The sequence below is a fragment of the Ochotona curzoniae genome, unplaced genomic scaffold, assembly GCF_017591425.1.
Source record: "Ochotona curzoniae isolate NIBS_2020 unplaced genomic scaffold, NIBS_Ocur_1.0 contig_2699, whole genome shotgun sequence".
Lineage (NCBI taxonomy): Eukaryota > Metazoa > Chordata > Mammalia > Lagomorpha > Ochotonidae > Ochotona > Ochotona curzoniae.
In genome coordinates, this window is record NW_024465561.1 from 9,843,030 (window position 1) to 9,905,000 (window position 61,971).

Below are 61,971 nucleotides of genomic sequence, written 5' to 3' on the forward strand. Positions count from 1 at the left end.
AGACGCAGGAGCCCGAGGAGGGTGGGCACCCCAGCAGATGCAGGAGCCCGAGGAGGACGGGCAGCCCCAGCAGACGCAGGAGCCCAAGGAGGGTGGGCACCCCAGCAGATGCAGGAGCCCGAGGAGGGTGGGCACCCCCAGCAGACGCAGGAGCCCGAGGAGGGTGGGCACCCCCAGCAGATGCAGGAGGACCGAGGAGGGTGGACCACAAGCTGCTCTAGCACATCTGTGTGCCGAACAGAGGTGTGGTTGCTGGCAGAATTGGATGCAAACCACACTGCGCAGCCACAGAGTGAAGCTGAGCATGATGGAGAACCGAGATCCATGCTCAGGCAGCAGGAGACCTCCACCAGTTCCCCGGGCCTGAGGAGCTTGGAGCCCAGCCTGCCAGGTCCACCTCTGACAGGTGCCCCCAGGAAGACAGCCATGACAGCAGTACCCAGCAAGGAAGAGCAGTGGACCCGGGGGGGGGGGTGCTGGTGGGGGAGGTTAGGCCTGAGCTTCCAGCACAATCTCCAGGGCCCCACGCAGGCCCGACGTTGCTCTAACCCCACCGAGACTGACATCCCTGCTCTAGGTCCTAAGGGCCATTGCCAAGAGTTCTGGTTTCTGGTGGTGAGGGGAAGGTTCTCGGCTGGGAGGGGCGCTGCCCACAGAGCGCTCCCCAGCAGGCCTTTTCTTCTAGAGCTTTCCGAGGGTCCCAGATTGGCTAGGGGCCTGGGCACACAACATCCCCTCACACTCCTGAGGGGACTAACAGCCTGGCCTGACATGGCCTGGAGGTTCTCTTTGTAAACAGGGCAGCTCTGAGTCAGACATTCTGCTCACACTGCTCTCCCCAGAGGGGTGACTCCGCCTCACCCAGGACAGGCAAGCAGAGAGCTGGGCCGCCACATTCTGGGAATGCCAGGGTGGCTGCTGGGGCCCTGGGACACCGGGCAGCAGTGTGATTCACAGCAGGTACTGCTGGCTCTGCTAAAGCAGCTGTATTAGGACACCAGCCGTGCAAAGGCCTGTCCAGCCCTAACGGAGAGGGCTTACTCCGCGCCAGCCACATCACTCTGCACCGGAAAATGCTTAGTGGTCCACTCTGAGAAGCCATGGACACTGTCCCTGCGGGATGCTGCTCCTCAGGGAGGGGTGTACCTGACCAAGGCCACAGAGGAGGTCGGGGTCCCTGGGATCCCCGCAGTTTGGACTTCCCCTGGCCTCCATGACCGCCCACCCCCCAGCCCTCCATGAGGTGATCCTGGCTCCAACCAGGCCACACTCCCCCTTGCCTGCTTGACTCCACCTCCCAACATTTACTGAAGTCCTAGTGTGTGCCAGACACCATGCTAAGCGCTGGATTACAGCAAGCAGCCAGGCCCAGGCAGGCCCACGCTCTCCAGTAAGGGGAGACCGAATGACAGAAGCTTCCCTACGGCCAGGCAGGGGTGGAGGTCAAAGGCTTTGGGAGGGAGTGACCTCACCCCACCATGAAGACAGCAAAGGAGCTGGCCATGCAGACCCGTGGTCTCACGTGGTGGGCCTTCTGGCCCTCAGGACCCCCACAAGCCACAGGGCAAGGAGCCCAGGAGGTCGGAACAAGGGGTCAGGTTACGGGATTTGGCAAAAATCAAGGCAACTGCCTGAATTTCCTCTAAGCGCCAGGATCCAAGGGTCCTCCCTCCTGGGAGGCATCCCCTGTATTTCCTGGAAGGGCCCAGTAACAAGACACTTAAGGCAGGAAATAAAACCTGTTTGCTGACCGCCATCTGACACCTGTGAAAGCACGTGGCCTCTATTACCTCATTTAACACCACCCATGTCACCACCATCACCCTCACTGCCCAGGTCCCAGCTGTAAAACCACTAGCTGCTGAAAGCTGCTCCCAACCAGAGTACCAGAAAAAACTCAGGGTGAGCCTAGGAGTGTGGCCCCAAGGCAGGCTCCTTGGTTCCCCGCAGCCGCTCTTCCCCCTGCCCCGCAGGCCCTGCACCCCCTGCCCCTCCCCCGCGGCGGGCGGGCAGGTTCTTTAGCTCAGCAGGGCTGCCTACTGCTGACTCTTGGCAGGGCTGAGGGCTGACGTGTGCAGCCCGCAGACAGTCACCTCTCAGCTTACACGGACTCAGGGGACTGCTGGGAATCGTTTCCGGCTGCACAGAGCGCCTGGGCCCCTGCCTCCTGGCCTCTGACCCTCTCAGCTACTGCCCCTACCAGCCTGGTGCCTGTGGCTATGGGGATCGGGTTTCAGAGTGACTTGAAAGCTCAGTATTTGCCTCCTACCAAGGTGATTTGTCAGCCCCTGCACTTCAGGATTTTGGAGAGAAAAGTTAGGCGGTTCCAGGCCTGCTCTCCGTGCACCCTCAGTGCACCTGGACAGTTCCCAGGTCACACGCGAGGGCTCTGGCGTCGGGCGGCCCCACGGAGAACAAGGCATGGGCTCCGTGGGGAGTGCAGCTGGCCGGTCCCCATCTCCCGCACCCAGGGACCAGGGAACTAGATCTCTACCGTAGCGGGATGTCAGATTCCCCGGGGAGTCGCTGTCCCCTCGGGCGTGCAGAGATCACCCTGCAGACTCAGCGCGCCTGGCGACCCTTCACTCCTGGAGGCCGCGCCTCGCCCCAGTCCCCCACCTGCTCTCCCCGCCCGCCTGCTCTTCAGGGCAGGAGTGAGCGTCTTTCTCAGCCTTTCTGGTCCCGTCGGAGGCCCGAGCCCAGCCTGACCAGCCTCGCCCCGCGCGCCGCGGAGCCCTTGGGACGAGACAGCCCCAGGCTTCGGGGAGATACGGGGCTCCAAGGGAGGCATCCCGCCCGCTCCCCGCCGCCCGGCCGGGGCGCTGCGCAGCCACTCACCTCTCCGTCCAGCCGTCCACTCGCACTCGGCCGCCCAGCCCTCGGTCCTCCAGCCGTCCCCCAGCTGCCCACCGGCCGCCGCGTCCCGCAGCCCCGCCTCAGCCCGGCCTCGCGCCGCCCTCGCCGCCGCGTTCCAACCCCCGCGCGACACGCCCTCCGACGGGCGGCCGTGCCAATCGGGGCCCTGGAGCGCAGCGGGCGGAGTCGCCTCGGGTCCCCAGAAATGTGCGCGGGCGTCCACCCCGGGGGAGGCTGCGCGGGGCGGGGATTGCTCGGGACCCCTGAACGGGGACTGGCGGTTCGAGGCTCCTCCCCGCCCTTCCCAGCGGCCACCCCGCGTCTGGGTGCCCTCATCTCGAGGTGTCTGCCTGGGGCCAGTCGGGAGGCTCTGCAGCCCAGAGGATTAGCAATCTCAGTATGGAAACGCGGCGCCACTTACTATTTTCAATTTATAGTGCGAAAGTATGGATATACACTGAAGGAGAGAGGGACCCCCTCTCCCCTGTCCGCACTGCTAGCCAGGCAGCGCCTTCTGTGTCCCCTGCTGTCTTGAAATGAAGTCCCTAGACCGAGACCTCGGACCCGGACCCCCGGGAGGGCAGGCTCAGCCTCGCTCGGCCTCCTCCCACGGGCTGCTTCCTGTTCCTCAAACAAGGCTCCCCCACCCTTGCGCCCTTTGCACGCCTGTCTCCGCCTCGGGAAGGCTTCCCTGGGCGCTCAGAGCCCGGTCTCTCTTCACCGGCCCCTCACAGCCCCTTCCCTTGACCAGGGTCCCTTCCCTAGTCTCTGAGGTATCCCCTTCCACAGGCGGGGTTCTGCAGGTGGGCTTGCCCGCTCCTTGATTTATTTTCAGGTCAACACTGCCAGTCCGTTGTGTGTAGAAACTGTTTCCCAGGTACGACAGAAGGGATTGGCTCCTGCCAGGGCAGCACCTGCTGGGCTAGGTGGGGCCGGGTCAGAGGCCAGGAGGAGGAAGAACTGGCCCCAGCCGGTCCAGCTCAGTCTGAGGGGGAGCTGGGTGTGTTAATTTCTACACCAGGCTTCTTTTTAAAAAATTATTTATTTACTTATTTATTCTACTTGAAAGAGAGAGGGAGAGAGAGAGCTTCCATCTGCTGATTCACTTCCTAATTGGCTGCAATTGCCAGAGCTGAGCTGATCTGAACCCAGGAATCAGGTCTCTCACGTGGGGGCAGGGTCCCAAGGACATGAGCAGTCCTCCATTGTTTTCTCAGGCCATAAGCAGGGAGCTGGATAAGAAGTGGAGCAGCCGGGACACGAACCAGTGCCCCATGAGGGATGATGGTGCCGCACCACCACACAGGCCTCAACTCCGGGATCCTGAATTGCAACCGAGAAGCATTCTAAGGGCAGGCGTGCTGTAGGGTACACATCTTATTCCAAAAGTGAAAAAATGAGTGCGCACACGACGCGTGCTCATACCTGAACATGGGTTGCCCTATTCAGAGAAATACCCAGAGGAGCCCACTTCCAAAGGCGGCATTGGGGAGAGAGAGGGCCCCTGGCAGCACCTCCAGCCGGGGTCTGAGAACATCACCCCTCCCAGTCACCCGCCTGTTCTGTGAGCAGGGGGGTGGTGTGGCCCCATGTGGAAGCGCACATCCCATTTCACAGCGTCTTCCTCCTTAGAACCCCAGGCGACGCTGGTGTTCCATAGGGCTTTGCAGCGGCTTCCAACTCAGCAGGCCCCACCTGACCACCTGTTTGCTCCCCAGGGGTTCGCAGCCTGGCTTCAGGGCTGTAGCTGGGAGGTCTGTTCTTCTAGGTGGTGGGGAGGGGGCTGTGTGTGTGTGTGGAGGGGGGAGCCCAGCTGGGGAGGTGCCTCCCCCAGCCTGAGTGGAGTGGAGCCAGGGCCTGGGCTGAGGAGGGAAGGCAGTAGGGGGAGGGGGGAGAGAGAGAGAGTAGAGGAAGCCAGGAGAAAGAGGAAGGGTGGAGGTGACAGGCAAGAGAGAGGGTCACCAGCAGGGCCTTAGAAAGCCAGTGTTCCCTGCCGTCCTTCCCCTGCCGCATTCCCCTCCTCAGCAAGGCCGCTGTTTGCTGAGCATCCTGCAGAAGCCACAGCCTGGCAGGCGGCTCTCGAGCCCAAACTGACCTCTGTGACAGGATGTTTGACCTTTCGAGGTGTTTCAACTCTGAAAGATATCACTGCTGTGAACTTTTTTACTGAGAGAGTCCGTTTAAGCGCAGAGTTCTCTGCTGCCGTTACAGCAGAACATTTGATGTTACTAGACCTTGTCCCCACTGGGGGCTGTCTCGCCGTGATGGGGCTGCGATCTCCCATGCACGGTGCTTCCCACTGCCCTCTCTGCTTCCCCTGGGCCTGCTCCACCCACTCTCAGGCCCCCAGTTACATGAGCATTTGAACTGAAGACGGGCCAGGGCTGGGCTCCCAGGGACAGAGCCATGGCTAGGGAGGTCAGTGGGGACCACCTGTGGCTGACTGCGGGGAGAAGGGTTGCAGGCAGCCCCGGCCTGGGGTGCAGCTGCCCCTCAGACTTGGGAGGAGGCCAGTCCCCTGGGCCTTGTTTAGGTGACATCTTAGCAGCACCTGGCACAGTGCCTGGCCCAGAGCAGCCTGCAGGAAAGGGGCTTTGGTGCCTCTGGGAAGCCAGCGGCAGGATACACACCTCTTGGTCCTGGAGTCAGGACGCCCCTCTCAGCCTTGTTTTGCTGCTCCGGGATCCACTGTGGTCTCAGTCTCATCCTGCGCCTTCCCTCCAGCTCAGACATTCTCAAGGTCTGGGTGGAATCTGGGAAAACCCCCATGGCAGTGCAATGTCTGGGGCTCCAGCTGCCTGCTCCTTCCCAGAAGCTGGGAGCCTGGGGCGGAGCGCCCTGTGCCTCCAAAACAAGAGGAAAAGCTCGTGACTCAGGGAAGGGCAGAAGCTGAGTCAGCCAAGCCACAGACCATGGAAAAATGCAGCTAGCCTGAGGTTTTTCTTTTTCTTTCTTTCTTTTTTTTTTTTTTTCTGCTGGAAGCTGCCATCCAAACTGCAGGAAGCTTTTCCACTAAGAGCTTCTGGCAGCCCCCTCTGTGGAAAAGGCCAGAAGTTATTCTCGGATCACTTGCTAAGTTCTGTTGGTGTGCCAAGTACTACTACGTGTCAAACACAGAGGTTATCGTATCTCTCCCCACACTGCACCTGTTATTCCCGCTGCTCCTGGTTTAAGAAACTCAGACACCGAAGTATGCGGCAGAGAGAAAATCAATAGGGCGAAATATTTACAACCTGTAGATCTGGGTCAGGCTCAGTTGGCATTTTCGGTATGAGGCCAAACAGCAGGTTTCTGGAGCCAGGGTCTCTGTGACTGTGCCGGAGTGCACGTAGCCCTGGGCCAGATGTGAGCAGTGGCTAAGCTGCAGTTCGGGAGACCCGTGTTTGACTTGCTGCTGATTTCCATGTGTTATGAAACATTCTTCCTGTTAGGTTTCTTTCCAGCCCCTTAAAAATATGAAATATGAAAAATATGAAAACCATCCTTGTTCAGAAACAGACCGGGGGCCGCTGGGGGCCAATCTCCCACCTCTGGCTGTTCATCACACTTTTCTGGCAATGCTTGGGGTCAGTTTAAAAAGTTTTCTATATATACATATATATTTCCCTTCATATATATATAAAGGGAAACCAATTTTGAAAAAAGTGAAGCCCAACTCCTCTGGTTTCCAGGTGGCAGATCTTGACATTAACTCTAAACATGCCTGTTTCCCAAATAACTCCAGTCCACTCTCTCTCTATGGGCCACTGAGTATTGATCCATGAGAAGGTGGGATGTTTGCCGAAGATTTCTGCTGGTGTGGTTAAAGAGATTCGCTTTAAAGGAGGAAATCCTGACATGTTTGGAAAACCATTGCTGGGCTGGACGCTGGCAACGGTGTTGCATTTCAAAGAGAGCCTGGGCCCTAAACACAGGCTGCAGGGCCCTCCCCCTCCTCCTCTGTCCTTTGTAATGTCAATATTTACTCCTCCTGTGTGCCTGCCCCGTGTGTATCATTCCATCCTGCTGCACATCCTCTTCATGTTTGCCAGCCTTATTGTCCCAGTTCCCCAGCCTGAATTTTCCCCAGGAGGCTTTAGCCAGGTCAAAAGAGGGAGAAGAAAAATGAAATGAGAACAGAACGAATGCCCTTTGGTAAAAGCTTTGGATGGGTCACATAAATACTGTGTACAAACTGACTGCAGAGTGTGTTGGACGCAGGTAAAGTTCCGATGTGATAGTCCCAGCTGGCTCACTCATTCATTCAGCAGACAGCTGTTGATGCCACTGCCTGACCATGGATTCAGAGGGGAACGAGGCACTGCCTCTGCACGTGGGGGACTCATTGTCAAGCGGGGAACGCATCAATGAACGTGATATATGCATAAGAAGTGAGAGCTGCTCATCTGGGGTACAGCAAGGGGTTCCGCAGGTGAGAACCATCTTGGTTGGGTAACTGCCCTTGGGGAACCATTGTGGCTCTGGTGAGTCAGCCCTTGGGGTCTGGCTGGCAAACAGCCCCTCACTGCCGCGTGGAAGGCAAGAACAGGAGTTTCAGGGACCAAGGGCGAGCATGCACAAACGTGGTGTAATGCTAGGGGAAGCTCTCTGGGTATGCATGAGGTCAGGTTGGCTGGGAATGGCTTCAAAGGAAGGAAGGATTGTTTAAACAAAAATTTAAATTACTGACCAAACTTCCTGATGATTGTTCCACCTTTTTGCCCTTATTTCCCCAAAAGTTTCATAAATATATTCCTATTGGTGGGAGTATAGACTGTTGCAGGCAACCTCCATGGAAGAGACCAATGACATCATCACTCACATTTAGAAAAGCACAGACACCTCTGCCCAGCTGGTCTCCACTGCCAGGCATGTATCTGTGGACATTCATGCAGGTGTGTGGGAGGCCACGTGTATGCCGTCATGCATCGCAGCATTACTTCAGGAGAGAAAAGTGGGGAACAATCCCAAATATTTGCTGATGGGGGTGGGTCATTAGCGTGCACCATACAGTGGAATGGTCTTGCTCAGCTAAAGGGAAGAAGACAGGCCCAGAGGTCCTGATGTGGAAGGGTTTCTAGGACAGTGAATGAAAAAAGCAAGATGTTCTGTTGGGTTTATAAATATGAGTGTATGTGTGTGTGTGAGAGAGAGAGAGAGAGAAAGTGAGTGAGTACTTGGTCACTGTCATTGCCCTGGTGGGAAAAACGGCTGGCTTGGACATGTGGGAGGGACACACCATTTACTGTACACCTTCGTGATGCTCATGCTGTGTCTAGTCCCCTCTTACACTGAATAAAATTGAGCCATGTAACTAATAGGATGCTGTGAAGATGATGACTTCCAGGGCTAGGTCGTGAAAGACACGTGACTTCTGCCTGGCTCCCTGGGGTTGCCCACTCTGGGGGAGGCCAGCTGCCGAGTCACAGGGACAGGCAGGTAACCTACAGAGTGAAGCAGGGGCCTTCTGCTGACAGCCAGCTCCTACTGCTAGCTGCGGGAGGTGACTGCAGCTTTAGGAGAAAGCTTGAGGCAGCGTCATCCACAGAAGCCAAGCGCTATTACATGCAGTTGCCGTTTCAAGCTTCTACATGTTGAGGTGATTTTCTGGGCAGCCGCAGATAATAGCATGTACTTTCTGTCTTGAGTTTTCTGCCTTCAGCATCTGAGAATATTCAGTATGCTGCTGCTAGTGAGCAGCGTAACAGGAACTTGATGTCTGCTTGTGGAGCGATGGGGCCGAGCACAGGGGCAATGAGTCCTACCTCTGCTGGGAACCCAGAGAGTGAAAAAGCAGAGTGACTCCGACCCTTGTGAAAGCACCAAACAGCCTCAGTTGCGGAGATTCCAAACTAGCTGCCGTAGACCTTTTCTGAACTTGGCATCAAAATTGAAATGGTCAATAACCACAGTACCAAGCACTGGGGAAGATACAGGGCAGCTGTGTTCTCATGCAGTGCCAGGGGAGGCACAATCGGGGCAGCTACTTTGGAAGGACCACTTGGTTGTGTCCACTAACACTCAATATGCACTGTCTCAATATTTCTGCTCCGGGCCTGGCGTGGTAGCCTAGCGACTAAAGTTGTCGCCTTGCACACACCAGGATCCCATGTAGGTGCCAGTTCTAATCCCGGAGGCCCCACTTCCCATCTAGCTGCCTGCTTGTGGCCTGGGAAAGCAGTGGAGGACGGCCCAAAGGCTTGGGACTCTGCACCCACGAGGGAGACCCGGAAGAGGCTCCTGGCTTTGGATTGGCTCAACTCCAACTGTTGTGGCTGCTTGGGGAATGAATCAACGAACAGAAGATCTTCCCTGTCTCTCCTCCTCTCTGTAGATCTGACTTTTTAATAAAAATAAAATAAATCTTTAAAAAATATATATTTCTGCCTCAAGAGTAGGAATCCAAGAAAGATGAAGGCACATGTTCACCAAAATATGTTTTTTTAATAAGATTTATTTTTATTATTTTTTTATTGGAAAGGCAGATATACAGAGAGGAGAGACAGAGAGGAAGATCTTCCATCCGATGATTCACTCCCCAAGTGAGCGCAATGGCCGATGCTATGCCGATCCAGAGCCAGGAGCCTCTTCTGGGTCTCCCACGCAGGTGCAGGGTCCCAAAGCTTTGGGCTGTCCTCGACTGCTTTCCCGGGCCACAGGCAGGGAGCTGGAAGGGAAGAGGGGCTGCCGGGATAGAACCGGCGCCCATATGGGATCCCGGGCGTGTAAGGCGAGGACCTTAACCACTTGCGCCACCGTGCCGGGCCCCAAAATATGTTTTTTAAAATAAGGACGCTCCAAAGGCACAGTAAGTTAGTACATGACACTTTATTTCTTAAAAATTGATTTATTTTTATTAGAAAGACAGATTCACAGAGAGAAGGAGAAACAGAGTGACATAGATCTTTCATTCTCTGATTCACTTCCAAAATGGTCACAATGGCTAGAGATAAACCTGTTTGAAGCCAGGAGCCAGGAGTTTCTTCCAGGGTCCCAAAACTTTGGGCCATCCTCGACTGCTTTCTCAGGCCACAAGCAGGGAGCTGGAAGGGAAGAGGAGCAGCCAGGACATGGTGCCCATATGGGATGCTGGCACCTATAGGCTAAGCATTAGCCTGTAAGCCATGGCACTGGCCCCTATTTGTGCACATTTTAATGTTTTTTTTAAATTTCTTATTTTCAAAATGACATTTCTAATTCATTTGTGTACCTTATCATATGCATACTGTACCTCCATAAAATAAGATGCGTGTGCTCCGCCTGTGTGGTTAGACTACATGCACATTCTTGTTGTCCACTCTGTGCCCTGCCCACTGTCCCACTCCTAGGCCGTCCTCCAAAGCTGTGCAGGTGTTCACCGTTGGGTTTATTCTTTCCCCACAGCTGGGTCTTGGAGACTTTTCCCAGAGTATGCCCAGGGTCTTAGAGACTTTTCCCAGAATATGCCCAGGGTCTGGTTGGACGTCAGGATTTTGCCCCCAGGATAGCTGCAGAAGCATGGTGGGCCAAAAACCTCCGTGCTCTCATTGGACTCAGCTATGAGTTTAGGTCAAGGCCCCACTTCCTGCAGGCTGCTCCTGGCCCATGTCTGAGTGTAGCAGGGCACTAACACTGGGCCCCTGACCACCCAGAGCAGTGACACACACAGACTCTGCCTACACAGGCGTGTTACGTTCCTGGAATCGTGCCTCTGGGTTGGAGTCTTGATCTTTCTGGTACCAGAATGGCATAGTATCTGGGACAGGATCCCAGTCTCTGGACATCTCTATGCTCTGGAGACCCCTGCCACTGCTCTGTGCTGCCCACCCTGTAGGCCATGGCAGAGCTTTAGTTCATGCTCTGTTAAAGTTAGAAGCTTCAAGATCAATTTGTTCTTGTTTCTATTTTTAGATGTATTTGTTTTCTATTGGAAAAGCAGTTATAAGAGGGAAGAAGACTGAAAGAGAGAGAAAGAGAGAAAGAAAAAGAGAGAGAAAGAAAAAGAAAGAGAAAAGAGAGAAAGAGAGAAAGAGAGAAAGAAAGAAAGAAAGAAAGAAAGAAAGAAAGGCAGGCAGAAAGAAAGAAAGAAAGAAAATTTTTCATTCGCTTGTTCATTCCCAAAATGACTGTAATGGTCAGAATTGGTTCTGAGAAGCCAGTGCTTCATCCAGATCTTCCATGTGAATACAGGAGTCTGAGCGCTTGGACCATCTTCTGCTGCTTTCCCAGGCCATAAGCAGGAAGCTGGATTGGAAGTAGAGCAGCTGGGACTCAAACTGATGCCCATATTGGATCCTAACATTGCAGATACAAATTTAGGCTGCTGTGCTACCATGCCAGCCCCTATTACTGTTTTCGTTTGTTTGTTTGTTTTTTAAGACAGACTCGCAATGGCTCAATTGGCTAATCCTCCCCCTTCAAGCTCTGGGATCCCATATGGGCACTGGTTTGTGTCCAAGTTGCTCCACATCCCATCCAGCTCCCTGCTTGTGGCCTGGGAAAGCAGTAGAGGACAGCCCAAAGCCTTGGGATCCTGCACCTCATGGAAGACCCATAAGAAGCTTCAGTGTCCTGACTTTGGATGGGCTCAGCTCCAACCACTGTCCTTTGGGGAGTGAGCCAACGGAACCAGCGGGGCTGGGGGAGTCTTTTTCTCTGTCTCCAAGGATGCATTAACAAGAAGCTAAACTGGAAACAAAGCGGCAAAACTGAACCTGGCATTCTGGTAATGGAGTTCAGGCATTGCAAGTGACAAATTAGCCCTGAGCATCACAACACCTTACACAGCTCACTGAGTGTTGTGTTTTTCCCTGTTTTTTGAAAGATTACTTTAAGAAAAATGATTTGGGGTACGATTTAAAATGTAGAAATTCTATAGAAACCAACCTGTATGGGCCTGGCGGTGTGGCCTAGCAGCTAAAGTCCTCTCCTTGAATGCACCAGGATCCCATATGGGCACTGGTTCTAATCCCGGCAGCTCCACTTCCCATCCAGCTCTCTGCTTGTAACCTGGGAAAGCAGTCAAGGACAGCCCAACACCTTGGGACTCTGCACCTGTGTGGGAGACCTGGAAGAAGTTCCTGGCTCCTGGCTTCACATGGGCACAGCTCCAGTGTTGCAGTCACTTGAGGAGTAAACCATCAGATGGAAAATCTTCCTCTCTGTCTCTCTTCCTCTCTCTATATATCTGCCTTTCCAATAAAAATAAAATAAATCTAAAAAAAAAAACCAACCTGTATAAAAGATATTCAGAAAGTTTATAGGAAAACACATTATGAAAAAAGATGGATTTCAAAGTTTTTGCCACAGTACAATTCCATTTTATGATAATTTTTTGAAGTAACCTTGGATATTCCACGGATTATAGATAAATGTTCTGGGCCAAACATAAAAAGCTACTCATCAGGGGAACCGAAACACAGGACCTAGAGTCCCACAATGGGACATTCAGAATGTCCAGGATACAATCCAAAATTACTCAACATACAAGGAACCAGGAAACTGTGACTACTTCTTAATGAAAAACACAAACAGCTGCCAACCCAAAGATGACCCAAATCTTGGACTTACTGGCATGTTTCAGCAATTTTGTGTTACCCTTCTCCAGTACGTCAAGGTAAAATTTCTTGAAATGAATGGGAAAAGTAGTGTAAGCTTCAATCTTAAGACATGAGTAACAGGGACTGGCATTGTGGCTGCACAAGGTTAAACCACTGCATGTGGCACTTGGTGTCTTACCATTGAAGTGCTGGTTCACGTCACAGCTGTGTCACTTCCAATCCACTTCCCTGCTAATGTGTCTGGGAAAGAAGCTGAACATTATCCCTGCGGCCCTCACGGCAGATCAGGATGGAATTCCAGGCTTTCAACATTGCCATTTGCAGAGTAAACAGATCTCTCTTTCTCTCCCTCTGTAACTCTGGCTTTCAAATAAATAAATGACATCTTAAAAAAGCAATCAGATAATAAGAGCAAACTAAAACCAGAGCAATCAGAAGAAACAATAAAAATAGACCAGCAAAAGTTGGAAAACAGAAACAACAACAACAAATTGGACTTCTTGAAAAGATCAAAAAATGCTTCTAGTCATTTTTGCTGAAAAAAATAAAAAGAAGAGAATATGTCAGTTACCTCTATTGTGAGTGAGAGAGGACACTACCATAGACTCTACAGCATTAATAAGATGATTAGGGAATATTAGGAACAAATCGGTGTCCACTAATTTTACAACTTAGATGAAATGGGAGAATTCTTTGCAAAGTATAAAATTAATTACTCCAGAAAAAATAGGTAACCTGAAAAGTACTATATTTTTTTAAAGATGTATTTTATTTTATTGGAAAGTCAGATATACAGAGAGGAGAGACAGAAAGGAAGATCTTGCATTTGCTGATTCACTCGCTGAACGGCCACAACAGCCAGAGCTGCGCCTATCTGAAGCCAGGAACCTGGAGCCTTTTCTAGGTCTCTCATGCAGATGCAGGGTTTCAAGGCTTTGGGTCGTCCTCGACTGCTTTCCCAGGCCACAAGCCAGAAGCTGGATGGGAAGTGGAACTGTCAGGATTAAAACCTGGGATTCTGGCGCGTTCGAGGCGAGGACTTTGGCCACTAGGCTGCCACGCCAGGCCCAATAGTTAATAACATTTTAACAGAGTTTTCTCTAATGCCTGATGCTACCAAACATTTAAGGAAGAAATTACAGAGCCAGGCCATGTTGGCTCAATGGCTAAATCCTCGCTTTGCAACCACCAGGATCCCATATGGGTGCCAATTTGCATCCTGGCTGCTTTACTTCCCAACCAGCTCCCTGTTTGTGGCGTTGGAAAGCAGTAGAAGACAGCCCAAAGCCCTGGGACCCTACACCCAAGTGAGAGACCCAGAAGAAGCTCCTGGTTTCAGATCGGCTCAGCCCTGGTTGTTGTGGCTACTTGGGCAGTGAACCAGAGGATGGAAGATCTTTTTCTGTCTCTCCTTCTCTCTATAAATCTGCTTTTCCAATAAAAATAAGTAAATCTTTAAAAAGAAAGAAATCATACTAATTTGACAAAATTTTTTCAGCACATTTTATAAGATTAATATTGCACTAGTGCTGTAACTAGAAGATCATATAAGAAACAAAGCAGTATCTCTCAGAAATGGAGATGTAAAGGTCCTCACCAAGATGTTACCATAGTGAGTGCAGCAACCCAAATCGGAGAATGCATCAAGACCAAGTGCAAAGGAATTCAAGGCTTGCTCAACATCAACTTTTGAAAAATTAGTAATAGTTCACTGTTGTGGAGCCTGTATTGTGATTTTAGTAGGCAAGACTGCTGCGATACTGAAATCCCATATGGACACTGCTTCAAGTCCTGGCTGCTCCGTTTGCAATCCAGCTCCATGTTAGTGGCCTGGGAAAGGCAGAGGAAAATGATTCAAGTGTTTGCATCTCTGCCACCCATGTGGGAGTCCTGGATGAGGCTCCTGTGTCCATCTGGGGTGTGGATTAATATACAGAAGGTCTCACTCCCCCCCCCCACTATCAGTCTATCAAATATGTAAATAAATGTTAAAAAATAATTTGCTGTTGTCAAGACTAACCACTGCTCTTGAAATCCAACTAGAGTAAGAAATCCCCCCCCCCCAAAAAAAGGAAATAAAATGAAAGTTGAAGGAGGAAATATTTCTTATATCACTTGGCAGTCTGCATAGGAAACCTCAAATCTACCAGAACACTCCCAGAACTAATAAGTGGGTTTAGGAAGTTCACAGGAAAAGAGTCAATACTCACACACAGTAATTTGTTAAGAATGAAAACTCAGGAAGCAAAAGTTTTAAAGCAGTATCATTTATAATGGTATCAAAATATGAAGCACTTTGGTATGTGTAGTGAAATACAGCTTTTATTCTAAAAACTATAAAACACTCATGTGAGACCGCCAAGAAGAACTGAATAGATGAAGACATAACACATGTATGAACTGGAAGTCTCAATATTGTTAAAATTTCTATTTTTCCCAATTTGACCTATACCTTCAACCAATCCCCATAGAAAACCCCCAACTGGACCTTTTTTAAAGAATTGATTTTAAAATTTATGATGAAAATGTAAATGAGATTGCCAAGATATTTCAAAATAATCGTAATGAAGCCCAAAGGTGGTACTCCACACTCTTTTATTATAGAGTCAGTAACTGAGACAGCCTAGGGTTCAAATATCCCCACATACATGGACAATTGACACTAACAAAGGTGCAAATACGATGGATGAAGCAAGGATGGTGTTTTCAATCATTGATGCTGGAAAAGCTGCAAGTCTATATGAGAAATCTTGACCTGTATGTTGAACCTTATACAAATATTAATGTTAAATGGACCATTGACCTAAGTGTAAAACATCAATTTATGATGCTTCTAGGGAAAAAGGATGGATAAAATCTTTTTGAAGTGCTTCGAATGGGAGAAGCAGAGTTTTTTAGATGCAGAAAGTGTGATTTATAAAGATTAGATAAATTCAGCGTCACTGAACATTCTCTGTGAAAAGCACAGTTCAAATAAAGAGCCACAGTCTAAGGACACTTTAAAATCACATATCCGAAAAAGGGTTTACATCCAGAATATATTAAAAATTCCCAAAACCCAACGAAAGGAAACAAGTGTCCCACTTGAAAAAGGGTTCTGACACCTCACCGAGGAAGACAAATGGCTGGTGAATAGGCACCGAGAGGTGCGGGCTGTTGTCAGCCAGGTAAGTGTGAACTCAAACCTCAATGAGACACAGTTACATACCTGCTTCAAATGAGCTTTAAAAAACCCAACCAAAATGAGAGTGGAAGTTCTGTTGCAGGTGATGCGAACTCCGGGATTGAGTTCTATGGATGATGACGCGTGAATCGATGAACAAAACGGCAGGTGATTTTAGAGAAGTTCCGTTGAAGGCACAAAGAGGCAGAAACTCTTCCTAGGAAGCAGGGGAGAGAGTTTGGCGACACTTTAGGTGTGCGTGTTGGGGGTGGGGGGATATTTATGTAAACTCCAAAAGACTTTTCACAGAACAAAGGAACAAATGTACCTGAAGAGTTGCCAAGGGTTCTGGTCATCTGTGTCATACTCTTGGAACTTGTCATGGACATATGGTCACTATAAACTGGCCACCTGGCAATTTGAGGCGACTTGGCACCAAAGCTGACTTTCCCAACTGATGAATGAATCCCTTTACATTAGAGGTAGGGCACTTTATATTTCCTGCCACCTGACACTTCCAATCTAGTTTCTTTTAATTCCTAGCACTGGTAAGAAGGAAGAACAGTTAAAACTCTCACACAATGCTACCAGGAATGCAATAGAAATAGAGAAAATACATCAGCAATTTATTATTTTTATTTTGGGGGGCTGCAACATTTATGTATTTATTTTTAATGTTTTAATTTTTATTTTTTGATGATCTTTACATAGTTGATTAGGGTGATTAGGGCCAAGGGCCACAGGAAGCTGGGTGAGATCACCATTTCCACATTCTCTTTTTTTCCTTCCTGTATCTGGGGGAAGGGTGTGGAGACAAGGAGAGAAACCACACCCAGCCTCCCAAATGCCTCTGCACCCTGGGTCCAGCTACTCGACACCACCCCAGGGTCCCCGATGTGAGGCATGCTCTGAGGGTCCTCAACAGGTTTCAATAGTTCTGCAGTTCTGAACCACTGCTGATCTCACCACTCCAGGTACTATGAAATCTCTCCAGAATCTACTGATTGACATAGTCCACCTCAGAGTCTCTGCCCGGTTATTCACTGCCCACACTCGGCTGGGGTAGTTGATAAATTTCCTCTGTCCTCTGTTCTGTACAATATGGGTGTTCTTGGCAGACTACAATGGACTGCCATATCCTCCATGTGCACCTGGATATGCTGTCCACTGCTCTGTCTGTCTAAGCCACTGCGGAGGCCCAGCTCTGACACATGCACTCCATGGTCAGACCATGGAACCTGCAGTTTTCTCCATGGTTGGAGTTCTGAGTCCAGAGATTCAGTTGGGGGGATCTCCAAAGAAACTTCACTTGAGGTGATCCCAGACCTGATTTTTGTGTGTGCCTGGCAATACAGGATCCAGCAAAGTCTGTCACCCCAGTCAGCTTATGCACATGCTGGTAGTTGCAAATGCTGGGTCAGTTCTGTCTCCAGCCCTGTCTTCTACACAAAGCAATGGGTGTTGTAGCCCAATCCGATCCTGCCCACCATGCACTCAGCCTTCACTTAACGCCAGTTGGAGCTGCTGCCTAGTCAGAGCAACCCGCAATAACCCCCACCAGATGTATCCCCTCTCCTAGTTACCTTGCTTGCCAGTATGTACAGCAGACTGGTCCAGTCTGTCCCACATCCCATTCAGCTCTCATATATGTCAATGGACATGGAAGCCTAGTTCAACCCAATCAGCCCCACTAGACAGCCCACACATGTGCTGGTGGGTATCACTCTCTGTCTAACCATGCCTGCCTCAGTCTTGGTTCTCATGCTCACCAGGTTCTCATGCTCACTCAAGAGGGAGGTACTCACTGTTTCCCTACTGGGCCCACTCGCACTCCCAGATCATGTACTCTCCAGGTGGTTCTGCAGTTTACCTTGACAGAGTTTGCCCTCTGTGCCAGCATCTACCAGCTGATGCTGCAGCAAAGCCCAAACAACCCACACCCACTGTGGTGTATGCATGCACTGGTAGGTACAGTCAATCCAGCCTGGCATTTCCCTAGTCCAGCTCGCATGAGGCAAACAGGTGTAGCCCTGCCCGGCCTGGTCTGTCCCATCCCAACTCATGCTCTCCAGTGGGAGTGGTGGCCAGCAGGGGAGCCCCTTGAGCTCTCTCTCCCCACTTGGTCTCCTGTGTGCTTGTTGCGTGCTGCAACCCAGTCTGGCATGACGTGCATCACCTCATGCCAGGCCTGAACTACCCTCAATTCCAGCTCACACTGGTGGGGGCTATAGCCTAGCCCCGCCAGCCCCAAGCCTTGGATCTCATGTGAATTGCCTTGGGTTGTGACCCAACCTGGCCCAACCCACACTGTTCTGATGCTCGGATTCACCAGTGAGTGATATAAACTGGCCCAGCCTGGTTTGCCCCTTTCTGCACCAAATGTATGTTATTAGGTTCCATTTCCTGACTTGGTCTGGGCTGCTCCCTATTGTGGTTCTTGTGCTCACCTGCAGGAACTGAGTCCCGACAGAGGAGTTCCCCAAGCTCCTCTGTTAGAACCTCTCCCTATGTCAGATCTTGTGCCCATGGGTGGGTCCATGAGCCAGCCTTACTTAGTTCACCTCCTGTCCTAGCAGAAACACTGGCCTTTCATGACTGGCCTTTTCATCCATTCCAGTCCTTACTGTTGGGGATTACAGCCCAGCCAAGCCTGGTCTACACCCAGACACAGCTCACACATGGCTCAGCAGGGGCAGAGACCTAGCCTAGCCCATCCTACAGCCATCCTGGTTCTCACAAACACCAGTGGGTGCTGGAGTCTACCCCAGTCTGGCACATCCCAGACCCAGTCTACGCTTGTGCAGAGGGACACTGCAGCCATGCCCAGACTAAACAACAGCCCCCACTCTGGTTGTCACACTTACCAGTGGTTACCCCAACCCAGCCAGGGGCATGCCCTTTGCTCCCCAACCAGGGCTTGTTCCCAGCCCCAGATCCTGTGTGTGCCAGTGGTTGCTCTGACCCAACTTGACATAGTCCCTCACCTGTCTTAGTCTTTGCCTTTACTTTTGGATGCTGTAGCCTGGCTTGGCCCAGCCTGCCCTTAGTTTCAAGTCTCAATGGCCGGTGCTACAACCTGGCCCTGCTCAGTATGCTCCCATCCCTGGCTCACGCAAAGTGGTGGTTGTGACAGCCTAGCCCGGCATGACCTGTGCTCCAGCCCTCTAGGGAAATTTCCCAAGTTCCTCCACTCTGGCCCACTCCCAGATCCAGATCTCACACATGTCAGTGGGTGCTATGCCCTTGCCTGGCATAGCCTGATCCTCCATCTTGGACTAGTATGAGCTGGTGAATGTTGTGTCCTGACCTGCCCTGCTCCCTGTTTTGGGATACACATGCAGGTGCTGCAGCCTGGACCTGCCCAACTATTCTTGGTCCCTGTGCCGTGAGTGTGTCAGGTTCCATGATCATACCTAGCTCAGCTCATCATCACCTCAACTCTTGAGCTAACCAGCAGGACTTGCATTTCCACAGGATTTGGCCCACATATCCCCCACAGAATCTACCCCCAGACATGGTTCTTTCATGTGCTGGTTAGTGTCATCGCCCTGCCTAATGTGACTCATCCCCTGTTCTGACATTCAGTTAGGTACTGGGATCTAGTCCTACTAGACAGGCCCCCAGCCCTAGCTTTCTCATGGACTGGCATGTGGTGGTCAGTAATGTTCCATGCTAACAAGCCCAACTCAGGTCTCCCAGGTGGGCTGGGGTATCAGTCTGATCCATACAGATCTTCGGGTTATACAGACCTTCCAAACCACCAGGTCTCAGTCCCCTTGCTTACCTGCAAGTACAATGGCCCTGTCATTGGGAGTTCCTCAGGATTCATTCCTGACGTAAACATATAGTGGTTTTATCCATGGATGTCTGTAGACAGTAATTCCACCCCCTCTAGAACCAGAGCTCGCTGCCGGGTAGCCATCAGCCAAAGCCTGGTGCTGCTTGGTGCTGTGACCATTCACAAGCCATGAATTCACCCAGGACTTGGCAGCAGTGTCTGGGGCTAGGGCCCCAAGCATTGAGTCCGACCTGGCTCAGAATCCCTCAGCAGTCACCTTGCTGCTGGGAGATCCATCCATCCAAGCCCTGAGCTATTTTTTAAATTAAAAATTATTATTATTATTATTATTATTATTAAAAGGTAAATTTACAGACAGAAAGAAACATTTGCTGGTTCCCTCCCCTAGCAGCTGCAACAGCCAGAGCTGAGTGAAGCCAGGAGCCAGGAGTCTCCTCCAGGTCTTCCATGTGGGTACAGGGGCCCAAGGCTTTAGGCCATCCTTGACTCCTTTCTTAGGCCACAAGCAGAGAGCTGGATGGGATGTGGAGCAACTGGGACATGAACTGGCATCCATATGGAATTCTAGAGCATGCAATGTGAGGATTAAGCCACTGAGCTATCGCAATGGGTTCTACATTACCAATCTCGTTATTGCCTAAATATGTTTGATTCTTTAAAACTTTTTGTTAATATAAATAGAATGGATTTTAGGAATTTCATGGTTACAATTCCGAGACGACAATCCTGTCTCCCTCACTTCTCTGATCCCCCATCCTCCTCACTTCCTCCCTCCCTTATCACTCCTCAGTTTTTGCTGAAATAATTGTAATCCAATCTAAATTAATAGATTTAATTTGCCACAAACATAACTTTAGGCAAGTTAAAAGTGGAGAGGTCCTGGCTCCATAGGACTAAACATGATAGCCAAATCCCCAAATGGACATTTCATTCTTATACATTTTTTGTATTTTGTCTTAACTGCCACATAGCAGAGAAAATACATAATATTTATGTTTTTTTTTAAGTTTGGCTTATTTCATGAAACAGAATTATTTCCAGCTGCATCCATATTTGCTGCAAGAGACAGGACTTGATTCTTTATATGGCTGGCCAGTACTCCATCAATAGTGTGTGTATGTATCACGTTTTGCTTAGCCAGTCTTCTATGATGGATATCTAGGTCAATTCTGTGTCTCGGTTCCTGTGGATTGAGCTGCAGTAAACAGAGAAACAGTTCCTTCATTTGTTGATTTCCTTTCATTTGGGTGAGTTTCTAGAAGTGAGATAACTGGGTCATATGATAGATCTATTTTCAGGTAGATCTGAAGACACTGTCTTTCATAACGGTCGTACTAGTTGACAATGCCAGCAGCAGTGGAGTGGGTGCCCTTTCCCCACATCCCTCACCAGTATTGATTGTAGAGTTTTGGATGATGCCTCATTATGGGTTTTGTTTGATGCCTAATGAAGCTGAGCTGCTCTGAATGTGCCATTTATATTTCATTCTTTAAATGAAACACAAATATTTCATTCTTTAAAATTGCTGATTTGTGTTTGGTTACCTTGTGGTATTTTATCAATCTTAGATGCCATTTTCAGTTAGAAAATTTTCTTCTTTCTTCTTTGTATACAACTGAGATGTTTCAAAGAATTTGTCTTGTAGCTTGGCTAACAATGTTGTCTTCTATCTCACCCAGTCTGTTGTTGAGCCTTTCATCTGTACTTTCTACATATTGAGGTGTTTTTTTTTTTAAACATTTTGGTTTGATTTATCTTCATTATCTCAATCTTAGCAAAATCTTTCATCCATATATTTATGGGCTTACTTATCTCATTAATTTGTTTACATGTGTTTTTGAGCAATTGTGTGCTCATTTTAAAAATTTGTTTTCAGAGATGTCATTAAATCTCACATCCTAGCAGTTGTGTTCCTCTTAGAGAATCATATTGTCTTCTTGTTGTTTCTTGTATTTCTGCTTAGTTTGAGGCTTTTGTGGGAACACTTGTTGGTTTTCTCCTCTGATCGCTTTTGTCTTGAATCATGCCTCTGTGGCTTAATGGAGTAGGACTGCTCCTTCAGTGGCTTTCTGGAGATGTGTGCTGGGGGTGGCCAGGGAGCTCTGGTCAGTGCTCAGGCCTGGGGTGAGAGTCCAGAGTGACTCCCAAGTTGGGCATGGTAGATCTTCTCTACTGTCGGCAGAAGGGAGGGTAGGCCCGTGTCTGCTAGCGTCAGCACAGCCTCACTTCCTCTCTTCCAAGGGGATCAGTGCCGGGAGTGAGCTTACAGGGAGCCCACTCGTGCCTCTGACTGAGCAGCATTCCCACAAAGGGTCTGTGTGATGCTCGAGGTGGAACCTTGCCAAGACCCTCCATGGGCAACTGGGCACTGTGAGCCTCCAAAACCAGACATGGTGATTGTTCAGGGACCAGCCACATGCCACACCCTTTGGGGCAGGCACAAGGTTCCCATAGTCCTAGCACACAAGGCTGCTGTGGTTATGGGGTGCAAATTTGTGTTCTGCTCTATGAGCCTGTCTGAATTACAGAGAGAGCAGTGGTATTTCCAGAGCCATCAGCCCATAGGTGCTTCTCCTCGGCAGTTGGAATCTGGAGACTACAACAGGATGGGGAGATGTGCACAGCTCACAGTCCTGAATGAGTGCCCAGCCCAGCCCCCTTTCAAGCTGATACATCCACTCATCATTAGTGGGGAACCCGAACTTAATCCCTCTGATGAAACCCCCTAGTTGAGCATACACACCATTCTGGAACTTAAGCCATTGCAACATTTTTCTGGTGTTAAAATCCCACTATCTCCCTACTAGTCACCAGGCACTGCTGTGGGAGGCTGGGGGAGAAAGAGACGTTTTTTCTCCTACCCTACCCTGCTATCTACCTGGGCCTGCAACGTTCCACCTCAGGCAAGAATGCCAATGACACCCACTAGAGCAGTGAGTCCCCACCTCGCTCCCAGAAGCCAGGGTCTACTCCAGCTCCACCCCTGCCGGTGGAGGGGGGAGTTAACAGTGGAGTCATGGCTCACCACAGCACTATTGCACTATCCATCCTATGCTGTGATATGTCTGCCTCCTGCACGCTTTCCACTGTAAGCTTCTCTCCTGCTCTCCCCTGAGGGTGCATTTCTTCTGCTTTCCTTCCATTATCTGGTCAAAATCAACATGTGTTATTCCTATTGAGCCTTCTGGGAAGCCCCAAAAAGATAGATAGATAGATAGATAGATAGATAGATAGATAGATAGATAGATAGATTGATTTATTTATTTATTTATTTGAAAGGCAGAGCTAGAGAGAGAGACAGAGACAGAGAAGAGAGAGAGAGAGACAGAGAGGTCATCATCATTTATTGCTTGACTTCCAATGGCTGACATAGCCAGGGCTGGGATCAGGCTGAAGCCAGGAGCCAGCTGCTTTATCCAGATTTCCCATGAGGGCCCAAGGATCCTGGGACTTGCAGCATCTTCTGTTGCTTTCCTAGGAACATCTGAATCAGCAATAGAGCAGCTGGGAATGACCCAAAGTCCTTCAAGTAGTGAATGAATGAAGAAAGTGTAGTCTGTCCTTACAGTGAACTGACAAGGAACACAGCCATGGTAGATAAAGTTCTGTAAATTTAAAAAATTGGAACAGTGCTGGCCTTGAGGTGCAGTAAGTTAAGCTGCTGCCTGCAACACCGTTAGCCAATATTGGAGTGCAAATTAGAGTCCCAGCTGCTCTGCTTCCGATCCAGCTACCTGTTAACACACCTGAGAAAACAGCGGACGATGGCCCAAGTGCTTGGGTCTCTGCCACCCATGGGAGAGATCAGCATGGATTTCTAGGATTCTTGTCTTGGACCTGGCATTGCCCTGTCAGTTTCAGCCATCTGGGGAGTGAACCAGCAGATATAAGATCGCTTTCTTTGTCACTCTGCCTTTCAAATGAAGAAAATTCATCTTTAAAAAACAGAAGAGCATTGAAACAAATAGTGTGTAGCACATTTGACATTTTCCACATTCTTTTTTTATATGGTTACCAATTAATTGAGATGTTTGTATATTTGTTTAAGAAGTTCAATATGTTAAAATGACTAAGTTCCAGCACAGGGTTTGTGACTGCAAGGGCAACAAAGAAGGCCTTGCTGGGAAACTTCCATGTGACCCGCTGTGGCAAGGCAAGGGAAAAAACAAGCTCCCTTTGTCTGAGAGGCTCAGTATGCTCTGGGTCAAATACTAAGTTCCGTCTTCGTCCTCCTGGGAGTGCCCAGCTATTTCCTAGGAGATAGCAGTCAGAACTTCCCCCTCTCTTCCAAAGCCACAGGAGGGAATTTCCTGGCTATGACAGCAATGGGAGGAAGCTCTGTCTCAGACTTTCCTTTCCCCCAAACTTGAACAAGCAGAACCCTGAGTAAGAAAGAATAAATAAACCAGCAAGCAAGCTTGAAAATAAAACATGATAAACAGTAAGGTCCCAAAGGCGCCGCATGTCAAGAGAAATAAAGTGAGTCCAAAGACAACTGAACCATAGCCTCGGCACAGAAACAAGGGCAAAGATCCTGATGAAAATCTTTCTAATGTAAAGAGAAAAAAAGATTCCAGAATGAGCCTGACTTTCAACATTGCTCCCAGCCCTCACCTCCAGTGCTGAAGACCGCAAGGGGGAAGAACGAATGGGGTGTGTGTGTGTGTGTATGACAGAATGCTAGGGGAGCACTCAGTAATACTTTCCAACCGTAGGAAACTAGACGGGAGGGGAGCGGGTATCAGCGCCTTTGAGATCACGTCCAGAAGTGACTTCCAGACCCCACCATCTCCAGGCGGCAACCCTCTGCCACTGTCACAGGTGTGCTTCCCTGGCTGGAGGCCCACTGCCTGAGCCTGAGAGCAATCATCCTATTTACATACACACACTGCCATCCACAGGGTAGGAAAAAAATGGCTGCCAGGACTCAAAACAGTGCTCATTTGGTGGGGGTTTAACGTGCTATGCCAGTCTCAGCCCCTTTCCTTTTTTTCATGCAATCTAAAATTCTTGCTCTAAACCAAGGACAGACAAAACAATAGCTGGAAAAAAGGAAACTGTCCCGTCCAGCAGGACAGTCAACGGGGGTCGCAACCACCTAGGAGAGATTGGGGGACAAGAGACACGAAGAATGGACAGCAAGACAGGATTTCTGATCAAGCTGTCAGTCTATTGATTTTAATTGAGGGTTTTTATACTCTTCAGTAACTAAGGCTCAGGGAGGAAAGGAGAAGCTAGGACGCAAGCCATGGTCTCCAGACCAATTGTTCTTGAGCAGCTACCATATCCACAATAGTAACCAGCATATCAACAATAGCATAGGTAATCAGTAACAAGGTGTTGGTAGGTACAGCATAAATCACATTCTAAAACAGTTGCTAGAAACAATTGGAGCTAAGCGTGTGATTAGCTTCATAACTTCTTTCCCAAGCATCTAGCCAGCCGGGGATTTTCCACTGGCCCGTAGTTCTATATTCAAAATGGCTTCAGTGTGGCTATAGTACACGGCTCCTGACAGGAAACCTCAAATATTTCATCGAATTAAATTGCACAGTTTAAAGACAGGCAGCCGCTGCTGCTCCTCTTCGTTGGGAGACACATCCCTCCTTTCATGGCTGTGTGGGAGGGGCCCCTGACACCAAGACACAGGCACAGCTGATGAGGGACAGCCCCTGAGAGGGCACTGGGCATCTCTGAACAGGTGTCTCACTTTTGTAGGGTTAAGGAGGCCTGGCATTTCCTTCTCAAGTTGGCCATTTTGGTCAGCAGCTAGGCTGGAGTTCTGGCTGCTTCTCCTCTGATTTGCACCCAGCCCCATGTTCTGCACAGCTGTTGTTGGGTTTTGCACATTGCAGTCTCAAAACACTGGTACCACCTCAGGAAGCTCATGTAGCAGTTACCTTGGACTACCTGGGCATGCGCACAGGTTGGGGCCGTCCCTGGCAGGGCAGTTCTATCTGGATGCTCCTTGCTCCTGATTGGCTTGGAGTTGAGATGGAGGCATATCAGGTCCGGAGGGGCTCATCTATCTATCTATCTATCTATCTATCTATCTATCTATCTATCTATCTATATCTTAATATCTACGGTCAGTGTTAGAAATGGGCCTTCCTGGGTCCAAGCTCGCTTGGCTATTTGGAATCCAAATCTCCTTAGTTGATGTTTTGGCTAAATGTGTTGCAATACATACGAAAGACTGCTAAAATCCAAAATGTATGAGACAACTTCAAAAAGCTTGTGGGAAAAACGAGATGAGAAATATGAATTCATTTTGGTGCAAAAAGCAATTTTGGTACAAATTTTTTTTCTTAATATGTGGAAAATTCTATTATGAAAAAAATTTATGAATTTTCAAAAATACATTTGCATCAAAATAACTCGCTTTTAATTCCATTTTCCAGCAAAATATCTGGAGTGCTTACGTTCTTTTGGGGCGCTTTGCATTTTCAAGGTCGGTGTGGACAGCTGGGGAAGTCGTTCACTGCACAAAGATGCTTGGCCTTCAGGCTCCTTGCCAAACTGAGTCTTGCAGGCTTTCTCGGGGATGCACATCCACTTCCGCACGTGCTCCCACTGCACGCTGTGCTGATGCTGTTACCGCTTCCCGCACAGCCTCCCCGGAGGTGACAAGGTCCCAAGTGCTGGGACACGGGTTCCGTGCTCACACACACTGCAGGAGTTGCTCAGTTCTGCTTCGTGTTGATTTGAGTTGGATCTCTCCAGAGACAGAGAGTTTGCCAATGAAATAGAGCATCGGCTTTGGGAAGCAGCAGGTTAGTCTGCTAGCCACGTGTGATGCTGGCATCCCACATAGGAGTGCCCATTTGTGTCCCGGCTGCTCCACTTTTATTCCAGCTCCCTGCTAACGAGCCTGGGAAAGCAGCAGAAGCTGGCCCAAATACTTGGACCTCTACCACTCATACGGAAGAACAACACAGAATTCCAGGCTTCTGACTTCCTGGCCAGCCTAAGGAACAGGAAGAAGATCGTGTGTGTGTGTGTGTGTGTGTGTGTGTGTGTGTGTGTGTGTGTATGCGTGCACACACACCTCTCTGTATCTCCTTTACCCTCTATCACTCCACCTTTCAAATAAATAAAATAAATATTTTTTCTTTTTGACAAATGAATGGAGTAGACATGACTAGGCCGTTCTGACGGCAATGGGCTTGATTTTCTGGAGTTGCAGTTTCACTCTTGCACCCACAAGCTGCTTGCTTTCTAAAGGGATCTGACCTGACTGTCGGCACCAGGTTGCACTGGAAGTGCTTGCATGTGCCTGTCGTACGTGGATCTCTTTCCTCAGCAGTTTCCTGAGGGAGACGGGATTTTAACCTTAGGATGCACCTGTGTTTCCATTCACTACATGCAAGGACGCAACTATTGTCATCTGGAGTGAATACGCTCAGGAGGGGACACAGTGAGAAAGAAAAACGAAAGGAGAGACTTAATCCTTAAAAGTGAAATAAAATTGAGCCCTGCGTGATAGCCTAGTGACTCAAGTCCTTGCCTTGCACAGGTTGAGATCCCATGTGGGCACTGGTTTGTGTCCCAGCTACTCCACTTCCCTTCCAGCTCCCTGCTTGCGGCCTGGGAAAGCGGTCGAGGATGGCCCAAAGCCTTGGGACCCTGCACCCACGTGGGAGACCTGGAAGAAGCTCTTGGCTCCTGGCTTTGGATCGGCTCAGCTCCAGCTGTTGGAGCTGTTTGGGGAGTGAACCAGTGGATAGAAGATTTTTCTCTGTCTGTCCTCCTCTCTGTGTATTTGACTTTCCAATAAAAAAAATTCTTTAAAAAGGTGAAATTAAGTAATGAAGATAGATTTTTTTAAAGATTTATTTTTTTTTATTATTTTATTGAAAAGGCGGATATACAGAGAGGAGAGACAGAGAGGAAGATCTTCCGTCCAATGATTCACTCCCCAAGTGAGCGCAATGGCCGATGCTCTGCCGATCCGAAGCCAGGAGCCTCTTCTGGGTCTCCCACGCGGGTGCAGGGTCCCAAAGCTTTGGGCTGTCCTCGACTGCTTTCCCAGGCCACAAGCGGGGAGCTGGATGGGAAGCGGGGCCGCCGGGATTAGAACCAGCGCCCATATGGGATCCCGGGCATGCAAGGCGAGGACCTTAACCGCTGCGCCACCGCGCTGGGCCCCAAAGATCGATTTTTTTAAAAAAATGTTTTTAACTTATATGAAATACAGAGATCGCCCATCCACTGGTTTTCTTCCTCGATGCCCATCAGCCAGAGCTGATGCAGATCAAAGGCATCCGAGCCTTCACATCTTCACTGGGTGCAGGGCCCAGGCACCTGGGCAGCCTTCTGCTGCCTCCCCAGACACATTAGTAGGAAGCTGGATTGGGGCCAAGCAGTCAGGGCTCGCAGTGCTATGGTACAGGGCAAAGGTGTTGCACGCAGCGGTGTAATGTACAACACTGGCCCCTGATAATGCTTGTTTCATTTTACATTTCACAAAATGGTGTTGGCAGCAATTTCCCAAACTCTCAGATGAATAAAGATTAAGTCATGGTGATAAGATCTTTTCTGACAAAATGTGTGATTGCTTGATATGGTGGCATTCTCTTGATAACTGATTCTTTCTGCGTGATTATAAATAAGTCCAAAAATGCTTCATTACTGGATCAGTTAACACATTGTCATTCTCTCTTGAAGCATCTCCTTGCTGTTAACCTAGCTGATTTTTTCCAACTGGTACCTGGCGTATTGCATTGTACAACTGCATTGTTCTTATGCTCAAAATGAAACATACTTTTACATGCATTTTAGTTCGGATTCTGTTTTAAATGTTATTATCATTACCCACTCCCTTCCCCCTATTACCTGGTTTCCTCTTTCTTCCTCTCTCTCTTTAACATAAAATGGTAAATTTCTCTCCTAACCGCAGCACCTTCGTCTCCATTCTTCACTTCTGAGCACCTCAGAGCACGGTGCCAAGGAGAGAATGTTTTCTCCAAATCCACCTATTTTCAGGGGAGACGCCAACTCTGAAGTCACATAAACAGAGCATCAGACCTGCAGGGCTCTTTAAAAGCTGTGCTTGGGGACCAGTTTTGTGGCACAGTTGGATAAAACCACCAGCTGCAATGCTGGCATCCCATATGGGCACTGATTCTTCTCCCAGGAGCTCCATTTATGATCCAGCTCCCAGCCAATGCACCCAAGAAAACCTTAGGTTTCTGCCTGCATCCATGTGAGCTGAGCCCAAACGGGGCTCAAAGGAACCCAGACTGTGTCATAGTAAAAGAATGACAGGAATGTCCTCCAGAGTCCTTGAAATTGCCTTAAACCTGGGCTCCAGGGCCACTGTGGCACTGCAGTGGATTAACCCAACACGTGCAATGCCAGAGTCTCACACTGGAGCGATGGTTCGAGCCCCTCCTGTTCTACTTCACATCCAGCTCCCTGCTATTGCAACTGGGAGGGCAGCAGATGATGTCCCAAACACACAATGCCCTTGTGGGAGACCCAGATAGAATTCCAGACTTCTGATTCGGCCCAGCCCAGCCACTGCTCTTATAGCAATTTGAAGAGTAAGCCAGGGCCCAGCACTGTGGCCTAGCAGCTAAAGTCCTCATTCTGAACACTCTGGGATCCCATATGGGTGCCAGTTCTAATCCCGGGAGCTCCACTTACCATCCAGTTCCCTGCTTCTGGCCTGGGAAAGCAGTTGAGGATGGCTCAAAGCCTTGGGACCCTGCACCCGCGTGGGAAACCTGGAGGAGGTTCCTGGCTCCTGGCTTCTGATCAGCGCAGCTCTGGCCGTTGTGGTCACTTGGGGAATGAATCATCGGATGGAAGATCTTCCTCTCTGTCTCTCCTCCTCTCTGTATATCTGACTTTTCAATAAAAATAAATAAGTCTTAAAAAAAAAAGTGTAAGCCAGCATGTAGAAAAATCTCTCCCTCACTCTGCCTTTCAAATAAAATTCCAAGAAAATGTATACTCAGCTTCTTGAGGAAATACTGAAAGAGAAACATATTCTTCCTTTTTTTTTAAAAAAATTAAAGATATGTTTATCTACTTGAAATAAACATAGTTATAGAAGGAGGGAGAGACACAGAGGACTTCCATTGGCTGGTCTGCCCTCGAAATGGCAACAGCCTGGGCTGGGCCAGGCTGAAACCAAGAGCCAGGAGATTCTTCCAGATTTCCCACCTGGGTGCAGGAACCCAAGCACTTGATTCGTTTTCCACTGCTTCACCCAGGCCATTAGCAGGGAGCTGGACTGAGCGTGGAGGAGCTGGGAACAGGCAGTGCCCATATGGAACAATGCCATCACAAGCAGCGATTTCATTGGCCAGTCACAAAGCAGGCTCTCAGAAGTGCGTTGCTAAGGCCCTGCAAACACAAGAACTCCACTCTTCACAGCCGTTAACTGCACCCCCTCCAGAGGACGGCTCTGGGGACCCCGACCCCCGACTCACATCTCCTGTGCCCCAACTTACTCCTTGACCTCAGCACTTCAAAGGAAGCCTTTCTTTTGCTCCGTGCCTCTCCTTGGCCTCTTTCCGTGGCTTTGCTTTGTGGGTCAAGTTCAGTTCTATGCTGTGTAGTTTCACTTCTGCTTCATCTGGGGCAAGGTCAAGCAGCGGCTGGCATAGGACTCATTTCCCTGGAAAGCTGACTTGTGGGCAGGGAGAAGATGCAAATTCCCGGACAGGAAACCTCGCAGTTCCTGTAGCCCTGTGAATGAACAGGGCTGCCCTGGAGTGGGGGTGGCTGCGGCTCTGCAGGGTGAGGGCGTGCCGAGCATCCCCCAGGGAAGTTTCTTTGCCGGCTTCCTGCTGGCTTCCTCCCCTAGGAACCCCTCCTCACCTCTGGATGTCCAGGGGCAAGTTTGTATCTGAAGATGACAGCCTCGCTGCTTGCTTGCTGAGCTCACCTGGAGCAGGTGGCAGAGAGGTGGTGGGGCCGTGGGACCGGCGTCCCTCCAAACCACACTGGAATCCCAAGTTCCAGCTGGGACCAGCTCCCCATGTGCTACATTCAAACTTTCTCTCATGGCATGGGGCTACCTCAGAGTGTACCCCAGAACTGAGCCAGGCTGAAGCCAGGACCCTGGAGTTTCTTCCAGGTCTCCCACATGAGTGCAGGGACCCAAGCTCTAGGGCTATCTTTTGCTACCTTCCCAGGTTATTAACAGGGAACTCAATGTGAAATAGAGTAGCTGGGACATAAACTAACATCCATATTGGGATGCCAGTTCTGTAGGGAGCGATTTAACCAACTATGCCACATGCCAGCATTAGTCACACATGACTTTTTTTAAAAAGTCTTTTATTTTTATTGGGAAGTCAGATATACATAAAGGAGAAGAGACAGAGAAGAAAATCTTCCGTTTGTTGATTCACTCCCCAAGTGGCCACAACGGCTGGAGATATGCCGATCCAAAGCCAGGAGCCAGGAGCTTCTTTCAGGTCTCCCATATGAGTGTAGGGTTCCAAGGCTTTCCCAGCCCACAAGCAGGGAGCTGAAAGGAAAGCGTGGCTGCCAGGATTAGAACCGGTGCCCATATGTGATCCCGGTGCATGACTTTAGCTACTAAGCTACTGAGCCAGGCTCCACTCATGACTTTTATTTTGTGATGTCCCTGGCTTCTGCAGGTGCTAGGAGCCCAGGACCTGAGCCACCACCCGCTGCTCTCCAGGGCTAGCACTGGAAGGAAAGTAGAATCCAGAGCAGCCCGGGACTTGAACCCTGGCCCTCCAGCATGGGTTGCAGTTGTCCCAGGGTCTTCATCATTGCGCCACACCTGACCTTGAGAGCAAACCTCTGGTAGTGGCGACTGCTGGGTCACAGGGACTCACTCCTTAGGGCTTTTGTAGGTATGGCTAGTTTTTCAAGAGGTTGTGCCTGTTTGCCCATCACGTAACTGCATCTGAGGGTGTCTACAGTTATCATTTTAACCATCCTAGTGTCTTGTGATAGCAACAATGTATTGTGGTTTTAATCAGAATTTCTTTGAGGATGAAGAAAGTTGAAATTCTCATCATTTAGATCTTTTGCCCATTTTCCAATTGATTAGTCTTTTTTTTCCCTCACTGATTTGTAAGAGTTTTAAAACTAAATTCTGGATATGAATTAGCTATTGAGTATACACACCTACACCTACACACATACGAGATACTTCAAAATGTTTATGGAGATAGAATTAAAATGTAAACTTGTTTTGATGCCAAGAGTTTTCCATAATAGGGTTTTCAAAAGTTCATAAAAAGTACATATTATGAATAAATTTATGCACAGATTTCATAAATTTTTGCACCAAAATTAACGTGGGTTTTTTTTTTTAAGTATTTTCTTTTTGTTTGAAAGGCAGAGTTTACAGAGAGAAGATGGAAAAAGGAGGGAGAGAGAGTTTGGGTGGGGTTTGGCTATGGGGTTGGGACTAAAGCAGCTCCCTGCAGTGTGGCAGCTCTAGGGGTGCCCCAGCCAGGCTGGACCCAATGCTGGGGACTTAGGCCAAAGTCACTGCCAACAGGTGGTGACCGAGTCCTAGACTTTGGGTGGTCAGTGTGCCTATAGGGCTTGAGGTTCTGCTTGCTGGCTGCCTGGCGGCAATCTCTGGGGTTTTTAGGATATGTAATTGCTGCCTAGGGACACCCATGGATAAGGCCAGTGTGAGGGTAGGTGAGGGATCTATTCTGGCTGATTCCCAGCAACAGGGTCCCAGAACTTTCTGGCAAGCATGGGGACAGAGACCTAGTGGTTTGGAGGGGAGAGATCCTAAGATCTATTTGGGCTAGACTGATTGACCAGCCCACATGGGAATCCTGAGATAGGCTGTTAGCATAGAGCTTCACTGACTGCCACACACCAATCCATATGAAAGCTATGGATGGGGGCCTCTCTATGGCAGGGCTAGGTACCAGTTCCTGACTGACTGGTGGAATAGTGGACGGGTCACATTTGGCAGGGTCAAGACACCAACTGGAACACGAAAGAACCAGGTCTGGGGGTAGATTTTGTGGGGAAGTGTGGGCCCAATCCTGTGGAAATACAAATACTGCTTGCTGACTGGGGTGTTGGGCTGAGCTAGGTGTGACCATGGAACCTGCCATCACTTATGGATAAAGGAATTGACAACAGTCTGGGCAGGTCAAGGCAGCAACACCTGAAAGTGCATCCTAAAATAGGATGTGAGGTGGGCCGAGCTGCAACTGGAAGAGGGTGGACCAGGCAGGTTGAGCAAACCTCAACTTACAAAGAAGAACAGAATTCAGGATGGAGCACAGGTCATGCCGAGCTGGTTTATATGAGCCAGGGATACTAGGCTACAACATTGAAGGCAAAGGCTGACAGGTGAGAGGCTGAGCCAACTGAGTCAGAGCAACCACTGGCACATGTGTAATCTAGGTCTGGGAATAGGCTCGGCTTGGAGAACTCTGAGAATACACCTTTGCTGGGTTGAGGTTCCCATGGGAGAGTTCGGGGGCCGGAGTGGGGGCTGCGTTCTGGTCTGGATATGGCTGCCATCTCCCTAGGCACAAGTGTGGACTGGGGCTGGGCGCACCTAACCAGGCTAGACACCTTCACCATTTGGTGCTCTAGAGAACCTGAGTAGATGCAGGATGGACTAAGCTAGGTCTCTTCCCCTACTGAGCCATGCGTGAGCAGTGTCTGGGTATGGACAAGCCTTGGCTGGGCTGAAACATCCAACATCAAGAACCGAAATGGATTGAAGGTCAGCAAGGACAGCTGGCCCATGGACCCACCAGTATGTGCAAGATCTGGCATAGGGAGAGGTTCTGATGGAGGAGCTTGGGAAACTCCTCTGTCAGGACACAGTCCCTGCAGGTGAACACAAGAACCATGTTTTGGGAGCAACCCAGACCAGGCCAGAGAAGGATAGCCACCATCATACATTTGGCATAGGTCAGGAGCAGACCAGGCTGAATCTATTCATATCACCTGCGGGTGAATCCGAGCACCAGAATAGAGTGTGGGTTGGGCCAGGTTCAGTTGCTACACAAACCAGTGCACATTACAGGATGCCAAGGTGAGGTGTTCCATACCAGATGTGGCCGCAGAGCCCAAACTGCACATATGAAAACCAAGGAGGGAGGAGGCAAAGCCAGCAGGGGGAATGTGGGCTCCCCTGTTGGACAACCACTCCCACTGGAGAGTGTGTGTTGGGATGGAGGCAGACCAGACCAGGCAGGGCTACAACACTTGTGGGCCTCATGTGAGCTAGATCAGGGAAAAGCCAGGCTGGGCTCATAATTCCTACTGGTACAAGCATTAATTAGAGTGGGTGATGGTTGGTTGGGCTTTGCTGCAGCATTAGCTAGCAGAGGCTGGCCCTGGGGGCTAAATCTGTCAAGTTAACTCCAGAACCACCTGGAGAGTGCATAATCTGGGAGTGGGAGTGGCCTAGTAGGGAAATAGTGGGCACCTTCCTCTTGGGTTATCACTGCCTTTGAAGAGCATGAAAACCAGGACAGGGGCAGGGGTCGCTAGACAGAAAGGCACCTGCCAGTAAGTGTGTGGGCTGGATAGTAAGGTTGGTTGGGTTGAACTAGGCTTCAATACCCATTGACATGTATGAGAGCTAAATGGGAAGTGGAGAGACTGAACAAGTCTGTGGTACATAGTGGCAAGCACGGGAACTAATGACTATCTGAACTCCACCAGCAACCAGGTGGGAAGGCACTTTCACTTGGAGCTTGGGAGGTGAACCCAGACATAGAACTGTCTGTCCTCTTGGTCCGTTTGATTTGACCAGGAGCAGAGACAGAACAGCAGGTCTCAGATGGGCAGTGCGAGAACAGTGTGGATTTCACAGCCCAATTCAGCCCCCTAGAGCTGAATTGGGCACCATTTTGCGTAAGGAGGAAAGGGCAAGGGAAAGGACTGAGCATACGCTGAACTGCGAGTGAGCTTATTTCTGACTCAGTGAACTGCAGCATAGTGGCACTCCACCCAGGGCAGTTCTGGATAGCCCTCGGATCTGATGGCCAGCAGATCAAGAACTGTAGTGGTGGTACGTCAGGTGCTATTTTGCGCATTGTGGCAATAGCTTTGGGACTGCAGGGGACAACAGGGAACTGCACATGTGCTGAGCTCGCAGGAACTCACTGAGGTCCCGCAGGAAAATAATACTGACTGGCATTGTATGGGTCAAAATAGGTCCATGTGGCACCCAGACCTAATATCCAACACGTTCCAACAACAACGCCACCAGCAAACTAATTATATAGGACACCTGGTACCTCTCTAATCCTGGGACCTGCTCCAAACAGAAGAGGGAGAAAGATTGCAGAGAGAATGGTATAGCCTCAGCACGATATCTCAGCAGGTGGAGAGTGGGGAGCCAAAAGCTGGGGCTGTGGAGACCACGGTGGAAATCTGACATAAGAACCCAGACTTGGAACTCATTGGAGGTTGTGGCACAAGTGGCTACAAGCAAAAAGTTGTGTGCCAACTGCAATAAATAAAATCGCATTGTAGACCTGTGGGTGACACAGCTTAGAGACCTGCCCCAAGGAGAAGTCTCTGTTAACTAGAAGTACAATGATCAAGAGCAAAAGAAGGGACAAAGGCACAATGAATACTACCGAAAACTCCCCTGCAAAGGAGCAAAACCCTTTGTCAACCTAAGATTCAGTTGTAGAATAAGAATTGTAGCAGGAACTTCTAGAGTTTTTAGGGTGAAACAAATGGTAGAATTATCGTTAGAAAACACCCACTTGACCATGATGTAAAAAGTCTGAGCCAGAGTTTGACTGTTTCTGTGTAAATAAAGCAGACAGCTTTCCCGCATTGTCCATTATGATCATAAAATTGTAGTGGTCCACTTTCTTTTCTCTTTGCGCCTCATCCACGCACCCTTTGCGAGTTCCAAATTCAGCTGGAGCTGGACTCTGGCATCGGGCTGGACTGCAACAACCAATGGTTCGCATGGAACTCAGGGCTGGAAACAGAACTGACCCAGCAATTGCAATGACCAGCAAGTGCCTAAGCTGATTGGGGCGACGGACTGTGCCAACCCTGTATTGACAAGCACATGCAAGAATCAGGTCTGGGATCACCTCAGAAGAAGTTTCTTCGGAGATCCTTCTAATTGAATTACTGATCTGAGAACCCCAACCATGAAGAGACTATGTCAGCCAGTGGATTCTGAAGAGATTTCATCGTGATTGGAACAGTGAGATTGGCAGCAATTCAAAACAGTTGAACTATCAAAACTGCTTGAGCAGGACCTTCGGAGCATGTCCCACATCGGGGACCTGGGATGGGTGGGAGGCTGGGTAGGGCTTCTCCCTTTGTTTCTACCCTGATCCCAGATACAAAGGGAAAAATGATATTAGTGTGGAAACAATGGTCTTACCCACTTTACTGTAGCCCTTGACCCTTTGTACCCTAATCAACTAAGTAAGACTATTTAAAAAAAATTAAAAAAAAAAAAAGAAAAAGAGAGAAATTTTCCATCTGCTGATTTACTTTCTAAATGACTGAATCTGGAACAGTCTGAAGAGAGGAGCCAGGAGCCTCTTCTGGGTCTCCTATGTGGGTTCAGGGGCCCAAGGACTCCAGCATAATCCTCTGGCTTCCAAGGCCATCCCCAGGGGGCCGAATTGGCAAAAGGAGCAGCCAGGACCTGAACTGGTGCCCGTATGGGATGTTAGTACTATAGGCTTCGCCTCCTATGCCTTGGTACTGGCCTAAATGTGCCTTCTTTTTCTTTTCTTTTCTTTTTTTTAAACAAATTGTTCTTCTTATTCTTTTATTTATTTATTTATTTATTCTTTGGAAAGGCAGATATACAGAGAGAAGGAGAGACAGAGAGGAATATCTCCCCAAGGGCCCGTAACAACCAGAGCTGAGTCGACCTGATGCCAGGAGCCAGGAGCCTCCTTTGGGTCTCCCGCACGGGTGCAGAATCCCAAGGCTTTGGGTCATCCTCAGCCTCTTTCCCAGGCCACAAGCGGGGATCTGGGTAGGAAGTAGAATAGCTAGGACATGAACTGGCACCCATACGGGATCCTGGCATACGCAAGGCAAGGATTTAACCACTAAGCTACTGTGCTGCTTCCCTACACTTGCCTCTTAATTGTGCATTCCCCTGAACTTTTGGAAGTTCTCACTCTGTGTTGCAAATATCTTGTCCTCCACATTGTTGTGCTACTCACAATAGTATTCTGATGAATAGTGTTGTGTCCTTGCACACATCTGTGTTCAGACTATAAACGGACCATAAGATGTTTGCCTGCAACATGGGTCTTTCATTTTGCAATTATACCTTTGCCTCATTATCAATATACATCTCACTTTAGAATCAAGAACTTCTTAAACATTCTCTAACTCAAGTCATATTTTCCATAGACTTTAAGTTTAAAAAATAGCCACCAAGGGCCAGTTGTGGTGCAGTGGATTAAACAATGGCTTGCAAAGCCATCATTCTGTATCTGGGTGTCAGTCTGAGTCCTGGCTGCTCTGCTTCTGAGCTAGCTTCCTGCTAATGCAACTGGAAGTCAGTGGAAGATGGCCCAAGTATTCGGGCTCCTACTGCCTACGTGGGAGGCCTGGATAGACTCCCAGTCTCCTGGATTCAGCTCCTGGCTTTGGTCTGACCCAGCTCCAGCCATCGCAAATATTTGGGAAATGAACCATCAGGTGGGAAGATTTCTTTTCTTTCTCTCCCTTTCTCTTTGTCACTCTGCCTTAAGAGGGGAGAGGGGAGAGGAGAATGGGGGGGGGGAGGTGAAGAAAGAGAGGTCTAGAAATAGTTTAATTCCTATAATAAAAAGCAACTACTGAGAAAAAGTGGCAAACCTTTACGTGACAAGTGATGTTTAGGCAGGAGCGAGTGTGGTTTCCACTGGGGAACAAACCAGTAATAAATTGTTCCCAGAACTGCAAGGAAAACAGTTCTTTTCTCTACTCATTGGGGATTCTGATTGCCTAAGAACTTGCCTCCTGGGACTGCAATTTCTGTGGGCGAGCTGAGCCCAAATGCTCTGCCCTGCCCCCTGCACTCTCCTCCCCTCCCAGCCCCGTGATCACGTCAGAAAGAGCCAAGTGGCTCAGATCAGCTGGGGGAAGACTGCAATCAGGAGCAGAGAGCCAAAGCCACTTCAGGGAGAGGCAGTTTTCCCTGGGACACACCAGGGTCATTCGTTAGCATATGCAGGAAAACACGCCTGCGAGGAGACCTGGGGGGCGGGGGGGCTCCTGTCACCAGAGGGAAGCTCCCAAGGGGCACCAAACCAGGGCCCCAGAAAGCAACCTTGGCCAATGCAGACAGCTCCAGAACCCCTGGAGTGGCTGCTTGGCTTTCATTGTCTGGGGAGCTGGCAGGGTCTCATGCTTTAGAAGAACCTGCTGGCTTGTAGGGGTAACAGTGGCTTCAGAGTCAGGCATCCTGGGTTCAAATCCCTGCGCCTTCATCTTGCCAGCTGAGCTAAAGTCCCTGAGGGTCCTGGGTAAATCTGGATGTTAATTACCTCTTGGTGACTGCTGCTGACTTGAAGGCGTTATCCACCGAGCACTCAGTGATGGGGCTGACTTCATCAATGTCAGTTCTCTTTTTTCTCCTCCCTCTTTCTTTTCTTCCTGCCTTCTTTCTTTTCCCTCTCTTTTTCTCTCTCTCACATTCACTATCTCTTCTTTCTGATATTACCTCCATTCCAAAGGAGGAGCGGCCCAGTGCAGATAGCACGCATTAGTTCTTTGGAGAGACCCTGTTAGAGTCCCACCCACACCCTGCAGGTTGCAGTCCAACAGCTGTTGTAGCTGTTTACCTGAGGGCATCATCCAGCATGCCAGGATGTGACTGGGTCTACCTGCAAGGTGATTCAGAAGTGCCAGGGACTCAACACCTTCCAAGACAGCTCTTTCTAGTTAGCACTGGTGGCCACAAGCCCTGCCTTCCTCACCCTGTGTTACAGCGGCTCCCAGGGTCCTCAGCATTAACTGCATAATGCTCCCTTTAGAAGATGAGGCCTTGGCTGGCAGCTACATGGCCTGGCTCAGAAGTGACACTCAGGGCTTCCACTCTCGCCTCCAGCGCGAGGGCTATTCCACAGCCAACTCAACCGCAACGGGTCCAGGAAATAAAATAGCCCCTACCAGCAGTGGAAAGCAGGAGAAATACCAGGCAATCAGCATTAATAATTATTACCGATGCCCTCAGTGGCCAGCCTAGGGCCACATGCCAGATACATGTGCATTTCACTTTGGCATTTGACTTGTGATCTGTTCTATCATTCCCTACTGGAAAGACTCACCAAGGTTGAAATGCAGAATTTGGGACCATTGCTTCAAAGCACTGTCCGTGCATGGCGCGCTGGGACAGGGACCATGCCTGTGGATAGATCATGGGAAAGCCCTTGGATGCACAGTCTTATTGCAGAGGTGGCTCTGACCACATGCCTGCTGTGGGGACAATCATTGGGTCCCTCACTCCCTTATTCCTAAGCACCTGCATCCAAGCCCGGCTTGGAGCCCAGGAGTGCTTTGCTGAGCGCAGGTATCCTTATACAACAGCATGGAGGGGTCACCACAAGCCCAGGCCTCTGGGCTCCAGGAGAGTGACAGCGGGTGGGGGAGGGTACCTGATTCAGCCTGCAGTCCTGAGTCGGGGAGGGTGAGGCCCTGCAGTTTCCAGGTCTCAGGTTTCTCAGATGGGTGCCGGAGGTCATGAACCAATGACAGAAAGAACAAGTGCAAATGTCAAGAGCACCTGCTCTGTGCCCAGTCCCCAGCATTCTCAGTTCCATCGAAGTTGCCTTTGGGAGACAAAACCCAGGCTTTGTGCTATCCTAAAACCTTCCCAGGTGGTGTGACATGCCCAGGACTGAGCAGCAGGACTGAGCAGCTCTGAGCTGGACGTGGGTTTATCTTTGGGAGGGGCCAAGTCCACAACTTGTTGCAGGTGCCACTGCGGTTGGATCTGGACTGGGCTGGGCAGTGGGTTCAAGGGCCAGTCCTCTCCCTCAGACAGGATAGATGGGCCATGTAAAATCATATTTGTTCCCCAGTTCTGCACATAGTGATTGAGTCAGGTGGGGTCCAGAAAGGTCTCTTTGAGAAGGGGATGTATGGGCATGGCACTGTGGCATAGCTGGCATCACAGCCACCTGCAACACTGGCATTCCATATGGGTGTCAGTCCAAGCATTGGTTGTTCCACTTCTGATCCAGCTTGCTACCAAAGCCTAGGAAACAGTGGAGAATGGCCCAAGTGCTTGGGCCCCTGCATCCACGTTAGAGACCTGGGAGAAGCTCTGGTTCCTGACTAAGAGCTAGCTCAGCTCTGACTCTTGTGGTCATTTGGGGAATGAACCAGAGGATGGAAGATCTCTCTGTCTCTGCCCCCCCCCCAACTCTGATTCTCAAATAAATAAGTAAATCTTAAATACACACACACACCCTAAGGAGGTGGTTATGTTCTCTAAATCCCCCTGCCGACACCTCCTCTCCAATGTGATGGTATTTGGTGGTGGGACCTTTAGAGGGTGACGAGTTCATGTGGGAGTGTACGACTCTCCATGAGGAGCAGATTCTCACCAGATGCCAGGGCCGTGGGCACCATGGTCCCAACTCCCCCGTGTCCAGAGCCACAGCCATGAGATATGCACTTGCGTTACCTCTGAGTCATCCAGTTCACTCTGTGTTTATTACTGCAGCAGAACAGCAAAGACCACCCCGGGTGAATGCTGGGGACCAAGGCCAGGCTGATGTTGCTGCAGTGCGTGACCAGTTGCCCTGGCTTCCCCAGCACTGTGTGGAAGCCAGAGCAGGCTTCTGGTCACGTGGGTGCACATCTGGAGGGGGGCTGGAGAGGCTGGGGCTGGAGAGGCAGGGCCCAGCCACCCAGGAGAACACTTCCTTTGCCTCTCCTGTAGAGGGAGCCAGGTAACCTGGCTGCTTGGGTCTCAAGGGCCACCTGAGCCCTGGGGTCAGAAAGAAGAGAACCTGCATGGTGGGTCCTCTGTCACCTGGCGAGGGACAGCCACCGGGCTGCCCTACTTCACAGAGGCCAGGAGCCACTGTGTCTTCTTTATTTAGGACCTTGGCTTACCTTTTACTCAACGAAGCTGGAATGCAGCTGTCACCATAAAGTCCCTGGAATGGGGCCGGAGTGGCCGGCAGGGCCTCCTCTGAGAAACATAATGCTGGGCGTGCGGACCATGCCTATCATTTACATTAATTAGGCAGCCAGATAATAGGACATTCAATAGTTATTGCAGTCTTTAAATTCTGCAGTAAACACCACTAGGAGCCACAAGCAGGCAGGGTTTATGCTTCGCAAAAAAAAAAAAAAAAAAAAAAAAAAAAAAAAAAAAAAAGAAAAAAGGTTCAATTTTCACTCAGGCACCAGGATTTAAATTCTTGGGGAAAGGAGCTTTCTCTTTAAGTTCTGGGAGAACAGCTGGTTTGGGGAGAGGGGACCAGCCACATGATCCACTCAGCAGCTGTGTCAACCTGGATGGACTCACCTTGGTGTCCTCAGCCAGCAAAGGGGCCACCAGCGCTGATTCTACCGCCACCTTTAGGAACCATCCAACAGTGCAGGTGAAACTGTACATGCTCGTGCACATGGAGGCTCCTGGAGAGGGCTTGCCTTGGGTCACAAAGCCCAGCCCCCCAGGGTCCCAGAGGTGTGCCCGTGGGGCTGGGACTTGCCATCCTCCTCCTCAGTGTTTCCTGCCCAAGGGCTTCCTTCTCCTTTCCTACTTCCGCTCTGCCCTCTCCTGCTCCTTCAGAAAGACTACAGCCAGAGCTCTATCCTGCCTCCTTGACCCCATTGGCCTCACTCCCAGCCCCTGCTCATCCAGGGGGCTTTAGCCTCCAGGCCTCTCAGCTCTGAGCAAAGGCTCTAATAGAGGCCCTTGGGTGGGGGTGCAGTGTGCACCCTTAGACCTATTTCTATGTCTCCCCAGTGCCCACACCAGGATCTTCTCTGGTGCCGTTGTCCACCCTCTCTGGTCCTACCCACCCCACCCAGGCTTCCTGCTACTCTGCCACGCACTGGAGCTTCCAGTTGCATCCCAGCTGCTCTCCCCTCCGACCCCACTGTCTGTTCTAGTTCCTCTGCAGGAGGCTCCAGCTCAGCTCTCTGGATTCAACTGAGGTTTGGGCCCCTAGGGAGCCTGCTTGCCTGGAAGCCTGCCAGGGTCCCTAATATGGACCCCATTCCCTTCCCACCCCACCCCATGACCTCCACGGTCATTGCCACCCTAAGGCACCACCTGACCCACAGACTAGGGCCCAGGAGGTCTCTGGGAGCCCTTCTGGAGACAGTGCGGTTGAGTTCTTGTACCTGGAGGTCCAGGGTAGAGGAAGAGACAGGGCTGATATTAAAATTGTGGATTTGGTGGCACAGCACACTTCCTAGGACTCTGAGTTTTCTCGCTTTGATGTGGTTCTCAGGCAAAGGCCTTAGGTCGCCTGGATACAGGGATCACACTGAAGTGAGTTCCAATCCTGCTTTTTTTTTTTTTTTTAAAGATTTATTTTATTTTTATTGGAAAGGCGGATATACAGAGAGGAGAGACAGAGAGGAAGATCTTCCGTCCGATGATTCACTCCCCAAGTGAGCGCAATGGGTTGATGCTATGCCGATCAGAAGCCAGGAGCCTCTTCCGGGTCTCCGCGCGGTGCGGTCCCAAGCTTGGCCAGGGCAGACTTCTTTGGCTCCCAGGCAGTCATTCGGGCTTGGCATCCTCGACTGCTTTCCCAGGCCACAAGCAGGGAGCTGGATGGGAAGAGGGGCCGCCGGGATTAGAACCAGTGCCCATATGGGATCCTGGGCGTGCAAGGCGAGGACCTTAACCACTTGCGCCACCGCGCCGGGCCCCAATCCTGCTTTAAGCAGCCTCATCACAGACTCTGCAATATTGTTTATGTCTTTTTTTTTTCCCTAAAGATTTATTTGTTTTCATTAAAAAGGCAGATTCACAGAGAAAAGCAGAGACAGAGAATGATCTTCCATCTGCTGGTTCATTCCCTAAGTGGTTGTAGCAGGTGGAGTTGAGCCAATCCAAAGCCAGGAGCCAGGTACTTCGCCCCAGGTCTTCTATGCAGGTGCAGGGTCCCAAGACTGTGGGCCATCTCTACTGCTTTCCCAGGCCACAAACTGGAAGCTGGATGGGAAGTAGAGCAGCCAGGACATGAACTGGCACCCATATGGGATTCTGGTGCTTGCAAGAGTAAGATTTAGCCAACTGAGCCATTGTTTTTTGCCTTTAACAAACATTCTTAGCAAAAGCATAACACAGAGAGAAAGCACACAGACCTTACATGACAGTCCTGGGCACCGCTAGCCAACAAGGGCACCTGTGTTTCCAGCCCTTAGATCATGGAGTCACACCTTCAGGCGATATGGCACCAAAGGCAGCCTTGTAGGCTAGGCCAGGGTAGGATGAACTCTGAGAGCTGGCTGCAGCCTCTAGAAACTCCAGCTTGCTGCCTTTGCTGTCGGTGGTGTGGCCGGCCTATGATCAGGGCACTGGTGTGTAGGGAAGTGTCTGAGAGGCCCAGCTCCACGGCATGCTGGGAGGTCCTGGGTGCACAGACTCCCACTGCAGCAGCACCAGTGCGCCTCTGCTCCCCCAAGCCTGCGCAGGTCCTTCCTGCACGCCACATGGTTAGGGCCCGTGTGGTTATGAACAGCATGATTATCACACACGCCCGAGACCAGCCTGGAGCAGCTGAGGCACGCTCAGCCACTCTGGACTGCGCTGTCTCAGGCCCTTTCCCTTGGCAGACCTCTTGTTCCAGCTGTTCAGGGGGTGAAGTCATTGGCCTCGGTGGCAGGAGGGGAAGGGCCTGATGACACAACACAGCCTCAGTATCTGGACTCTTATTCCCTGGATGTCAGCCAGTGTCAGAGGGTGGGGATATCTGATGGTCTTGGGATGTGGCCGTGCTCTGCTGTGGACAAGCCACAGATACTGTCAGGGCCAGATGGAAGCCCCGGGACATACTGGTGTATCCCACTCCTGTGTGTAGCAACCCTTTTTCCATAATTAGAACTATACCCTCTTTTGTTCTTGGTAGGCAGTAGGGGCCAGGCAATATTTACTGAACACTGATTATATGCAAGATGGTATCCTGTATCATGTGGGTGTCAGATGACTATGGTGGTGTTCCCAGAGCTCACATTCTGGTGGAGGGAAATGACAACAAATGAGCTACATGCTGAGCAGAGTGCTACTGCCAATGGAAGGTGAGGAACCATGACCAAGAGCCTGTGCTAACACAGAGGGGTTCTCTTCAAGAGGAGGGCTGTCAGTGTGGGCAGGTAAATGCAGAGGCTGCCATGGCATGGAGTGCAGGTGCAGGGTGGACAGTCCCAAGAGGAGAAGGAGTGGAGTGGAGGTGCTCCTTGAGGGCTGCAGAGCAGGCAGGGGGCAGAAGGGGCAGGCAGGCTGTGATGGCTCTGGGCCCAGCTCCGGTTCTCAGTGGAAGTCACTGCGGACGGCAAGCCCAGGAGTGGCTTCACCAAGGTCACTTCAGCTGTGGTGAGTGCAGTTTCTGGGCAGGTGAAGGTTGGAGCAGGGGAGATGATAAGGGGCTACAAGGTGTGCCAGGAGCACTGCAAAGAAAAAAATGGGATATGGCATGTATGCCAGGGAGGAATTGAGGGTGGCAATTTCCCACACAAGTAACTGAGGCAGGATTCAAAGGACCTGGGTTGATTGGAGAGTCAGTATTTCTGAACAGCTCATCAGGTTGGGACATTAATAACGGCTCTTCACAGAGCTTGTAGGAGGGGGTTGGAATTGTGGCACAGCAGGTAAAGTCACTGCTTGTGACAGCAGCCTCCCACATGGGCATAGGCTCATGTCTCAGCTGCTCTGCTTTGGTTCCGTCTCCCTGCTGACGGCCTAGGAGAAGTAGCAGAAGATGGCCCATGGGCTTGGGGCCCCTCCATCCATGTGGGAGACCTGGATGAAGCTCCTGGCTCTGGCATGGCTCAGTTTTAGCCATTGGGAACCATTCTTGGGAGTCAATCAGCAGATAGATCTCTCTTTGTAACTCTTTAAAATTGATCAATTTTAAATACTTTCTCGCAAAGATTTCTTGAAATCCATGCAGTTTCTTCATATATGGAATTCCATGAACTTCGAAGATATTTTATATGCATGAGCTTCAGATTTTAGGGGGTCCAGGCCCCAGTGTTTTGGCTCAATCAACTAATCTTCCCCTTGCACACACTGGGATTCGTATCCTGGCTTCTCCACTTCCCATCCAGCTCCCTGCTTGTGGCCTGGGAAAGCAGTCAAGGGACCTTTGGGACCTTGAACCCATGTGGGAGACCCGGAAGAAGCTCCTGGCTCCTAGCTTCAGATTGGCTCAGCTCTTGCCATTGCAGTCACTTGGGGAGTGAACCAGCAGACAGATCATTTTCTGTCTCTGCTTTTTCTCTGTAAATCTGCCTTTCCAATAAAAATAAATAAACCTTACAAAAACACTGGTGGGGTACCAAAATAAGCTTATCTCAATTTTGATTTCAACACACAATTTTAAAAAGTTTATTAATTAATTTTATTTGAAAAGCGGTAAAATAGAGACACTGAGATTGTGTATACTCCCCAGGGCTGGTCCAGGCCAAAGAGCCAGAACTCCACCCAGGTCTTTCACATGGGTGAAAGGGACTCGAGCCACCATCCACTGCCTCCTCATGCATCCAGCGTATTAGCAGAAAGCAAGAGGCTCAGCACCAAGAACCACACATTCTGAAAAGTGGACATCCCCAATGGTGGCTTAGCCAGCTGTGCCACACCTCCCCCCATGACCTTTTTGATGTCTACCGGGTTGGTAGAGATGTTGGTGGGCAGTTCTCTTCATTCCTTCAAAGCTGCCCCACCTGGGGAGGCACAGCACAAACAACAGCACCTGCAGGGCCAAGATGACCCAGGATGCTGAGTCCTACGTGGAAGAGGTGTAGAAAAGAGTCCGAGATGGAGCTCGGAGGCACTTCCAACGTTTGAAGCTTACTTTTCACTCTTATCAATGGCATTAAAAGGATGAACACACTAAAATTTAATCCAGTCATGGTACCAACAGGTAAGTGCTCAGATTGAAATAGTGCCCTGGGATGGGCTTCCCATCCCCCACGGCTGAGTCTTGGTGGCTTTTAAGAGACACAGAGATGAACACACTTGCTCCCTGCCTCTTGTCCTGAGCCTCTTGTCATGGGACTCGACTAGCAGGCATACCATCACCAGAGAACAACGGTGGCTGCCCAACTTGACCTTGAGCCCTGGAAACTGTGAGCTCAGTGAAGCTTTTATAAGGTGGGCTGCCTCAGGTGCTCCGTTGCAGTAACAAGGAACTGCCCAATGGGCACTGCAAGGTGGAAGGTAGCAGCAATCTGGGTCACAGAGTGGGTTTTGGGAGGGAGTAATGGTTAAAGCAAGTGCTCACCCGCACAGAAGGCAGGCTGAGCGAGACAGAGAGCTGATGCTGACAAACAAGGTGCAGCTGTCCAGCAAGAGATTTTTGGTGTCACACACAGGTCAGAACAAATCAATCAACTATCCCAGCCATATGTTGGCAGTGAAAAAGTGGGCAAACAGAGACTCTAAGGTGGACTATGTCAATCAGTGGACTCTGCAGTGACCTCATCATGCTTGGAATGGCGAGATTGGCAGCAATTCATAACTGCTGAACTATCAAAACCACCTGAGCAAGACTCACGGAGCATGCCCCACATCAGGGACCTGGGATGGGTGGGAGACTGGGTGAAGCTTCCCCCTTTGCCCCAGATACAGGAAAAAGCAATGTGGAAATAATAGTCTTACCCACTTTCCTGTAACCCTTGAACCTTTGTGCCATAATTAACTATGTAAAGATTGCCAAAATAAAGAAAAAAAAAAAAGATTTTTGGTGGAGCCGTGAAGGTAAAAGTTTACATTTCAACCCATCTCACCAATGCCGTCTACCCACTATCACCAGTTCAACCCTGTGCCAGTCTGTTCCTTGTCACGTGACCCATGCTCTGGTGTCCAGGACTTTGGATGTGGTCCTGTATCTTCCGCCACCTTCCTCCCTTCCCATCCCTACCCCTCCTCCCAATCCAGGAGTCAGGCCAGGATACTTCCCCAGAGGTATGAGACGCTGGCTCTGAGAGCTACGTCCAGTGGCTAGACAGTGGCATAGCCTTGGGCCAACGTTGGCCAACACAGGGCAATGGAACTCCACCTGGCGCCTGTCCACGCTGGACCTCGCCCTCTGACACTCCTGTCTCTGCGCTTATCTATGTAGCCCTATTCGTCCTTCACAGCTCAGGAAAAATTACCAAGAATGTGACTGAGTCTAATTTTAATTTGTCTAGCACTCTTGTTAATGATGTCTATTTAAGACATCCATTAAAGGCCCATGAGGTTAATTAAATGGACAATTCCAATACGGCTCTATTAGAACCCCCCTCTATTAAATTAATATTATAGACATTTAACAGATGTCTTAATTAGTCATTATAGCTAAGAAATGCAAACTAAATGAAAGCTAAAGCCATTGTCCAGAAACAAGGCTTTTAGCCATAATTTATGGCTTTTTGGAGGAATGTTGATGTTTACTCTTCAGAACCTGAGAGATCATTGTTTGATGATCTTTTCCAGCATCCAGAAATGCTGGCCCAAGAGTCTCTGATCTTCAATCACAGCCCAGATGTCAGAGCTGGAGGAGACTTTAGGCACCATCTGGAGTCCACCATGCTCAAACATCAGTGAGGGAAGACAGCAGCTGGGGTCTTAGATAAACACCCAGCTCTCTGAGTCCTCCTCCAGGGCCTGACTCAGCAGGCCCACAGTGCATCCCAGGGTCTGGCTGCTTCAGACTTTCATCCCCTACACTGTACTGCAGAAAGCTTCAGAACCTCATTCCAGAACTGGACTCAGTCACATGGTGTCACTGAAGTCCAAGGCTTTAGGCGTGGCTGGAAAGATCAGCACAATTTGAGATCCAGCCCCAAGGATCAGCAGTTCCTGCCATGTCTCCCTTCCCACGAGACTGGGCAGCACTCTAGGCGACTCCTGTGGGTTGCAGCCTGGCAGCCACACACTGCCTTCCAATGCTTCCCCTGTCTGGCGCAGGCGCTCACAAGCCTTCCTGATCTCCTTGGTGGCTTTGCAGGTTCCTGCGTGAGCCCTAGTGAGACCTTGCCCTTCAAGGCCCCACAGCTATCCCTTCCAGGAGCCTCCGCGACTTGCTCTGCCCACCTCTGTGCACACTCCCTCTGGACTGTGTTTGGCCCAGCGGGAAGGGTGGAAGAGCTTGGCTGTTTGCAAACATAAAGGGAAATCTAGCAAGCCCAGGGCTCTGGATTTGGGGTGAGGGGGCCAGCTCTAGGCCTAGATGGCTATGTGATCAAGTCACAGCATCTGGGCTAAGTGCCCCTCAAGACTCAGCAATTGGGATGAGTTCACCTGCTCCCCATATGGAGTGGGGGAGGGAAAGCGAGCTGGGTACTAAAGCCATCCTGTGCTTTTCTGGCCACCATGGGCTGAATTGTGGCCCTCCAATCATGTGGAAGTCCCAACCCCCACAATGGGGGTGTCTTTGTGGGGATAAATTAAGGTTAAAAGAGGTCTTGACCCACCAGGACTGGTGGGCTTCTAAGAGGAAGAGGGACCTGAGCACACAGGAAAGGTGGTGTGTGTGCTAACACAGGGAGAAGGCAGCGTTTGCAGGCCAGAAGTGAGGTCTCCCTAGAACCTAACCTCCAAAACTGTGGGAAAGTCATTTTACAGCAGCTGATCAGCCTGATGATGGCCACGACTCATGCTGCCCTCATTTCCTCTCCAGGGGCTGCGGCCTGAGCTCTGGGGCCTGCTCTGTACAGAGGTCCTGGGGACCAAGAAAGGGCCCTCTCACCCTAGCAGCTTCCTGTACCCACCTCTGCTGCTCAGGCCTCACCGGCCCCTTCTCAGGGCATGAAGACTGTAGGAGGCAGACTGGGCTCCATCTCACATGGGCCTCGGGTCCAACAGGGTCCTGTTACTTGGGTGGAAGAGATGGGAGACTGTTCAGCAAAGTGCCACGTTACTGTACATGATATGCCTATGGGGTTGGCATTGTAGCACGTGGGTTAAGTCTCTGCTTGTAAGGTCAGCATCCTGTATCAGAGCACCAGTCTGAGTTGGGTTGCTCCACTTCCTCCAGCTTTCTGCTAATTTGCCAGAGAAAGCAAATGGTTCAAGTTCTTGGGTCCCTGCCACCCATGTAGGAGACTGATTTTGGCTTTGTTCTGACCTAAACCCTAACCTTTGTGGCAACACAGGAATCAGTGAGTGGAGGATCTCTTTCTATCTGTCACTGTTTTTCAAATAAAGCAAATCTTGAAGCGCATGTTAGTCTTGTGCTGCAGTTCAGGCCAGCCTGATGTGGGACAGCTCAGCTATGCCATGTGCAGTGCCCTGCCCGGCTCCTTTCCCTTCCTTTGCACAGACCTGGAGGCCTCGGGGGAGGGTGCATGGAACAATGGGATGTCCTAGAAACAGATATGCCACAGCAGCAGCTTGGCGGCAGGCTGGTATTCTCACCAAGTTCCCTACAGATCTACACAGGAAATAGTGCTCACATAGAGCCTTGCGCCTGGGCCAGATGAAAAGCAGATTTCACATTGCAAGTGGTACCAACAACTTCTCTGGAAAGCAAATGCATGTTTATACAACATGGGGTGCTTTTAACACGGCAGGGTATGGGAAGGCAGCGTGGTTTGGGAAGTTAGAGCACTTTCGTTGCTACGAATGGGGCCTGCTCAAGACAGCTAGAATGGAAGCCACTTTCCACAGCAGACCGAGACTTCCTTAGCAGGAGGCCAGGTACTAAAGGGACCACATGATGTACTGCACAACACTCCTTCTCTTACTTGCTGCCACCCTGCTGTTAAAAGCACAGCTCTGGAGCCAGACTATTGGTTCAACCCCATGTACACATCAGTCTGTGAGGCCTTGGGAAGACAGTGCCTGCAGTCTGTATCTGGCAAAATGAGGGCCTCACTCCACAGTGCAGTTGTTGAACCACGAGATCATGTCCCAGGTGATGCTGAAGTCTGAGCTCCACCTGCACCCCAGTAGCAATGCCTGTGTGCTAAGTCGGGGCAGCACCGAGTTGCCTTGGGGACACCCGGGGAGCAGCTGACACCATGCACAGATGGAGGCAGGGCAACCCTCCAGGTACACACTGGGCCCTGAGGAAGTACAGCGGTACAGCTGGGCCTCCCTGCTCTCCTGCCAACAAAAACATCAGGGCTGTCCCATCCCTTCTCTGCCCAGTGTGTCCTCTTCAGTGGGGAACCTGAGCGAGAGATGCTGGGACTGCAAAGCCTCTGGCATCACTGCTTCTTGCATTATGAGGAAAAGCTTGTGAGAGAAGCCGTGCCTGCAGGACTGGCAAACACCTGTTTCTCAAAGGTAAGGGCCAGTGGCCCTTCTGAGCCATGTTTCTGACCACTGTGGTTCACCCAAAGACCTCATTCCGTCCCTGACCTGTTTTCACGTTGATCCTGAACTAAAGGGCCTCGTCTACCAGCCTTACAGACACATTGGTACACGGAGCTAGAGCAAGACTGAAAAAGCCACACAGAACCAAGATGTGAAAAAGTGCTACTCCGGGGGACTGTGGCTCTCCTAGCAAGCCACCCTGTGAAGGGCTGCAGCACCCGGCTTTCTTACAGGCGGCCCACCTCTGGGGTTTTGCTCCTTCTGCCTGTAGCAGAACAACCAGTGATGAGCACAAACTAGACCTGGCACCTTGTCTATTTGGCCCATCTCGGCTCGAATTCCTGAGGTGACCAAGCCCAAGCCACCTAGCCTCTAATCCGTTTCTGAAACAGCAAAGTAAACTGTGGCTAACTAGGTCGAGAGCTCAGGAGCAGGAAGGGTTTGGAGAAGTATGTCAGACATGCGCAGCCACCCTGACACACGGTGCCTGGTGGGAGGTGATTCCAGACATGGCAAAAAGCACCATTCCGGTGGCAACTTTGGGTTCTCTTCCCTTCCAGGCTGGAGTTGAGAATAGCAAGGAGACTTGTTTACTTCCAGTCTGTTTATGTCAACGTGAATGTTTCACTATGAAACAACTGACTCTCCATAAGACACAGGGCAATATGAAGTATAAGGACCCTAAGAACCCCAGGCTTCCAGTCAGTCAGTCTTCACTCTCCATGGGGACAATGCAGAATGGAGACCACCTAGAAACAGGAATTCCTCCATTCCCTTTCTCCCTCCATACTCTGCGTGGCGTCCCCCATCGTTTAACTAAATGTCCTTAACTCTCATTTCCGCAAGCGGGACAGGGTCGTATCCTGACTGGAAGGTGGGCGTTTGGGGCGTTTCCGGTTCTCAGCTGCTACAGGCAGCACGGCGCTCACAGGTCAATAGTTCCCTTCGCTTTGAACTTCTTTGCAGACCGCTCACTTGACCGCAGCTGGAATTTGCTCCCGTAAATGTAGGAAATAAAATCATCTATTTCCACAGTGAATACACAGTTTAGCTTGGGGATAACTGGAAAACAAAAGAAAAAAAAAAGAAAAAAAATGAGAGGTGGAAGAAACCCTGTTTACCTTTATGTAAAATAGGCAGGTATTTCAAAAAAAGTTCACGGAAGAATTAAAGACAGTGTGTCGGGGGAGGGGGAGGGGGCAGAGTCATGGTGCAACAGACAAAGCCATTGTGTGCCATGTCAGTGTCCCGTGTGGGCCCTGGCTGCTCCACTCCCAATCCAGCTAATCCAGCTCCCCGCTAACAGCTGAGGAAAAGCAGTGGAGGATGGCCCAAGTGCTTGGGCCGCTGCCACCCATCTGGGAGATCTGCAAGAAGCTCCTGGCTTTGGCATGGTGAGGGCTAGTCGTTGTGGCCATCTAGGGAGCAAATCAGCGGATGAAAGCGCTCTCTCTCCCTGTCTCTCTGTAGCTCTTTCAAATAAGAGAAAGATCCTATAAGGGCGTTTGGTGTAGTGGTTAAGATGGCATTTTTGGCTCCCAGAGTCAACAATGAAGTGCCTGGACTTGAGTTCTGGCTCTGCTTCCAATCCAGGTTCCTGCTAACGAGCATTGTGGAAGGCAGCAGTGATGGTTCAAGCACAGGGGCCCCAACCACGCAAGTGGGAGACCCAGACTGGGTTCTGTGTGGTTGAAGCAGTTGGTGGAGGTTCTCGCTTTTCCAAGTAAAGTGAAAATGGGGGGGGGGGGATTTGAAAGATAACGGAAGACTCCTTGTATTATTCATAAAACACTTATATTAAGAAGTAAGATAATAAGAAACGAGGAAACCCAACCCAAAAGTAGCACCACAGGACTGTCTGTGACTACCCATGTTCCAGATATATCTCAGCCTCGTTTTCAGAGCCAAAGGCTATGAACCAAAGTTCCAGCACTGGAACTTGCCAGGATGTTCTGCAAGCAGGTTTTTTCATGTAACCTTTAGCTGTGCTTATAGCCTGGGCTTAGTGGGACAGGAGGAACTCTGACACCATTTCCTGAAGCAAAGAACATCTAGGGACATGGACAGAAGCAGTAAGCAAAATCATACTCTAAAATTAAAGCTAACAAACAAACAAACAAACAAAAACCAAAAAACCCCTGCAGCCATTGTGGGAATTCTCTGGCCTTGTGTGAGAATACGGAGACCACCGTGTGTCTGTCAGAGCACTGCTGGCCACCAGCAGACCTCCAGTGTCACCACCCAGGGCACAGCTGCTGGGGCTCGGGCTCTCCTGGGGGCAGCGGGCTTTGCTCAGACAGGATCCCAGATATACCCAGGCCACTCAGGGTACAGGCAGGCAGTTCTTTCTCTGGCTGGGCTCCTAGCTGTGCACACTGCTGCCTCTGGGGAAAGCCATGGGTGAGAGAATGGCTCTGCAGGCTGTGATGCTGCTGTGATGCTGCTACTCAGCAAACCCAACTCGTTCTTAGAGCCCTCAGGGAAGCGGCAGGAAGCAGCTGCGAGCTCTGCCCCCCTGCCCTCACACAGTGTCCCTACCTTTCAGGTGATCTTCCTTGGTGATAATCTTGAAGACATGCTTTGTTTCCTGTAGAAGGATTCCTGTGACGCCCACATAGGAGGGGCATTTGGATTTTGTGACTGAAAAGAAAAAGACAGTGCAAGGCTCAGGTCCCTGGTGCCGGCAGAACCTTGGTTCAGGGTGCTGGTGCCACGTGGTGAGCCTCAGAGGGCAGAGGCTCCCTAGCTGGGGAAGGGGCCACACCGGGCGAGACCCTAGCTGCCCAACCCCTTGCCCCATGTTGCCGCCTCTGGCTTGGCCTGACTTCATGTGCTCTCAGAGCTGACAGTCCCCAGCCATTGGGAAGGATTCCCCAGCCACTGGGAAGGATTCCGCAGCCTGGAGGTCAGGGCTGTACCCAACACCCTCAGGGCCATCTGGCTGTGCTGAAGAATGCAAGTGTCACTTACAGAGTCTGCACGAGCACCATCCATGACACACTCCCTGTCCTGCCATAGTTACCCGGCTGCAGTGATGAGAAGTGGGCCCCAGCACAGGCAGCAGGCCCTCAGCTGTACATTGCCTGTACATTGTCAAGACATGCCCTGAGTACATCCTGGGTGCTTGGCCACAACCCCAAATGTGGCAGTCTGGGAGCCTGCTCTCACGGAGTAGACTGCTGATGCGGGCAGCAAGGGGTGTGCAGGACACCATGGACAGTTGTAGTAAGTGTCAAGAAGAAGACAGGGATAGGGGAGTGTGCAGAGGCAATAGCCTTTAGGATGGGCATGTCCTTGGGAAGAGCAACATCTGAGGAGGAATCCATGGAGTAGACACAGGCCCTGGGGCAGGGCCCAGCCTGCCGCGAGAAGCATGGAGGAGCCATGGCACTGGGGCCTTCTAAACCACAGGAAGCAGCCAGAATTTTACATGGGGCAGTTGTCAGGAAGTTCAAAGGGAGGAAGGGCATGGCCTGATTTCTTCCGTAGGGACAGGACTGGTGTGTGAGCCAGGGTAGGGTCAGGGGCGTCTGTGGGCATCTAGAGATGCTAGGGCTTTGTATTCAGGTGCCCAGGGACCAGAGCTGGGGTCAGGAAGGAAGACGCTGTCACGCTTCCCAGCCTTGTGGCTCATGCAGGCAGGGTAAACATGGGTACCACCAGGAGGTGGGAGAGCCAAGGGAGCAACTGAGTCTGATGCCCACGCACATGTGAGTGCAGGGGGAGTTTAGGGAAGGTCTAGCACGCACATCTCAACTTGGGAGCTGCCAGTCACTGCTGACAGGCGAAAGCATGGCACCGGATGAAAGGGCCTCTGTATGTTCAGGGTGAGAGTCAGCAGCTGCTGGTCCGTGTGGGCACCCACGGAGACCCTATGTGAAGGTACAGAGAGGCCATTCGGCTTCCATCCAACAAGCAGTCTGACCAGCTAAAGCAGCTGTCCTCAGCTCCAGCCCTCGCTGCTGGGATGTGGGAACGTCTCCAGGAGCCCGCGGCCTGCAACACGCTTCGCAATGCAACCCAAGCATTGCGCTGCCATTGAATGATAGCGGCAGCATCTGGACGGCCATGTGCTCTTAGGTAAATTACCTGAAATAATAGCTCCATGAAGATCTGCCTTTAACAGCTTGGCTTGAATCATCTGGGGCTGCCTACAAAGCAAACATAAGTCCCTAGTTCACAGCACGATAAGGAATCTGAGAGCAACAAATGAGCCTACACATTTCTGCAGCTAGGCAATACGATTCCTCAGCCCCACGGCTGTGTTTACAAGATCTAAGACTAAGATGTGTCCCAACGAGCAAGCTTCAGAAACGACTCACGTGTCTGGCTTGAGACCGTTGCACAGGTCCCGGATATACTGCTTCCAGAGCTCATGTAGAGGGAGAAAGAGACTGTACCTGTGAGAAGGCCAGAAACAGGCAGTCAGGCATTGTGAACGCGGGATTCTAACACTCAAACAGCACAAAGCTTGGTTTGGTGCCATCAGCAGTGGCCTGGGATCCTCTGGGGTTGGGTGCCAACCTCAGTTCCACAGTTTACTGTCTGACTGAAGCAAGCAGCTTCACTTCTGCTTACGGGGAAAATTTCCTGAGACTAAGCTTCTTACGACCAAGGAAAGCAAGGCATGGCTCTTTGCCCTGCCTCACACCCCTATCCTTCCTGAAGGCTGGATGCAACCACAATGGCTGGAACTCAAGCAGACATCTTAGACCATGAGGACCATGAAATGAGGTGATGCTTGGGTTGCTGACGGCTGTGGGCCTGCTGCCACAGCAGCTCAAGGTGGAGTTCACTGGACTTCGTATCACGAGGAATAAACTTCAGCCATGCTTCCATCACTGTTATTTCAAGTGTTCAGGCCCGTGAAGTGGACCCGAGTAAGCCGTCAGTGAACAGGCACTGCTAGTTTTCATGCAGGTACCTGCATCGCGGAGCAGGTCTGTCTGGAGGCCGAATGAGCTGGTGGGAGGGCCCTGGAGGCTTCCCTCTGAGGCTCTCACCTTGTCTGCCAGCAAGCCCACTAACGTGAAGCCACAGGTCAGAGAAGTGAGAATCAGAGCTCAAGCCCACAGTGAGCTCTGGGTGTGAGGACCTCAGGGAGGCGAGGGCAGGCGGCGGCCCCTTCCCCAAAGGGAGCCCACATGACTTTGTCGGACTGGTCATGGGCAGACGGCATACTCTGAATTTTCTGGGGAGGCCATCTGGCTCTAGATCTCTGAGCAAAGGCTACACACGGTCCTGAGACACGCAAACTCAGCACTGCAGCCAGGAGAGGCGGGATGTGGGCCAGAGGGAGGAAGACACGAGGCAGCCCTTTCAGAAGCTTCCCACGTGTGTAGGCATCATCTTTCTCTGGCAATAAAATTCCAGTGGGTAATTCTGTCCGGTGCTATTAAAAGCTCCTAAGAGTTATATATTAAGAAACATCAGTTCCTTTTTTCTAAGAAAGCTGAGAGACAAACATCCTGTTGCCATGGGCAACAGACTCACTTATGGCACTGGTCTGTTAGTTATGCCTAGGACAGAGCCAAGCAGTAAGCGCTGCCTCTCACCAAGCCTTGTTATGACAAGGCTGACCCAAAATTCAAATTGGTAAAGGAAGGCTGCCCCCTTGTGGCAGACGACAGAAAGGTTGCCTGCTCGGGAATCTGGCTCTCCTCCTGAACACTGGGCCCAGCAGTGGGCACTGCCCGCAGAAAGGCTGGGCTTACCTCTGCTGCTCTGGCTTGATGTCAAAGAGCCGCAGATCCCTCCTCTGCCTGGCAGACAGGCCTTTGGATTTCTTCTTCTTGTCCTTTTTCTTCCAGCGGGTGAAGTACTCCAGGACCACGGCCTTGCGATGCAGCTGGTTCTCCCGGGCCTGCTGGCTCATGCCAGGCGTGCTCCGCTTCAGGAAGGCCTTCACGAAAGCCTCGGCCCGCTGGGCTCCCAGGTGCTGCATGGAGATGAGGCTGTTCTAGTGTGGGACCCTCAGGACCCCAGGTACACAGAAGGTGGGCTGCCTGAGCTAACCCATCTGCCTACCCTCCGACACTCACATCAACTCTCTGCCAAGTGTTTGCCATTCACAACTGCCAAGCTGTCACATCTCTATGTCTATTCAATGACTGTTGGCCACATAAGGACCAACTTCCTGTCTTGCTCCTCTGAGGTTTCTCTGACGAGGATAACAATTGTTTACATTTGGAAGCAGACCTGGGAGGCTTGCCTCAGCCGTGAGGGGTGTGACGCCTCATACCAGTGTGAACAGCAGGAAGCCGGTGCTCCCGACTAGGCCAAGCTCATGCTGCCACTGGGGCCTGCTGGCTGTGAGTTGCCAGTCCTGTGGCCCTGGTTTGACTCTGTGCCCACAGCCCACAGGCAGGAGCCATCAGGTGCCCCTTGGCCTGTGTTCTGGGCAGCACCACGGAGTGAATGGGCACAGATTCTGAGAGGACTTGGGACACTCTGCCATGATTGTGAGTGTAAGGACTTATTCCAATATCCCACCCTGGACCCTGCGCCATTTCTTCTTCCTCACAGCTCACGGGATTCGCGCCAGTCCAGCCATCCACAAATCAGATGTAACCTGGCATTCCACCTGAGAATCCCACCCCCAAACCCCCAGCCCATTCCCTAACCCCGCCCACTCACCAATCATCCCCAGGCATTTACCTGCAGGCACTAATCCCCTGAGGCCTGCCCTCAAACCCCCACAATCCCCGCCCCCCCTTACACCTTCCGGGCCTGGGCCTACCTGCATAAAAGGCCCCAGGTGTTTCCTTCTGCCTCTTTTCTCCTCCTGACCTCCACTACCTCCACCTTGTTCCTGCCCTACTGGAATAAACCTCCTAAGATACCTCATTGCGTCTGGTGTTTTCAGCTCACGGTAAAGAACCAGGTTGCGAGAATTAGCTGCGCGTAAAGTATCTTAATATCGTATAACCTAAAACTAGAACTCTTACATTCTTTTAAATAACTAACAGTGAGTGAGTCCTGTACCCCACTGGCATCACTGGCCGTTAAGCTGGAGTTCCAGCAATCTGCTGCTCCCACAGCCCTGGTCCTGCTCCTTGCAGAGGCCTGCCGCCTAGCTGGGGCCTTTCCCAGGCCTGTTTACACCATCCAGGCTGTGTACACAGTCTGAGAGCAAGCCGTCCCTGGGTACTGTGTACGGAGCACTTTCCTCCCCTCGCCCCCCAAGGGAGGCAGGAATCCTCAGGGCAGCTCACAGTAGGCACAGCAACTGTGTCTGTTCCAGCTTAACTTTACATGCGAAAGACTAGTTCCTGCGCCATCAACACGATCACTACTGGAAGGCAAATGGCTGACTCTTCTTAGTATATCAGGAGTCCCTCTCAAGGGGCAGCCACAGAAAGGTCTGCTGCTCATTCAGACTCTCTGAGCCACAGGTGGAAATTCTGTGCAAGCGACAAAGGATGCTGCAGCCTCAGGATGCAAGCTGCAAATTCCACTTAGGGAATAGGACTTTGCGTAACAAGGGCAAACAAGGGCTCCCCAGGGCAGGTCTCAGCTGGGCCTGGGAGACGGCACAGATCATGAAGTGCCTCCCAGGTTATCAAACCTGACTTTGGCACTAGGGAAAGGAGGCTGTTAAGTGAGGCAGGTCCCCAGAACAACACAGTCTGGCCACGCCTGGAGTGTCAGCTGCAAGGATGTGGGAGAGGACAGCTGCTCCGGAACCCAATGGAGTGACCCTTGCCATCACCTCCCAGGATGCTCCCACACCTCCAGTCCACATCCTTACCTCAACGTCCCCTTCTTTCTCCTCTTTCTGAGGTAGGCCATGGTAGATTATATCTGCAGGAGAAAAGAATAAAAAAAGGTGTGGTTATGAGATCCGGGACACAGCCGTGTTCACCTAGGCAGGAAGTGCAAAGCACCAAGGCGTCACGCGGTACCCTAGAAGACCCAAGGCTGTGGTTTCAAGGGCGCCTCCCAGGAAGCCGGGGTTGTGGTGCACTGGGTGAGGCTGCCACCTATGACACTGGCATCCTATACAAGTGCTGCCATATACTGCTCCACTTCCTACCCAGCTCCCACTAAGGGAAAAATGGTGGAAGACGGCCACGTGTCTAGGGAAATCTGAGTGACGTTCCTGGTTCCTCAGCCCGCAGCAGTCCTGGTTCTTGCGACCACCTGGGGAGGGGGAACAATCTTTCTCTGTGTTTTCTCTCTCTTGTAACTTTCAAATAAATAAATTAGTTTTTTTTTTCCCCCAAAGAGTGCTTCTAAATTTTAAGGGCAAAAGAACTTTGGGTTCCTACTAAAGTGTGGATTTTGGGTGCCCATCCCCAAATTATGCATTTCTAAGGAGTCTGAAGATGCTACTGCAGGTGTGTGGATCATAAAGTGCCAAAACCCTAAGCTTGAAAGTTGCTAATGGAGTGGCTCATTTAAAATTATGTGTGGGCCCAGCGTGCTAGCCTAAAGTCTTTGTCTTGTACGTGCCAGGATCCCGTATGGGTGCCAGTTCATGTCCCGGAAGCCCCACTTCCCATCCAGCTCCCTGCTTGTGGCCTGGGAAAGCAGCAGAGGATGGCCTAAGGCTTTGGGACGCTGCACCTGTGTGGGAGACCTAGAAGAAACTCCTGGCTCCTGGCTTTGGATCAACGCAGCCCCAGTCATTGCAGCCACTTGCGAAGTGAATCAGTGAATGAAAGATATTTCTGTTTCTCCTCCTCTCTGTATATATGCCTTTCTAATTAAAAATAAATCTTAAAAAAAATAAAGCTATGTGCTATAGCTGCCTAGGATACATGCTGGAAACCTTGTATTTCATTGAACGTAAGATGTTTAAACAACAGTTTTCACATTTTAGTAACAATGTAGAAATGTATGTCCTGAAATTGATGGTGTCCTGAATTGGTAAAATGCAGCAGGTCTTTCTTCAGTCTCAAAATTCATTATTAATCAGTGTGTTTTCAGTTTCTGAAAGCATACATCCTCTTGTTTCTTACTCACTTGGTCTAAGACAGAAAGAAAACTGTGGCTTGGCAACGATACTGTGTGAATGGTAAGGAGGCGACAAAAGTGGGGCTGCAAGATCCAAAGACAAGAAAACCTGCTTCACTGCTTTACAAATCCCATCTGCGCTCTCACGCGTCCAGCCCGCACGTCTGACCAAGCACACCCAGGGGCTCTGGGTTTCATAGTCTCACTCTTCAGCTGCAAGATGGGGATTACAAAGCAGGCAGCAACCTAGCATGGTCTCCCCACGTGTGACTGCCAGTCAGAGCAATGTAGCTTCGGATCTGGAATCCTTTCTGTAATGCTACTCATCTAACCCTTGTTGAACACTAGCTACCTGCCAGGCATATGATTAAAAACTAAGCATGGGGTCCCGGTGCGACAGCCTAGCCCAGCGCAGTAGCCTCACCGTGCAGGCACCAGGATCCCATATAGGCATAGATTCATGTCCCAGCTGCCCTGCTTCCCATCCAGCTCTCTGTCTGTGGCCTGGGAAAGCAGTCGAGCGCAGCCCAAAGCCTTGGGACCCTGCACCCGTGTGGGAGACCCAGAAGATGCTTCTGGCACCTAGCTTTGGATCAGCTCAGCTCCAACCATTGCGGCCACTTGGGGAGTGAATCAGCTGATGGAAGATCTTCCTCTCTGTGTCTCTTACTCTCTGTGTATTTGACTTTCCAATAAAAATAAAATAAATCCTTAAAAAAAGAAAAACGCAACAACTATGCATGGATGGTCACACTATACTCTGTACTAGCCTCTAAACAAGGTATTCCTATTTGTGTATACGAAAAACAGAACTGGGCCCGGCGGCATAGCCTAGCCGTTAAGTCCTCCCCTTGCACACAGCACCGAGATCCCATGTGGGTGCTGGTTCTAATCCTGGCAGCCACACTTCCCTTCCAGCTCCCTGCTTGTGGCCTGGGAAAGCAGTCGAGGGCAGCCCAAAGCCTTGGGACCCTGCACCCGCGTGGGAGACCCGGAGGAGGCTCCTGGCTTCGGATCGGCTCAGCTGTGGGGAGTGAACCAGATGGAAGATCTTCCTCTCTGTAAATCTGACTTTCCAATACAAATAAATCTTTTTTTAAAAGCCGGGAAGCTCTGACAATGCTGCTAAGTTGTTCGCACGGACCGGGAGTCGGGACAGCACCAGCCCCTCGGGGAGCAGCACCCGGGCCCCGGTCACGCGCGTTCCGGGATGCCGACGACCGCCGGGTGGAGCGAAGAGCTGCTCCCCGTCCCCTGCGGCCACAGGCGGCACAAGTCCCGGCCCTGCACGGCTCCCGGCTCCCGGCCCTCAACCCTCGACCCCCGAGCTCGCTTACTCTTCATTCTGCGGCCCTTCCGGTGCGCTCTGATGACGTCAACGACGGGTGTCACATCCGCCCCTTTCCCCCACGTTGGTCGGCAGCTCTTTTTCGCCGCAGCCTCCCTCGTGGGGTACACGGCTCCTTTGCACCCAAGTCCACACGACCCGACACGCGAACGTCTACACTCACTCCTACAGCCAGCGGGGTTATGGTTTGGAGATGGCGCTCGCGGTGACGTCACGACGCGCGCCTAGCGCGAGGCGCATGCGCTCCAGCGCGGACTGAGTGCGGCGCTGGCGCTGGCAGCGGGCCGGGCAGTGGCGGTGGGCTGAGGGCGGGTGGCTGGTCAAGTGCGACAAGCCGCCCTGAGGAGGACCAGAGGGAAGGTGTCCTTGGGAGAGGCGCTGTGGGGTCGCTGCCCGCTGCTGTGCCGGCGGCCACGGTTCCGGTCTTGTGGGGACCCGCCGCTCCCCGCTTTCCGCCCTTGTAGGACCTCAGGAAGCGTTCTTGAGGTCTGTCAGAGAGAAGGCCCAGAATTGGTTACATGGCTGTGGGAAAGGCGCAGGCAGGGTAGGAATGGCCGGGAGTGTGTCCCTGCCTTTAGGGTTTCTTCTCGGTGGAGACCGAGTGCCATTTAACTCTTAAAAAGGCAAGGCCTGGAGTGGAGTGGTGGTCCTGCGGCTCAGCAGACTGCCTCAATGCGTTCACTTTGTGTGTGGGTAACTGGCATCATCAACTGTCAGGTTCAACCAGCGAGATGCCCCATAGGAATCTGCGGGAGTGTATTCAAGAAAGTGCTTTGGGGGGCTGAGCCTGAACTACCAAGTATAAGCCTAATTTTATTATTTTAAAATCACCATTGGGCCCGGCGGCATAGCCTAATGGCTAAAGTCCTGCCTTGAACTCGCCCGGGATCCCATATGGGCGCCTGTTCTAATCCCAGCAGCTCCACTTCTCTCCAGCTCCCTGCTTCTGGCTTGGGAAAGCAGTCGAGGACGGCCCAAAGCTTTGGGACCCTGCACCCGTGTGGGAGACCTGGAAGAGGTTCCTGGCTCCTGGCTTTGGATCGGTGCAGTACCGACCATTGCGCTCACTTGGGGAGTGAATCATCGAACGGAAGATCTTCCTCTCTGTCTCTCCTCCTCTCTGTATATCTGACTTTGTAATAAAAATAAATATATTTTTTTAAATCACCATTAAGATAATATGTTTTAAAATATACATTCTGAAATGGTTAAGTTGAGCAAATGAACATGTACAACCTTATATAGTGTGTGTGTGTGGTGACAAACACTTAAGATCTACCCTTGGTGATTTTTGAGAAAACAGTGTACTATTATTAACCGTAGTTTCACAACAGCTCTCTTGACAAAATGTGAACTTTTAAATTTTCTGAAAGTGTATGTATTTATTTGAAAGAGAGAGAAGGAGAGACAGTTCCTGAAAGGCTGCCTTGTCCAGACCTGGGCTCGGCTGAAGCCGGGTGCTCCATGCAGTCTCCCTTGTGGCAGGAGACCCCCACCTTCCCAGGCATGTTACAGGGAGACACTTAGATTGTCGCACTGGGACACAGCAGCCGCTGTGGATGTAAGCCTGAAAATGCCACAAGGCAGCGTAAGATGTGAGTCCAGTCCAGGAGGCAATGGTGTGAGTGGTCGTGGAGGTGGAGCAGGGCCAGCCCTCTTGCTGGAGAGGTGCTGTTACACGGGTCTCTCCCCTGCAGGTCTCAGGTAGTGATGGGGGTTGCTCAGGAGCTGCAGTTACTCTGTAGTTCATTGATGGTAAAAGGCATTTGGAAAGGAAACCCCTTAATGTGATCATCTGATCGTGTGCACACAGACATGTTCATGGTTTGTATGCAACAGCACAGACATGGGGACAGCAGTGGGTTAAGGGAAGTATTGGCAGTTCATTAGTAATTCGATGTGTTACTGACCCAG

General features: G+C 50.7%; 2 protein-coding genes across 3 annotated transcripts in view; both read right to left on the reverse strand.

Moving 5' to 3' along the window:
* PLEKHF1 (pleckstrin homology and FYVE domain containing 1) overlaps positions 1 to 2,907 on the reverse strand; it is a 9,449-nt gene extending 6,542 nt beyond the window's left edge. For both annotated transcript variants that reach the window (XR_005883444.1, XM_040976497.1), the window contains exon 1: positions 2,839 to 2,907. The gene's annotated coding sequence lies outside the window, so the exon portion shown is untranslated. The remainder of the gene's footprint in view (positions 1 to 2,838) is intronic.
* Positions 2,908 to 49,257: 46,350 nt separating this feature from the next.
* Positions 49,258 to 60,233, reverse strand: POP4 (POP4 homolog, ribonuclease P/MRP subunit). Its single transcript, XM_040976498.1, has 7 exons — positions 60,047 to 60,233; positions 57,502 to 57,554; positions 55,466 to 55,689; positions 54,074 to 54,151; positions 53,841 to 53,902; positions 52,290 to 52,391; positions 49,258 to 50,813 (listed from the first exon to the last, which is right to left on the reverse strand). The coding sequence occupies exons 1-7, from the start codon at positions 60,051 to 60,053 to the stop codon at positions 50,677 to 50,679; spliced, it is 663 nt and encodes a 220-aa protein (XP_040832432.1). The 5' UTR covers positions 60,054 to 60,233; the 3' UTR covers positions 49,258 to 50,676.
* Between the last annotated feature and the right edge of the window lie 1,738 nt (positions 60,234 to 61,971).

What these genes read in the sequence shown, in the direction of transcription:
- POP4 (XM_040976498.1), bottom strand. An exon ending in ATCAAGCCAGAGCAGCAGAG is followed by an intron (nt 54,152 to 55,465) that starts GTAAGCCCAGCC and finishes GCCTTCTCACAG; the next exon opens with GTACAGTCTCTTTCTCCCTC. An exon ending in CAAGGAAGATCACCTGAAAG is followed by an intron (nt 50,814 to 52,289) that starts GTAGGGACACTG and finishes TTTGTTTTCCAG; the next exon opens with TTATCCCCAAGCTAAACTGT.